The following is a 72,089-nucleotide window of genomic DNA, read 5'->3' as shown; positions in this document are numbered from 1 at the left end:
TAATTGTTTCTGATATCTTATTTTCTCTCATTGCCAGGTTGCGATCAAGCGCTTGTTCAGTATGCTTGGCCAAGTAGGTTCTGAAGAGGAGGATAAAGCTTCACAATAGATGCCAAGTTTGTCATTATTCCCATGGCTTCCGTTTCCAAAAGCTTCTTAACAGCAAGAAGAATTGCTCGAGCTTCTTCATCGAGGTGGGTCCCAGAACAGCTATCTTCTTCATTTGTTTACTCATACTCCTCCGCCATTGCTGCCGCTGAACTTCCACTTCCACCTCCACCTCCACTACCAGCATCTTCTTCTCGATCTCAAGGTTCCTCTCTTCTCTCAAAATATCTGTCCGTTTGACTCTTAAATTTGGTACAGAAAGTGAAATAGCTTGTGTTATTTTATGCTTTAGTTTAAAGCTATTGAGAACATCTTTAAAGGGCCTTGATCTAAACATTTATCATGTATCAGAGAAGCAAAAAGGATGGACAAGATTCCTGCTTTTTGTTCCGGGAGCTATCACTTATGGGTTAGGTTCTTGGCAGAGTTTCAGAAGACAAGAAAAGGTTAAAATGCTGTTAGTGTAACAAAAGCAATTTTAAATACACCAAAATATAATCACTTTTTCTGTATAAAATTTGACAACTTATAGAATTGTGAAGCTAACCAGCCAAAATTTTGATGTGCCACCTTCGGTTAATAAAGCTTCTAATTGTAAGGGTGTTAATTGTGCTGAAGAGCCTGAAATTATATAAATTTTGGAGAAATTTGTAAACACAAAACTTTAAATAATAAGAGAATAAGTGAATGTAAAATTGAGTGTTTACCTAGTCCTGTGTAGGGAGGTTGTTGTGTGAAGATGTATATAACTATAAATAAATCAATTAAATGAGTTATGTGTCAAGAATTTATTAAAATGAAGGAGAAATTTTTTTTTTTTTTAGAAATGAAACGTACCTAAAAATGCTAACATGAACCAGAGTGTAAGGTGATAATCCAGAACTAATGAAATGCCAACAAGAAATATCTGGAAAATGTAGATAAGATCATATGAATAGCAAGAAAATCTATAATTGTTAATGTTAGTTGAGGGAGATATGGAGATCCATGGTGCATTTTGAAGGGTAAAATAGTTATTTTACCTTAGCAAATAGCAACATATCTGCAACAAAACCATCCCAAGTTTTTTCTTTCACCATCTGCAAAAAGCAGGAAAGTTGATGTAAACTATTTATTAACAAAATAATTCATCATTAGAAAAAGTAGAGTAACATTTTCTTCATGAACATTGTTCATCATGTCAGATGCAACCTCACACTATGGATGGATTCGTATTATTTTTGCCTATATGATTGTGATCAGAAAGAAAAAGAACTTAATTTGTTAGTTGAACATTGTTCTCCTACTGTGGTATTAGTACTGTTTAGCTCTCATGAAATACAATTCTATAACACCTTATGTTAAACCTTTGGATTCTGGTTTGAAATCATTTGGAGGAAAAGACAATATCCAATAGGCAATGATTTTATCTACTGAACATCTTAATTCAAAAAAAAAAGGTGTTTAAATTGGAGTTTGATGTTTTAATTTAATGTTTTTGTTTTGACCTGCCACAGCATGGAAAGCATCTTGGAGCGATATGAGCTATATGATTGTGATCAGAAAGAAAAAGAACTTAATTTGTTAGTTGAACTCTTTCTCCTTTAGCCTTCCCATGATTTCAGAATTCAAAATCTTAAGAAGATTAGGATGTTCCCATAAGAATGTGTCCCTCACTATTCCAATAGAAAGACCTACATTTTGATCTTTGATATCAAAGCTGAGGAATTTGTTGCAGAAGTAATAATAGCATTGGTCTATTCATAGTACACCTAATGGAGTTCAACGCAATTAAAAATTGGAAACCAAATTAGGGGCGTATCAATTTAACAAGTTCACGGTAACATTAAATACCTTGACAGCGGTTAGTGTAACAAAAGCAAGAAGCGCTTGAAGTTCCTGTAATCAATGAAAGATATTTGCAGATCGATACATTAATAAACCTGTGTAAGTGATAAAGAGAGGCCTGAGAAAAGGACATCGCTTACACAGCGGAGGAGGTGTCCGGCGAATTCAGGAGAAAATAATTGAGAAGTGGAGAATCTGATGGAGAAATAAGAGAAGAAGGTGAGGAAATGGAGGAGATAATAGGGCTTCGACACCATGGCGAACAATATGTTCATTGTTATATCGTAATATTGAGTGCGATCAACATCGGATTCACCGTTATTGGTGTTCTTCCCTTTCTTCCCCATGATTCCTAGGGTTTTCAGATAGCCGGAAGTGGGGGTTTCTGCTAAATCCGCCGCTGTAAATCTCAGATTTGATTTGGAAGCTTAATAAGCAGCATCTTTTACCTTTATTTAGCCATGGCTGAGAGATAATTTATAACATAATCACAGATTCGATTGACGTAATCAAGCCTTCAAGAATCGACTATGTTGATGCCTGCACCGATATTCTTCTTGAGAAAATCGATTCCATGTATTAGGAATGAATCGTAAGAAAGAATTTTTATTTGTAGGCTTGTGTATTTTTTTGGGTCGGATGATGTCAGCAAAATGATCCTAAGGTGGAGATTAAAGGAGGGAAATGCAATCAAGGGTTGATGTTTCTTCATTGAAGAATTTAAGGTTTTGTTTTAGTAATATTTAGAGACTAGATTAAAACCCGCGTTAAATGCGGGAGCATATTTAAAAACATTGAATTGTAAACTTATATTACATCATAAGAAGCATGACAATTAAAAGTAGTTTACCATAGCTATTTTAAATTCATTAACATACATTATAATAGCTATTTTAATTTCATAACAATTAAAACAATAAATAAAAAAAAGTAATAAATCATAGAATAATAGAAAATCTTAAAATAGTTCATTACAATAAAAACAACTATGTTCGAATGCAAATTAAAATATATATAATCAATAATATCGACCTGGCATAGTCACTGTATCAAAATCAGAACGGATTGAAAAAACTTGTTGAGAATGATGTGCCGGAACCTCATACTCAATTGTATTTCCTCTAAAGAAATATAGGGTATTGTTTTTATAATCCCACCATTCATGTGCACTTTCATTGTAAGTACTATCATCTACTTTAACCCACAGATTGTGAATGAAAATCCAAATAGCCCACGAAGTATCTCCACCTATAGAGAGATATCCTAATTTTCCCTGAAAGTTGATTAGTCTCGATGCATACGGTTTTAATTCATTAATAGTAGAAGGTGAAAATATAAGTATATGTTCTTTTGAATAAATATCAAATCGCAGTATGCTATCATTAGATAATAAGAAGTATAAGACACCGCCACTTGTAACTGCCTCATCAGAGACAGGATAAACAGATGATGGTAACTGAATATTTTGAAACTCCCTCCATTGCCACGTAGTAGATGAAAACAATTCTATGTTGTAGTAATCATAGTCCACTTTTTCCGTAAGCATATCACTACAAATAAAATAGCATATAAGTAAATCATAAAGTAAATTAATAACATAAAATGTACTACATATAAACTCTTACGATGGCTTTGTGTATGACAATCGAATGACCTTGAAATGTAACGGGTTCGAACTGATAACTACCAAAGCAAAGTTTGTTGCAGTGTATTCAGAGGTCGGAAACGGTATCCATTTGACATCTGAAGTCGTTGGTTTGATAACAAATAAAATCTTTGAAACGTATTCATCTGGATCATAGCATTCATACAGATGATATATATATATATATATATATATATATATATATATATATATATATATATATATTAAATATACCCATGGAAAAAAATACTGCTATTATACTTATTAATATTATTTATTTCATTATTGTTAGTTAAATAATTAAAGTTAAGGATATCAACTTAGCCTATATAATTAATCGTTTAGTTTTATCTTCTTTGAGCACCTCCGTAAATTTGATTTTTCGAGGCTTGATATCTTGTCTTCCAACCATAAAATTTTCAAAAGTGTAAACTCACATCCAAAATCTAAATGACACCACCCGATTCGAAATTCATGGAGTTAATTGTTCCTTTGTCTTCATTAAAGCTAGAAATGGCACCACCACCGTCCATTACCAGAAAAAGAATAAGGAGTAAAACCATTTAAGTATCTAATGCATCTACAAACAACCTCATTTTGGAAACCAAGCCTAAAGTAATACTCATGACAACACCGAAGCGGTTGAGAAGGATAAAATATGGTCTCTTATTTTCTTCATAATTGACAAAGGCTCTTGAAACCATGTCTTGAAATTAGTGTAGTGGATAGGGTTTTTGTTTGATTGCCTAGTTTTTTTGAAATTGAGTTTTAAAATCGAGTTCTAATGGTTATGGTTTTTTTATTCGGGGCTCGGTTTCTTTAAATCAAAATTTGGTGCTTGTTAACTTTTGAAATCAAATTTTTGCTTAGGGTTAATTTTTACTTTCCAAATCTAATTTCAAGTTTGGAGTTTCAACAGAAAGGATGCTTACATCAATCTTTTATATGGTTTGAATGACATTTTTCAAGATCATACAAATACCTAAATGGTGACTTCTTCATGATTGGAAATCTTGATGATGGTATAATATGTATGGCACCATAACTTTTTAAAAATAACTTTGATCACTTGGCAAAATAAGTCCCTCAACTGCTTATAAAATTTGACTTTAATCCTAAAATGATATCCAATAACATTTATAACTTAAACACTCTAGTTTAAGCTCTAAAACGTTATTTAACACCCTACCTCTTATATCCCATTTGGGATATCCGAAAGATAAGGTAAACACATTTTGAATGCAACCAAGAATAATTAGAGTCAACTTGGTCCAATGTCTAAAAGTATTCTAATACTTTTACCAAAATTTCGACATGACCATTGAGTAACCAGGGTAAATCCATACATGAGAAGACTCTACAAAAACCAGACCAAAATAAAAACCCGTGACATATGAAACTATTATAATACAACTACAAAGGTATTTCTGAACCCAAACATACGCTCCCTCATTATTATGACATAACTATACCATCTAGGGAGATAATATATCTTTTGGTCGTCATTTAGATATATAAAAGTCTAGTGTGACTTCTATACTCTTCAACTCTTCTATCCAATTCTTGGTAACATGTACTTATGATACATGCCACATAAATATAGAATATGTAAGACATATGTCTCATGAGATACATAGGTTTTAGACATAAAAATATTTGTAATTCAAAACATTACTTTCATAATCATTTCCACTTTAAACCATTTTTCATTTAAATCCATTTGTATTCAAACCACTTGTCATTCAAATCATATTCCTTTCGAACCATATCATTCGAAAACATTTGTCAAACCATTTGTTTAAAACATATTTTCCACTTGAAAGCATATTTACTACAAACTTAAAAAATTGTAATGGTCTTACCTAGGGGTCTTCACGGGGCGGTTCGGTTCACGGGTACCCGGGAAAATATAAACCATTTGTTTAAAACATTGTGAACCGTGACCACGGGGCGGGTACCTCATACGTACTAACCGAAACCGAGCCGTATTGACAAAAAAACCGAACCGAACCGAACCGTTTGAAAGCGGGTAACCATAGTTCGGTTCACGGGTACCCGGGAAAATATAAAAAATTAAATTCAATTGAAACTAAAAACTCCATTTTACATATCTCTTTCTTAAAATTAGTAAGTCAAAACATAATGAAGTTCAAATATCATATTATAAATTGTATAATAAATACAATAATAAAAAAAAAAAATAAAATGAATTTAGAATTACAAAATTGGATTTGTCGATATGGATTTTTGTTTAGGTTATTGCACTCGTAGATCATTCGAAACAATACTAATGAAATAATACTTTATATATATATATATATATATATATATATATATATATATATATATATATATATATATATATATATATATAATCAAACGGTTCGTTCGGGTATCCGCGGATACCTAAATATAAAGACCAAAACCCGACCCGTTGATATCTGGTTTTTTCGGTTTCGGTTTTTTTCGGTTAAGGTTTTTTTCGGTTTCGGTTCCTCGAAAATCCAATAAGTACCTGTCCACTGATAGTGGAGTAGTACGTTTACATCTGTTTAAAGTTTGAAAATCCAACAAGTACCTCGAAAATTTAAATATTCACTGAGGGCTTCTGATATTCGACCTTCACCTTGGCGCAAGTCAGGCACTTGCCCACAAAGGTAGCAATCTCTGCTTTCATGTTTGGCCACCAATAGAGTTGTTTGAGATCCAGATACATCTTATCTGAACCTGGGTGAACAGAGTATTTAGTCTTGTGAGCCTCATTCATGACAACCTCTCTGTAACCAGCGAACTTTGGTGTCCAGATTTGGTTCATGAAATAGTAGACTCCGTCTCCCTTGATCTCTAGATTCTTTTCCATTCCTCTCAACGCTTCACCTGGCATGCTCTCTGGTTTTAAGGCTTCCAGCTGAGCCTCTCTGATCTGCGTGGACAGGTGGGAATGGATTGTCATTGTTAGTGCCTTCACCTTACGCCCTTAATACTCCTTTCAACTGAGGACGTCTGCTACCACATTGGCCTTGCCGGGATGGTAGCAAATTTCGCACTCGTAGTCACTGAGTAGCTCAACCCATCGTCGTTGTCTCATGTTTAACTCCTTCTGATTAATGATGTGCTGTAAGCTCTTATGGTCGGTGAAGATAGTGCACTTGGTTCCATAGAGATAGTGTCTCCTGATCTTTAACGCAAAGACCATTGCTTCCAACTCCAAATCATGAGTTGTGTAATTGACCTCATGTGTTTTCAACTGCCTCGAGGCATAGGCGATAACCTTTCCTCGTTGCATGAGCACACAACCTAGGCCCTGATTGGATGCATCACAGTAGACCACGAAGTCTTCCGTCCCTTCGGGCAGGGACAAGATAGGTGCGCTGCACAGGGCCTGCTTCAATGTTTGAAACGCAGTGTCTTGCTTGACTCCCCAACTGAAGGTTACACCCTTTTGTGTCAGGGTAGTTAAAGGCTTAGCGATTATGGAGAAGTTTTGGATGAATTTGAGATAGTATCCTGCGAGACCCAAGAATTGTCGGATTTCTATGGGTGTCTTTGGTGAAGACCAATTCTCAATTGCTTTGATCTTGGAAGGGTCCACGTGTATCCCTTCCTTGCTAATCACGTGTCCAAGGAAATTCACCTTCCTGATCTAGAATTCGCACTTCGAAAATTTCGCGTATAGCTTTTCTACCCTTAAAGTTTCCAACACCTGCCTTAAGTGCTGTTTATGGTCGTCCTCACTCCGCGAATAGACAAGTATGTCGTCGATGAACATAATCACGAACTTGTTTAAGAAAGGGAGGCACACCCGATTCATCAGGTCCATGAATGATGTCGGTGCATTAGTTAGACCAAAGGGCATTACTACAAACTCGTAGTGTCCACAGCGAGTTCGGAATGCTGTTTTGGGCACATCATTCTCATGAACTCGCAACTGATGGTACCCTGATCTTAGATCGATCTTTGAAAAATAACTTGCTCCTTGAAGTTGGTCGAAGAGATCGTCGATTCTGGGTAAAGGATATCGGTTCTTGATGGTTAGCTTATTCAGCTCTCGGTAGTCAATGTACATCCGAAAGGATCCATCCTTCTTTTTCACAAATAAGATCGGAGCTCCCCAGGGTGAGGAACTCGGCCTTATGAATCCTTTGCTGATCAGCTCATTGAGCTGACTGGATAATTCTTGCATTTTCGCTGGCGCTAAACGGTATGGAGATTTAGCTACAGGAGTAGCTCCGGGGATCAAGTCGATACGGAACTCCACTTGACGCTCGGGAGGGATTCCTGGGAGATCTTCAGGGAAGACATCAAGAAAGTTACAGACTTCGGGGATGCTCTCGAGGTCTCTAAGTTTTCGCGTTTCGTTGACAACATGAGCTAGGAATGCATGACATTCCTTCCGCAGATACTTCTGAGATTTGATGCAGGAAATGATACGGAGGTTCGAACTGAGCTTATCACCATAAATCATAAGGGTTTCGCCAGAAGGAAGATTGAAACGGACAGCCTTCTCGAAGCAAAGAATATCAGCATGATTGGAGCTTAACCAGTCCATGCCGATAATGACGTCGAAGCTCTTGATGGACATATGGATAAGATCGATGGGAAAAGAATAATTGTCCAGAGTAAGAGTGCAGCCTATGAATATGTCGTTAGTGCTCTCCTTTTCCCCGTTAGCCATCTCAATGGTAAATGTTTCGGTTAGAGGTTGGGATTTACATTTGATTAGGTGTTTAAATGAACGACTAACAAAACTCCTCTCCGCACCAGAATCGAAGAGAAGGCATGCATAAGAGTTGTCAAGGAGGAACGTACCCGTAACAACGGTAGGATCAACAACTGCTTCATTCTGGCCCATAGCCAAAACTCTCCCTGTATTGCCACCAGTTGTTGCCTTGGGGCAGTTTCTCCTATAGTGCCCAGCCTCTCCAAATCCATAACAAGTCTGACCAGCGCCCGCTCCCGGGGCCTGGTTGGTTGGTTGAGCCGGTGTCTTGCAATATCGAGCTTTGTGTCCCTTCTTCCCACAGTTGTTGTGGATCAACTCACGGCAGGGCCCGTGATGATGGAAGTTACACTTGGTGCACAAAGGCAGTTTTCCAGCATAACCACCTGTAGGGGATTGGGAGGTTGGAACAACAGTGGGAGCAGCAGCAGGAGCAGTAGCAGTATGAACTGCTACTATTTTTTGTATCTTGGAGGGCTCCTGCGAAGACTGACCCTTTTGCTTATTGCCATACTTCTTCTTCTTCTTCCCACCGCTATCCTTTTGGGGTCTAGGGACAGTTGTCAGTTCATCCAGATTGATTCCATGATCGATCAAAGTTTGTGCCAGATCCTTGGCGCTTTCAAACGTAGTTGGCCTAGCAGCCAAGACATTTCCTTTGGTGGGTTGCGTCAGTCCCCAGATGTACCTATCGATTTTATTGCTTTCCGGGGTGACCATTCCCGGACGGAGAAGCGCCAGGTCACAGAATCTAGCAGTGTAAGCAGCGACGTCGGAACCCTTCATCTTCAAGTTCCAGAGTTCGTGCTCCAACTTTTGCACTTCACCCCTCGGGCAGTACTTCGCTAGCATGAGCTCCTTAAGCCTTTCCCAACCCATGGCATTAGCCACTGGCAGGATTAGGGTTTCGACTCGACCATTCCACCAGGTCAAGGCTCTGTCGGTGAAGGTACAGGCGGCAAATTTCACCTTGTTGGCTTCAGAACAGACACAAGTTTCGAAGATGGATTCGATCTTCTCGAACCATCGAGTCAGGGCGATGACACCTCCATTTCCATCGAAGGACTTGGGTTTCTCAGTCATGAAGTCCTTATAGGAACACTCTTTCTGATGTCCCTGACTTCCATCTTGTCTTTGTGGGTCAGTTCCACCTCCATCTCCTTCAGCGTTCACTTGTGCCATTGCTGCTGTCACGGCGGCAGTAACTGCTGCCTAGAACATGATAGGATCGAACTGAGGAGGTGGTGGTGGCGGAGTGTTGTTGTTCCTTTTGATGGGTCTTGGTCGGGGAGGCATCTTATTCTAGAAACAATCAGGAAGAAAAGAATGGTAAGTCCTCGAGATATATATAAAAGAACAAAATATATCTCATCCTGATAATGAAACTATTCTACCGAGCGATAATCATAGAAAGGTTACTAACACAGTAAGTTAACGCTTAAGGAAGGAGAGGTAGCAATACTTAGAGTGAATCCGCATACTAATTTTGGCTCTAGCGAAAATACTCCTATAGTATTTTATGTGGGATGATTTTGGTAAGTTTTAGGCTTGCTGTAGCACCACAGTCACCCCCAAACACATGTTGGTGATGTCTCGGCTGAATATAGTTGATCAGACTATATTTACCCTAGACATGATTACATAACTTCCCAGGTTTAATCGCAACGTTCAAGCATCCAAATACTTTTGTTTAGTTCTACTAGCGACACGAATCATGTTATGTATGCATGCTCGTATACTTCTTATAAAAAAATACTTATATTTTGAAAGTATAATTTTAGCATAGAGCACTTAGGCCCCTTAGTGTTTATAGTTGTATACCACGTAAGGTTCGGTATACTAGTTCGCTATAAACATGGGCTCTGATACCAATCTGTCACACCCCGAAACCGATGGCGGAAACGTTCCGGGGCGGAGGACGTCATGTATAGCATCACAACCAATGAATAACAGCAATTATAGCAACACAACCATTACAGTGAATATTTGAATAAAACATTTACATCTGTTTGAAATACATCCAATAGCTTTGCAAAATAAAAACTTACAAACTCTAAATGCTTCGGTTCCTTGAAAATCCAACAAGTACCTGTCTACTGATTTCCTGAGAATACAAGCAGTTTGAAAAATATCAGCATAAAGCTGGTGAGTTCATAAGCAGTAATTTGTAATGAAAACTTATTGATAAGCGAGCCGATATGATTATGTAGTTTCAAGAAAATCCGATATTTTGCTTTGTGAAAAACATAGTGTGATCGATTTCATATACAACCATGAATGTTCGTTTCTGAAAATCGTATAGATATGAAAAATACTACTTCATGTGACTAGCTAAAGCTAATCATGAAGTATTCGTATTTAAATGTAAAACCATAGCATAAATGACTCGGTTTTTGAAAACCCTGGCTCGGCCAGTATGCATAATGTGTTTAATTCTATTTGGTAGAAATAAAACTACTGAAGAAAACCAGGTTGGTAAACTATCGGTGATTTATACATCATGTGAGTCGTATAACCATGCTTGATATGCCTAGAGACCTTTCCAACGTTCTTCAGGCGTTGATGTTAAATGACATTTGTACATCTCAGGCGTGCCCGCCTAACTGTAGCTAGTAGTCCAGATGTGAGATTGTCAGTCCCGAATAGATCTATTCACAAACCTCACGCTCTCCCTCCAAGAGACTCTGGTTATACAGTGGTAGGATTTATCCTTGTACACCTAAGGGTACAGTAATGAAGTAGCGCCTCATAGTATCGTACAATCTAGTTTACAAGTAAAGCAGTAGCGTTCTACCGTAATGGAAATCCGAGTGTATACCACGTATAATGATAAATTACAGTTATGAAAAATCATGATAAAACAATGATATAAACTGTAAATAGTTTCTGTTCCAGTGCATATGTTTAGTAGAGAAAGTTTTCATGCTTGATAAGTTCTTAGAGAAATTCCCAACTATACCGATTATAGTTTGTATGAATAATGAAGCGAATATCGAATACGTAAAAACTATGCAATTTTCGTGAAAACGTCGCTTATGCTCGACATAGTACAAAAGGGAAATAAAGTATGAAATTTTGCATAAGTTTTATGTATATTGCTGAAAACATTTATGTTTAGCTTGTATTCCCCCCTAAAAACCTTAAAAGTACGGAGAAATGTAGGGGGTATGAACTCACAGTTGTTGCGTGGAGTTGTTGACTGAAAAGAAGGTTCCCGAGTTGTTGCACGTGACACTTAACGAAATCCTATTGTCAAATAAATACATATATATGCATCTAAATTAGCGATTTCGATGAATAAAGTGTCGGAAAACACTTGAATTTGGTTGAGGAATGTTACCGAGACTTGTTTGAATTGAAGGAATGAGTTTACAGCCTTAGAACTCGAGTTTATGGTCTCTGAAGATGGGTTTACGGTTTCTGAAATGAGTTTACGGTTTCAGCAGGTGGCTGAGTTTACGGCCGTAAACTCAAGAACTGAGTTTACGGTCTTTGAAGCTCGGACCGTAAACTCGAAAAACGAGGTTTTGAATGCTGATTTCGATGCGAGGTGTGATTCCAGACACTCCAAAGTGCTCCAAAAGGTGTTTTTCGTTGTTTCCCGGAGCTTAAATGCGATTTAAGGAGTTTACGATTGAAGAACCTTAGAGAGAGGAGGAGAGAATGCGGCCAGAAAAACGTCCCAATGAAGTCGAAGGCATCGTATTTATAGGGTGAAAGCGGGGGCCGCTCATCACTGACCGTAAACAGGGTTTACGGTCGTAAACCAGTTTAAGGTCGTAAACGAGTTTACGGCCGTAAACCTAGTTTACGGTCGTAATCCCCTTTAGACCAAAAATGTTGATTTTTTAGAATTTCAGGTTCATGCGCGATTTTTTTTGGTTTCGACTCGTAAACAATTTATTTAAGCATAACTAGATTATTTTATTAAACCAAAATTTTGACGGAAAGTTAACGGATCTGAAATTTCATTAACAGAAATGCATAACAGAAAACGGAAAAAGTTTCGGGTTGTCACAAGCTAATCATCATATGATGACAACAAAGACATAAATTGCCAAAGAAAAAGAAACTATACCTTAAAACAATAAGCCCCAATCTTAAGCTCGTTGACATGGTAAAGATTTAGTATAAATTCTTTAAGCATCTCTTCTTCCACTTCTTTACATGTTGTCTCCTCAAACCTGAGCTTAAAATAATCTAAGGTTGGATATGACTACAAAAGACACATTTACCAACAAAAGCTTCCACAACCACATGCGACCTTCGATTTTTAGTGATACAATATAAGGAGCAATGATTTCGATAATACTGGCAGAATCCTCAAATTCATCCCTGTATCTGGAGAACACAAAGTTCTTAACGCTCTTTGAAGTAATATCAACCCGACTATAGCCAAGGCAATCCTCCAACTCTAGAGTTTCCAATAGAGGACTCCCAGATAATATGTTTTCAATCAAATCTTCATCTAAATTCCCATTGGAAGTACACAAACTCCTAAGATTTTTCCAACTAATCACCCTAACTGGATTGAGCTTGCTGCCTGATAATCCAAGATCAGTAAAACATGAACTGATGAAAATAAATTGATCTAACAGAAACTCAGCTCCCAAATCCATAGAAAAATACAACTTAAGCTGTTCAACATTACAACTTATTGCATAACTAATCCACTTGTTGAGCTCGGATTCAAATCGAATATCATAACCGGTAACTTCAGAATGATAAAGGTTAAGCACTTCGAATTTATTGAGCTTCAATTGGCGACATTGAGTTAGGGTTTTTTTCCACAAATGAAACGAAATCGGAGTTTGATTTAGGGTTTTGGGGACATTGATTCATGGGATAATCTGAGTGTTTAAAAACAAGAGTATGTACCGAAGTCCAAAGGTGTTTCCATCGCTTGGAGAGTGTACCTGTTCTAATTGCGTCTTTTGTGGTGGGTAAACGAGACATGATTTCAATAAGCAAGTAATCCGGCAACAAGCTGATTCCATCCTCTTCCCCCTTCTACATGATTTCTTGAAATTTTATCCGTGTAGGAGCAAATGTAGGTTGATTTTGTCCTTCTTCCACCATTTCCATGGCTGCAAAAGAACCCTCACTGCTTTCCTCCATGAAAAACGAGACAAAAAATTAGGCGTAAATGACTAAATGTATCCGGAGGAGGGATGAAGTTTGGCTTTAGCCACTAAGCTTTGAAAAAAATACAATTCAGTACACATATATATGATTGGTATTAGGTCCATAGACGAACAAACAAACACAAACAAAGCTTGTTTGTATTTGTTTATTTAACTTTAAGTGAACAACAAACGAGTAAGAAATTTGGGATTGCTTATTTAACTTTAAAAGTAGTTTTGGGCAACATTATTTAGTGATTTATGATGTTAGGAGAATGAGTTTTTAATAGTATTTGAGTTAGCTTTTTATGGTTGTAAAAGTAAATAAATCAACAAGTCAAAAAATTATTAGAAGTTTAAAAGTAAATAAATCAGTAAGTCAAAAAATTATTAGAAGTTTAAAGATATAAATGTCAGTTTATTTTTAAAAAGCCAAAAGCTATTAAAAAGTCACAATTCCTACTTTTTGAGGCTTTCCAAGAAGCCATTGAAAAATAATTTTCTTTTATCCATTTTTTTTTTTTTAATTTATGGATTTTTTTCAACAAAAAAAGAAACGATAAATCAATAAGCTATTTCAGAAAACAATTCCAAACACCCTCTAAAAGATGTCACAATTTTGATATGGAGATCAATTTTTAATATTTTATTATTAAATTTAGCTTATGTCGGCGTTCTACTATAACAAAAGTTCGACAATTTTGGTGGTAGAAGGAGACAAAATAAATTAGAGCAATCAAAAATAGATTTAGAATAGAATCGGCATATCATCGAAACCTAACCCTTAGCCTCCAAACGAGACATAACCTACCAATATTATACATCAAACCAGTTTATTAAAGGATAATGAATAAACTACTACTAAAGCTAATCATCATTTGAATTTTACTTGGATATAAACTGTTAGAGTAAATGAAAGCTTACCTTACAACAAGAATCCCAAATTTTAAGCTCCTTGACATGGTGAAGGTTTAGCATTAATCCTTTAAGCATCTCTTCTTCCGCTTCTCTAGGTGATGCCTCACAATGCCTGACCTTTGTATAATCAAGATTAGCTTTGACTAAAGAAGACACATTTAGCAATTAGCATCAAAAGCTTCCACATCAACAACTCATTTTAGATTGTTAGTCATTAAATATTAGGAGCATTAATTTCGATAATATTGGTGAGATTACCATCATCATCATAATCGTCACTAACCATGTATCCAGAGAACACCAAGTTCTTAATGTTGTTTTGAAGTTATATCGAGCGAACTGTAACGATAGCATAATTCCAATACCAAACTTTCCAATTGAGGACTACCGGATAATATGTTCTCAATCAGATCTTCATACAAACTCACACCGGAAAAACACAAACTCCTAGATTTACCAGCTAATCTCTCCAAATGGATTAAGTATGCAGCTTTCTAATGTAATATCAGTAAAACATGAACCGATGAAAAATAACTGATCAAATGAAACTCAACTTCAAATTGTGTATAACGTTAAATTACGTTGTTCAACTTGACATGTCATAGCACAAGCAACCAATAGTTGAATTGATATTCAAATCAAATATCATAACCGTTGATCACTCCGAATTTCTTGAGCTTCAATTGTTAGGGATTTGTCAAAGAGCGAAACGAAATCCGACAGCAGGTGATTAAATCTATTTGTGTAAAAATTAGAGTAGGAACTCAAGTCCAAATATGTTTCCATCGTTTGGAGAGTGGACTTGTTCTGGTCTTTTGTACTGATTCGATCTTCTCCCCCTCTGGAAATCCGCATCAGTGCATTACCAGTCACCACCATAACAACACCATTCCCGTGGCCAAATCTTAACTCATAAATACACACACATACATCATCATCAAACCATCATTAAGTAGATTACACAAATTTCCACCCATTTCTATATGACTCCAGATAAGAATATAAGAGTGTTTGGCCTCTGACTTATTCATTAGAAAAATCAACTGATGTCACATGCCATGAAGAAACCTAAATCCATGCCCACCCTAGCACATCAAGACTATTATTATTAATTCATCTTAACGGTTTTAAAATTACAAATAGGATATGAAATCTTGCATGCGTCATGGCTTCACAATAGAAATCACAAATGTAAATATAACACACACCACACCACATAAGTTGCGTTTGTTATATAGATAGGGACAACCTTTGTATGCCAATTTATATTGATTATAATAAGAGGACATGTGAACATACAAGAGATCCATGTCCCATCTTGCCCCATCTTGTCCCACCTTTTTGGGTGGAACACACTTTAAGACCATCCTGCCATGCCAAACAAAAGGGGCCTTATCTTTGATCTATATGTTGGTAACCACAAAAGCATATGAGTATAACAAAGAACCATTTGGCTATTTTGATCGAAGAAAATACATAAGTCATACAAGACTGAATCAACCACAAACAATAAATCAAAACAAAAGCAATAGAGATTGCAAGAAAAAACAAAGCTTCTAAGCTACAATAAACACATTAGAGTAATAACTAATAGTGTTCAATCTGTTCCTAAAAAAAAACACTAGTCCTCAACAACAACTCTTTTCTCGGCTAATTTTAGTTTTACTTGTATGGCCTTAATTTACTCGAGTCAACCATGAGCTTCACATTTGATGGAAAAATAAAACCTTTAGCTCTCAAATGAAAAAGAACCTACCAAGTATACAAGTGAGAAGACAACAAAAATGATATTATATTAGGCGGATTGATTGATTGAAAAGACAACAAAAGGATACTTGCAACAAGTTTATCGAACTATTATAACTTATGTTTCTTTTTTTCTACAGAGATATACATCGGAAAGCAAAATTTTTTTTACCTTAGAACACAATTCCCCAATTTTAAGCTCCTTGAATGGCGAAGGTTTAGTATAAATCCTTTAAGCATCTCTTCAACCACTTCATAAAGTGATTTCTCATATTTTCCCATGTGTGTATAATTTAAGTTGGCTTCGACTAAAGAAGAAACATTTACCAACAAAACCTTCCACAACAACAGTTTACCATGGATTGTTAGTGATAAAATATTAGAAGCATTAATTGTGACTATTAAAATTACCGGCATCATTATAATCCTCATGATCAAAATATCCAGAGAACACCAAGTCCTTAATGCTCTTTGAAGTAATATCAAGACGCCTATAACCATAACAGTGACACAATTGCAAAGTTTCCAATACAGGACTACCAGATAATATGTTTTCAATCAAATCTTCATCTAACTTCTCATTACTAATACACAAACTCTTAAGAATTTTCCAACTAATTCTCATAGTTGGATTCAATATGCAACAGTCTAATGTCTGATCTATAAAACACGAGCTGTTGTAAAAAAATTGACCTACCACAAACTCACATTTGGAGTATAAATGTCGTAAGGATAAATGAAGCTCTTCAACGTTACATCTTATAGCATAACGAATCCAATTGTTGACATGAGACGCAAGTCCATTATAACGTATGATATGCACTTCCAATTTCTTGAGCTTCAGTAGACGATGTTGAGTTAGGGTTTTGTCAAGCATGGAAATGAAATCGGACCACTTGGGACTGTCATTTTTATGCCAGAACATTAGAGTAGGAAGCAAAGTCCAAAGATGTTTCCATCTTTTGGAGAGCATAGTTGTTCTAATTGCGTATTTTGTGTAGGGTAAACGAGAGAGGATTTCAAGAAGCAAAAAATTTGGCAACACGCTGATTTGATCCACTTCTCCTTTCCCCACGGATTCTTGAAACTTTATCCCTTTTGCATCAATTTTAGGTTGATTTCGTTCTTCTACCCCAACGTCTATGGTGGTAACAGAGCTTCTTATGTTCTTCCTATCCATTCCTTTTAGTTCTGGCGGTGGCTAGCGGAAGTTGTGTATTGGCGAGATGCAGTTGGACGATGTTATGATCGAGAGAATGAGGAAATGTAGGGATGTCAACGGGGGCAAACGGGAGAGAAAATAGGTGCCCCGCCCCGCCCCTGAAATTAGTTGTTGCCCCCGCCCCCGCTCCCGCCCTCGGATCCCCCATTTACACAGCCCCCAGTCCCGCCCCCGGTTACCTCCATCGCCCCCGGTTCCCCGGCTTAAAATTGATTTTTTTTGCTAAAAAACTACTTTGTTTTTTTTTAGCAAAAATACTATTTTTAATAAATTTTAAAGCTTAAAACCTAATATTTTCAAAACTTAAAAATTAAAAAATCCAACAATTCCAACAATCTTATGAAGACAAATCCTACATTACAAATACAAAATACGACAAATCCAAAATTACAAATATAAAACACCAATTCATTAAATCTTCGGTATCCATTAATTTCCTTCAACTCTTCATTCACTGACATTCGAATGTCCTCCTTAAATAAATAACAAAAATAGTAATAAAATAAATTATTATATTAGTTTATTCAATACAAAACGACAAATTGAACAATTTTACCTCAAGTCCCTCGTCATCTGCATCTGAATGTACATCATCACCATCAATAACACAACCTAACAAAGAAAAAATAAATAAAGGTAATAAGCATAATATATTAAAATGAATTAAAAAACAATGGTTTAAGCAAACTCATACATACCTTTTTTACCCGGCCATAACCAATTTTGAGTGCATATGATAGCTTCAATTGTTGACGGAAGAAGTCTACTCCTATGTGGACCAACGATTCTACCACTTGTAGAAAAAGAAGACCCTGAAGCAAACAGTGGAGATAGGAATGGCTAATATGTCTTTTTTAATCAAACATAATGTAGGATACTTAATCCCATTTAACTTCCACCAACCTAACACATCAAACTCATGAATCTGGGGTAAAGTGCCTTCCTCTAAGTACCTTTCTAATTCGTGTTTACAAAAACTTCACTAGTAGAAGAATTCCATGAAAAGAAAGCATCTAATGAGTCCATGTCACTTGCGGGAGCTGCATCTCGACTAGAAGTGGGCTTACTAGTAATATCATCATTACTTGCTTGACTCATATCGTAGATATACATCTTCACAAATTTGACGAACTTTTTGAATTTCATCTTTTGCATTATCTACTCCATATACAATAGAAAAAAAAAATACTCTAGGAGCTTCATCTTAAACCTTGGATCCAATATCATCGCCATAGCCAACACCCCGTGACTTTCTTTCCAATACTCATCAAACTTTGTAATCATATTTTCGGACATTTCGCTTATTTCAATGAAACTAGATGTATCCCATTTCTTTAAAGCAATCTTTATTTCACATATTTTGGGGAAAATGATGGTTGTTGGATAGTTTGTTCCCGAAAATAATTCTATGACATTATAAAAGATTTTTAGTCTATCACAAAGCTCACTTGCGAAAGCCCACTCTATCTCATCAGGTGCATTCTTATATTGGGGCTCAGGTTGTTGTAACCGATAAAACACCTTCTTGTATTTCAAAGTTGTGGAAAGCATTAAATACGTAGAATTCCATCGTGTTTTACAATCAACAACTAGGTTTTTTTTTCACAAGAAACATTCTCACACTTTGCATTTTTTGAAATGTGTCAAGTCTTTTTGGTGTAGCTGTCCAAAAACTACAACTGTTATGCACTTTCTCAATCCCATGTCCAAAAACATCCAACCCACTCCTCACAACTAAATTCAAAATATGCGCAGCACATCGCATATGAAACATGCTTCTACCCAAAATCAAGCTATCAAAAGGTAGTTTGTCTACCATCAAATCTATCATGCAATTATTTGTTGAACAATTATCAAAAGTTAAAGTTGATAATTTTTTATCTATGTTCTAGTCCAACAAACTATTCATCAACACATTACTTAGTTTCTCAGTAGTATGGAGACATGGCACATATATAAACCTACCAGTGAACAAAATAAATTCAATTTAATTAAAGAATGAATACTAATAGATTAAAGAAATTAATATAAATTAAGTATTACCTCAAAAGACGACATTGTAATTGCCAATAATCATTAATGAAATGGGATGTCACTGTCATGAATCCTCTTTTTTGGTAGTTGGCAGTCCACATGTCGGTAGTTATTGCAATCCTACCTTGAATACTCTCCAAAAAATGCATCATCCTTGCCTTTTCCTCACCGTACAACTTAATGACATCAAATCTAGCTGTGTTTCTACAAATAGGCCTAAAAAGTGGTTGGAGCCCTTGACAAAAATCTCTAAAGCCTTCGTGTTCAACAATTCTAAGTGGGTAATCATGTTTTGCGATCATTTTAGCAAGATCGGTTCGCGAATCGTCATAATTAAAATGATGTGTTGCTAAAATTGATCCTCCACTTTGATCCATCTTAGATTTTTTTCCGGTTAACTGACTCTGAAAATCATAAATTTTCTTTTGCCCAATTCGTATTTTGCATGACTTATGGTGAGAATACATCCCTTTGGTTCCATTTTTGGTTGTGTAAGTAATTTCTTTTCTACAATACTTACAAACAACCTTTTTGGTTCCATTAACTTCTTCATAGGTGAAATGACGCCACATTGGAGATGTGAATTTAATTTGTTTCTCGTTACAGTTAACTGTAGAATTGGAGGTATCATTAACCGTGTTTGAATCATTAGGTTGACTTGGTTCTGCTGAAGATATAATTACAAAAATCTGAAAATGGTTCACACAAACAATCAATGACTATAAATGTAAAATTGATAAGAATTTACAGTTGACTATAAGTGTAAAATTGATAAGAATTTACTTTTTTAGAAGGAAACTTGTAGTTAATTCATTGATAGCGGCAAACAACAATATAAATCGAGTTCTATTATTCTATATAAATCATTAAATCAACTTCTGATAGCAGCAGAAATTATGAAATTATTAACTGTGTGAAATCATTAAACAAAATTCATTGATAAGATACACTGTATGAAATTATGAAACCAGGAAGAGTTTAATTGCAAGCAGCAGAAATTGATAACAGAAAGTGGTAGAAATTGATAGAGCAGGAATTGGTGAGAAACACAATTGATAGAAGCAAGCAATCATCATATTAAGACTGTGAAATTTGTTCATTAAAATAAATCTTAATCCACACTAATGTTTGAGAAATCTAAATCAACAACACTAAATAAACCTTAATTGAGAAATTGAAATCACTCAAGTGGTACTGTGGTAGAATCGATTGTCAATTGAATCCGAGAAGGAAAGACAGAAACGCAAATGGAGAAGGAAAGACATTACCATGGAATGCAGAAGGGGTCGGCAGCGGTGACGGGAAGGAAGGTGGAATCTGAAGTCGGAAACACTTAATAAACCTCACTGGTCGCCAGTGGGAGTTGGAGACGATGAAAAGTCATAGTCACCGTCGGAGAAGTCGTTGGTCTCCTACTCGATGATCGAGAATAAGAACGAACGAGTCAATCCCCGGGAAGGAAGGAGGAATTTGAAGTCGGAAACACTGAATAAACCTCGCTGGTCGCCGGTGGGAGTTGGAGACGATGACAATTGACAAGTCGGCAAGTCGCAGTTGAAGTCGTTGGTCGCCTACTCGCTGAACGAGTCAATGACGGAACAAGGAAAGCTAAACTGCTAAAGCCCTAATTTCCTTTCCCATTTGTATTTTAAATTATATATATATATATATATATATATATATATATATATATATATATATATATATATATATATATATATATATATATATATATATATATATATATATATATATATATATATATATAAACGGGGCCCCGCGGGAGTACCGGACGGAAATACTCACTTCCACCCCCGATCCCGAAAATAAACGAGAGTTAAAATCGCCCCCGCTCCTAAATTTTTTTAAAAATTAATCCCGTACGGTATCGGGGTCCCACGGGAACGGGTCCCGCGAGGGTTTTTGACATCCCTATGGAAATGAGATATAGGGTAGCAATTAGCAGATTATACGATTGCACATATGTATTTTAAATAATTTGTCCCTGATTTTTTGGGATTTATTTTATTTTTTTGCAATAGAAAGAGGAAATGAGATATGGGACAAAATACTCATTTTTAGCAATTGCGCCCGATTATACAATATTTTACTAGTTGTGAGATTCATTTATTACATGAATTAATTTAAAAAAAAAATTATGAATTTATAAGAAAATAAGAAAAATAGTGAATTATTAAAATTGAAATGCTTTCTTTTATTTTAAATTTAAACAAATAAACGTAAGAAACTAATAAGATTTAATTTGAAAATTTTGAAATTAGAAGGTCAGTTCTTTAATAAAATTGATATTCATTTATTAATATATTTATTATAATTATTATATTAAAATATTATGTGAACTTTAATAAAATAAGAACACCCATAAATTAACTTATGGAAAAAAATTAATTCAAAATAACCATAAAATGACATTTGACAAATTAAATAAAAATGTGACATGTGACAAAAAAAACCTTCGTTTATTAGGAAGGATAATTTAAAATTCATGATATTCAACCCCTATTTAACTAAATAAGAAAATATTTTGAAGTATAATGCTAAAATGAGACTTTTTTAAAGTAGAATGCTGAAATACAAAGAGTTTTAAGGTAGAATTATGAAAAAATGTAAATTAAATTATAATAATCTATTGCTAAAGTAGTAAACTGAAATAACATTGTAGTTTCGTATCTTTGACAATTTTAGCAAGCTTTTAAAGTACCTTGTATGCAGGAATCTTAGAATTTCGAAGAAAAATGAAGGTTGACATCAATGCTAGATGCATATGGTAAGAATGTAGAAAATATGGAAGGATTTAAATGTTTTTAAAAGGACGTTTTTTAATGGAAATAATTATAAGGAATATATATATATATATATATATATATATATATATATATATATATATATAGAGAGAGAGAGAGAGAGAGAGAGAGAGAGAGACATTAGGTTATAACCTGTGGCCGGAATCCACGGTTTACAAAGAAAAATAACATATCAATTACAAAAATAATAATCATTCATCATACATTTGTAAAAAAAAAAATTTATAACGTTTGATGTGTTAACTGAAATTGTGTTTATAAAAAAGTATATATTAAATAAAAAGGTGTAACAATATGGATTTTCTAAATAATATTTTCCAATTGAAGATATCTAAAATAAGTAATTAATTGGTGATTTAAGTTACAATATGCTGGAAAAGAAGAAGCATGGGCCATAGATGGTAATCATGTGTTAGGCCATAACTTATGCAAATTAAAACAAAAATCAATACGAAGAATCAAATCAATAAAGCTATAATTTTCTTATATGATCATTGTTTGTGACATCCACTTATTCAAAACTATGCTAAACCCTATTTTGGAATCCATCCGCCAAGTTTTTGATGAAAAGCCAAAACGATATTCTGTCAGTAGAAAACGAAGTTTATCACAACTATATCTATATCCAAGCCTAGGCCGGTTTAAGAGAAACACACAAACATACATTCAAGTTAGAGTAGTACTTGGACAATGAATGTAAAATAACACAAAAAATAAAGTTTTCCCTATTTTGTTCGATGTTCTTTAAAAAACACCAAGTTTGATTAGCACATGCCACCACATACTACCTATAGAATTTGGCCAAAAGATCCAAAATTTTGATTTTGTTGTTTCTCTAATTAAAGTTAAGTCAAGTGGGCCTAACACCAGAGGATAAATCCACCAAATAGTCTTACATATACCACAAATGAGCTCAATAAAAAACTTAATACTTAGGCTTCTTACATTCTTTGAATTTTGGGAAGGCTAATCTCCAAAAGGTTCCTCAAGTCATAAAATTGTCTTGAATAAACTTGAAGAAGTCTACATATAATCCTACAATCGTTACTTCCACAAAGCCATTTAAACCAAAGGACATAAATTAAAATCAGAATATTCTCAAAGTCGGAAAAATTAGAACGGTTTATCTTAGTTCATACTTTGAAATCAAGATCAAAAAAATTGTTGGAAACAAATAGATACCTCATTAACAACAGAATCATGTCAAAATACACATGTTATTCTTGTTTAATTGTTCTACATTTTTTTGTGTCATCATGAGGAGATAGGCTGTAATATATATATATATATATATATATATATATATATATATATATATATATATATATATATATATATATATATATATATATATATATATATAAGCATTCTGATATGAATATAATCTTTTAAAACCAAAAACTAAAAACAAACCATAAAAAATATTGAGGAATAAAACACAATAGGAATTTGTAAAATACACAAACACATCAAAAACAAATAATGTTTCTCTCTCTATCGAATGGTCAGTCATTAGGAGTCATTAGGACAGTAATGACCAATTTACCTTTCCATTGGTATAGATTGTTAATGATTAGTGAACGTTTTCTATTTGGTAACTATTGTAAATGTAATTCCAAATGATAAAAAACGATCTTCTTTTTGCATACTTTTAGGCTATTTCACCAGCCAAATTTCTTAAAGAGATGTCACCACCAATGATTAAACATTTATTTTCTTCCTTATGGATGTACCTTTTAATTCTTTATGGGTTTTTGAATCAATTAAGATTTAAACGCACATGGGGAAAAAGGTGATTACCTAGCATAATCATGACCCCATGAAGCAATATCAGCTTCAGAATACAAAAACAATGGGTACTTTAATTTCTCCTAAATAATCGAAGACATATGTAGCAAAACACAACAAGCAAAACACAAGACAAAAATAAAAGAAACTCTTTGGAAAACAGAAATCACATATTACAAACTAAACTAACCAACAATGGTCAATATGATTTAAATTCATGCTAGAAAAAAAAGGTAAACTAATATTTAGATATAGCTAGCTTTCTCGGTCCCCTTCTCCACACATTATCAAATCTAATACTAAAATTATATATATATATATATATATATATATATATATATATATATATATATATATATATATAATCAAAAAGGTTGAGAATTGAAATCTTGATGTATGATGCTACAAAATGCAATAGATGTCTTTAAATCTAATTCTGGCCCAAATATGTAAAAAAGGAAGAGTGGAATGGGAAAACCTAAATCTCAAACCTCATTGTGGGAGCCGGGAGTGGGGGGAGATGGCGGAGATGGCGCCATAGCTTCACAACCTAGACATCACCTTGATTCTTAGAGAAGGATAATGATTAGAGAGGGAAATCAAATTGACGATAATATTACATGAGGTAAGGAGAGGGAAACCAAATCTACCTTGTCCTAATTATTCGGGATATTGGTCACATCGATTTCAATTTAGTATAGGATTAGTTGCCTAATAAGCACATATCAGATGTTTAGTATAGGAAATACGCAATTTGAAAAATCTATTGCTTAATTTAAGGGAAGAATAGTTGAGCCGGAAAACAAAATGGGGAGTGAAAGAGAAGAGGCCAACTAGCATTTAGTAGGTTTAGAAGACAGACATGTGGCATATCAAAGAGTCTTTTATTAGGAATATATATATATATATATATATATATATATATATATATATATATATATATATAAGGTTAGGTTATTCTATTCTAACTATATATTGTATGCATGTATGATTCATTGTTGACCAATCATTTTAGTTATTTAATTAAAATAATTAATGCAAATTGCACGTTGAAGATATAATGATTATTAATTATATATTAAACATTTAATATGAATTAAAATTTTGTTAAAATAACTAAAATGATTGGTCGAGAATCAAACCTACATGCACATAATAGATAGTAGAAAATTTGAATCTAACTCCCTCACCTCTCTCTCTCTCTCTCTCTCTCTCTCTCTTTCTCTCTCTCTCTCTCTCTCTATATATATATATATATATATATATATATATATATATATATATATATATATATATATATATATGTGTGTGTGTGTGTGTTTTATATGTTGGATTTGATTGTAAGGGCAAATGCATAATTTCACTTTGAGTATTTGAGTGGGAAAATCAGTTTGGGGGGGGGGGGGGGGGGGGGAGTGGGTGCTTCAATTGCTACGTGGAAAGTAGGTACTCATCCCCTAATGTAATAAATACAACCTATTTTGACACGTGTCAATCACCAAGTCTCCCCCATTCGTTTGCTTATACTTTTTTCTTTAATAGCATCCTACTTTTCAATTTACAATATTTATATGAATGATATCTGAAATTGTAAATAATTATGTAACTGTTTTCTTTTAATAACTTTTTATTTTATTCCATTTCCTCCTTTTTCTGGTGATTATTTTCTGTAATTCACTAAATATTGCCATTCTTGTGTTTCAAATTCTGTCAATGATTTTATTTATTTATTTATTTTTTTGCAAACATTAACCTAATACCCATTACATCTATCCAGTTCATTCCTATTAACTGATTTCCTGATTTTGTGTGAATTAACATTACAAACACTATCTAATCATAAAATAAAACTCATATCTACCTGTGATTACTAAGCACATGTATAATTCCCTTAATTTAGGGATAATTATTTCAATTCCATATAAAAAATTAAGCATTCCTAGACACTCGATCTTTTCTATCTTCAATATCAATAAATCACATTCACGGATTAAATTCCTATTCATGTATACGTTATATTATATACATGAAGATTATTAATGATTCTTCATCTTCGTTCTTGACTCTTCATTCCTCTTTTTCCTGTTTAAAATCCATATCATATTTCAGTGATAAGAGAAGTTACAATAGGTTAGCTATTTTTTTTTTCATGTTTCGTCTTCTTCCTCTCACTTTGTTATTATGGTTGAAACTTAATTACTTTACCTTCCTTTCACGTTTTTTTGGTAGAAAACACAAAATGTTCCAATAAAAAAAACTTTTCTTTATTACCTACAAAAACGTTTGGTGGTAAAACCAATGTACTTTCTTCATGGCGCTTGAATTAATTTGTTTTTTATTTGCTGCAATTTATTTTATCATATTTAACAAAAAAAAAGTACATTGCTATATGTGGAATTGACCTGACACCTTTTTAGTAGTAAAAGGGCTTTGTTTTTTTAAACGGTACCTACATGAAAGGACCTATTTTGGTAGTAAAAGGGCTTTGTTTGTTTTTTTTATCTGTTAATTCTGTTGAAACAAAGACCATTAAATCATTTTCCTAAACCGATACTATTTTTGTTATTATTTCTAAACACTAACCATTTATTGCTATTTTTTAAAACTATAACTATTTATGTCACATCTTTTTAAACATAGACTATTTATGTGTTTTTTACACAGGGACAATTTATGTTGATTTTATTAAACTATTTCTTAATAGCAATGTGTCTGCTTGAATTGAACTATTTCTGTTAATTTTTTTCTTAATGGAACATTTTTGTAAATCTTTTATACATGCTACATTTTTGTTACTTGTGTTCAAAACCGTACCTATACGAAAGGACAATTTTTGTTACATTTTTGTTACTTGTGTTCAAAATTTCATTTTAATTGTAAAATTATACAAAACTTACATTTAAAGATAATTTATAATTTAGAAAAAAAAATTAATGAATTTGGTGCAAGGGCAAAATGGTCATAAGAAAAATTAAAAGCCGAATAGTTGGATTTTAAGAAATCAGGGACTAAAAAAGTTAAGAAGCATAAAATTTGCTAACCCATTTCTTTTCGGACCAAACCCAAAGAAAAATTGTTAAGCTAAAGGACCATAAGTGTAAAACTAACAATCAAATGCTTTTAATGTGATTATTAGAAATGAATGCAAAGTTGTATACTTGCACATATAATGATATTCCCCCACAATCCGAAGTTAATTTCGGTAGGTTTCTTCTTCGATCCTCTCATGGCTTGTGAAACATGAAGTCTTTTTTTGTATGCAGGAGGTGATCAGTCTTTTTAAGACGTAATTTGTTTTAGGGAGGGAATAGGATGAGAGAGGTTGTCTTGTGATGAGCCATGTTGTGTTCCCCCTCTTTATCCATTCTTCAATGGCCTTTCTTTCATACGTTTGACCAGTTGCTAGGGTTACTGGATCACTAAAGATATGGCTAGTTATGGGACACACAGAATCTTTTGGTGGCCTTGATTGTGTATAAGATTGGGGAGAACCAAAGTTTGGACTTCCGTTACCATATTCTCCATGGAAGCTGAAATTTTCAAAAAAGAAATACAAATTTAGGACAAAAACAACAATACTCAATTCCCATATAAAAAAAATGACTCATAATTACCTTTTATCTGATGCTGAGTCTTCTTATTTGCATTACTGGAACTTCGCCCATGACCAACTTTTGTCCAAACTCTTTTCTTATGTTCCTAAGCATTAAAGCAACAATTAGTAAGCCATCAATTTAGAAACATTTTTGTAAGCCACAACTTTAAGATAAACTCTAGATTCATTACCTGAGTCTGCTGAGCTACTACTGAGATCATGGTGCGCTAATGACCATTTTACCCTTACACTCCTAAAAAACAAATTTTACAATATTCATCAATGTTAAGTCAATCTTTTAACGTGAGAGTAGTCAGGAGGATAAAGAATGGTAAGTAGTTAAAAAGTTAGTGTCTTAATAGATTAAGCCAAGTTTTTTGACTTAACCCATTAAGTCATTATGTCAAATTTGAATAAGAAGAGATAGAAAAAAGGTAAGAAACTAACCTGTATGCTTCTCTTGAATTCTTATTAGGCTTTAGAACTGGTGAGAACCCTACACTTTTAGGCAAAATGGGTCACATAATCTGGAATTTTGCGACTCACCTCATGCAAAGGAGTCATAGGTTGCCCTATTAATTATCATTTTTTTCATTTTGGTACTCCCTATATACTATTGGTTTTATAAGTTGTTAACAGGGGAAAATGGTCAATAAACTAAACAGAAATAGATACAGGTGAGGGGCAAAATGGTCCGTAAAATGTCAATAAACTGTCAACAGGGGCAATTTATTAATACTAAAGGATTGGCATAAAAGTAAAACTACTAGAAACCACATCGTTATTTAAGCTTCTGTTCCTAATTCTACCTTACTCACTTTCTATGTTTTTATTTATTAAATCAAGTATCGCTTTTTTGAGTATTAAAATTAACACGAATTTAATAGTACTACCAATAACTAATCTCTTATTATTAATTAAATAAGATCTCATAGAACTAATAATATTATTATACAACTTGATATAACATCTTTATAACAACATTAACTAAAAAAAATTAGGTACAAGAAATTAAAATATATGAAAAATTATTTTTTGTGAAAAGATTGTATAGTATTACGTTAGATAACAAAAGATATGCAAATGACACTTTAGGTCCCTGTAGTTTTAATATTCCGGAATTATATTTTTAGTCCCTGTAGCTTTAAATTTTAGGAATTACACTTTTGGTCACTATGAAAGTGGGAAATAAGCAAAAGACACTTTTGGTTTCTATAGTTTTAGTTTTCCAGAATTATATTCTTGGTCCCTAAAGTTTTTAGTTTGCGGGAATTACATTTCTGGTCCTTGTAGTTTATTTTTACAAAATTACATTTTTAGTCCCTGTAGTTTTTAATTTGCAAAAGTTAAATTTCTGGTCCCTGAAGTTTTAAATTTATGGAATTACAATTTTGGTCACTATGAAAGAGGGAAATAAGCAAGACACTTTTGGTCCCTATAGTTATAGTTTTCCAAAATTATCTTTTTGGTCCCTGAAGCTTTTAGTTTGCAGGAATTACAATTCTTGTCCCTGTAGTTTTAATTTTCCAAAATTACATTTTTAGTCGCTACAGTTTTTGGAATATGTTTGCATAGTTATAATAAAAATAAGTATTTCATATTGTATAATTGTAGTTTCCAAGGATGCTTTTAGTAATGTGGATATGATTACATTATCTAATTTCTAAATAGTAGTTATATATTTGGTTGTAGCTATTCATTATGTCAACACGTAGTGATAGAGACTGGATGTACAAAAGGTTAGATCATGGGTATCTTAGCACAACATATCATGCATCCGTCAAAGGATTTCTGGATGTTGCTTTTTCTAATGAAGCAACCGTTGATGGGGATTATATTAGATGTCCTTGTTTTAAATGCAAGAACATGTATTATAAAACAAGAGGTGATGTAGAGCTTCACTTGTTACAAAATGGTTTCACTCCTAATTACACAACTTGGTGGGCACATGGTGAAAGAAATACGATATCTCAGCATGAGGAAGAATCTTCTAATCCAATGCAGGATCCGATGGAAGATGATGATGATGATGTTAATGGGTGTACACAAATGTTGATGGATGTAATGGAGGAACGCCCGAATCCAACTGCCAAGGGGTTCTATGATATGTTGGAAGACGCTGATGAACCTTTGTGGGATGGATGTGAAAATTATTCAAAATTACAAGCTGCAACAGAGTTGTTGCATTGGAAGTCAGAATACAATATATCTGAGGCTGCTTATGATCACATATTTCCTATAATTAAGCGGATGCTACCCAAAGGTGAGAAGCTAGTTGAGAACTTCTATGAGACAAAGAAGCTTTTGAAAATAGTTAGACTCCCAGAAAAAAAAATTCATGCTTGCAAAAACCATTGCATGATATTCTATGGGGCAGATTCGGATTTGACTAAGTGTCGAGTGTGTGATCATGATCGGTACAAGAGTGGCAGACTGCCATATCTGGTTATGAGGTACTTGCCGATTGCTCCTAGACTCCAAAGGTTGTATTTGACAAAAAAGACGGCAAAGCAAATGACATGGCACTATGAACATCAAATAGAACCGGGTTTGATGGTCCATCCAAGTGATGGGGAGGCTTGGAAGCATTTCGACTTAATGCATCAAGAATTTTCAAGTGAACCACGTAATGTTCGCCTTGGGCTATGCACCAATGGGTTCAGTCCAAATAACTCAAATACAACCCCGTATTCATGTTGGCCTGTTTTCCTTTCAATTTATAACTTGCCTCCTTGGATGTGCTTAAAAGAACCATATGTTCAGTTAAGCATAGTTATTCCTGGAAAAAAGAGCCCAGGTTAAAATATAGATGTGTTTCTCAGGCCGCTAATTGACGAGTTAAAGATGCTATATACAGACGGTGTTGTCACTTATGATGCTTCGACTAAATGCAATTTCACAATGAAAGCTATACTTCTTTGGACAGTTAGTGACTTTCCGGCTTATGCAATGTTATCGGGATGGAGCACACATGGCAAGTTAGCATGTCCGTATTGTATGGGTGAGTCGAGGTTGTTTCGGTTACACCATGGTAGTAAACCATGTTGGTTTGACTGCCATCGAAAATTTTTACCTGAACAACACACTTATAGGGGTGACAAAACAGGATTTCTGGCTAATAAGGTTGAGAGATCTAGCCCCCCACCAATATTAACCAGTGATCAGATTTAGGAGCAAGTACGACACTTTCCAACTGTTTATGAAGGCAAACCTTTTAGAGCGAAGAATGCAAAATTGCCTGGTTTCGGGATTACTCATAATTGGGTTAAGAGGAGCATCTTTTGGGAGCTACCATATTAGCGGAAGTTGTTAATACGACATAACCTTGATCCCATGCACATTGAGACAAATGTTTTTGAAAATCTTTTCAACACCGTGATGGACACTCCGAAAAGCAAAGACAACATGAATGCAAGAAAAGATATAGAAATGTATTGCAATCGAGTGCAATGGCATACATGGAAGAAGGGAAATAAGGATATAAAAAAGAGAGCATCGTTTGCTTTGAGCAAAGAACAAGTAGCTAAAATATGTCAATGGTTGATTAAACTTAAATTCCCAGACGGATACGCCTCAAACTTGGGGGGGGGGGGGTGCGTTAATGTAGATGATAATAGCTTTTACAAATTCAAGAGTCACGAGTGCCATGTATTTCTTCAAAGATGGTTGCCTATTTCTCTAAGAGGTATGGTGCCAAATTCAACATGGGATGCAATTACAGAGTTGTGTACATTCTTTCGTGTAATATGTTCAAGGGTGTTACGCGTAGATGACTTACAACACTTGCAAACTACTATTGTTGAAACCATTTGCAAGTTGGAAAAAATATTTCCACCTGGATTCTTTGATTCAATGGAGCATCTTGTTATCCACTTAGCTCGAGAAGCTATGCTTGGTGGTCCGGTTCAATATAGGTGGATGTATCTTTATGAAAGGTATATTTTTTACCATACAAAATATTCTATCATAAAACCTATGGAATTTCTAATAAGTCTTTTCCAACATCTTTTTAGGAAGTTGGGATCAATGAAAAGAAAGATAAAAAACCATGCGAAGGTTGAGGGGTCCATTGTTGAGGCTTACATGATTGGAGAAATATTGACTTTTTGCTCACAATACTTTTTGCCTACAATTGAAACCCGGTTGAATCGTGAGTCGCGTAATTTTGCCCCAGAAATTCCTAGTTATACCATGGTCGACTCTCGATTAAGCATTTTCAAAGTTCCATCTCGAAGATTATTCGAAAAAAGTGGACAACGGAGGCCTTTTATAGATGATGAGATGCGTATTGCTCATAATTACATCTTGATCAATTGTGTTGAGGTTCTACCTTTTTTAAGGTATGTCAAGTTATCTATTTTTCCTTGATATCGTGAATCTCTAAAATGTTTGTTATTTTTTAAGGTTGTTTGAAAATTATGTGATCCAAAGCCAACCTGATATGGATGATGGAGCATTTGAAAGGTTTAGGGATCAACATTTTGCTAAGTGGTTTAAAGATCATGTGAGTATGATACTAGAAAATTTTGTGTTACCAAAGTGTCTTCCCCCGTGAATTAGTTAACAAATGAATTTATCAATGTAGGTTTTTCAACAATCAAATGATATCAGTCAACATCTGAAATGCCTTGCACGAGGACCATTACGACATGTTAGGTCCTATAAAGGATACTTTGTCAATGGTTACAAGTTTCATACTGAAAAATATGGTGATGGACGGGTCACACACAATAGTGGTGTATGTGTAAGAGGGACTTGTTACAATGAGACTGAGTGTGACTATTATGGGTTGTTGGATGAGGTCTTAGAAGTAGAATATCAAGGCATAGGGCGTTGCATCGTAGTATTGTTCAAGTGTATATGGTTTAACCCTACTGAAGGGGTACGTGTGGATCGAAAGCATAATTTGGTTGATATTAAATACAAATCAAGGCTAAGAAATGAAGATCCGTTTATCCTAGCGTCATAAGCAGAACAAGTGTATTATGCACCATATCCCGCAATGAAGGATTTGAAAGATTGGTGGGCTGTCGTCAAGACGAAACCAAGGGGTGTATATGATCTACGACAATGTGTTATTGAAGAAGATGACGATGAGTATGAAGAGGACCAATTCTTTCAAGAAAGTGAAGCAATTTTACCTTCTACAAGTAGTGGTGCAAATGAGGTGGCAGGACCCCTTTCTCATGTAATTGAAGGAGAAATAGAAGAAGTTAATGACAATGACATTGAGAGAGAAGAGGATGAAGAAGTTGATGATAACTTGGATGATTCATCCCAAGATGATATTGAAGATGAAGAAAACATATGTGATGATAATTCTGATGATGAGTAATTACTAAAAATGTGGAATGAAACAATGTATTTGGAACTATATATTGTCTAATGGACCTTATCAATAACTTTTTAGCTAAAATGATCGTTTTCTTTTTCTATATACATTGCACTTTCATTTATTTGTGTATTATAGCATGTTACCTTCTCTTACTTCTAAAATTTTCTATTATAATACATACTTGTTCTAACCAATAGTTTATTAATTCTTGATTTTAAGGGTTATGTTTTGACTAATGGCGCCACGAGGAGCCCGTGGTGGTGGTCGTAGTGGTAGTCACATTGGTGGTCGTGATGCTGGAGATAGAAATGCATCTCAATCACACAATAATGCAGAAAGTCATCCTTCTTCTTCTTCAGTTAGAGGATCAAACATCTTGGAACAAGTTCCAAGTAACCCATCAAAAAGGAAGTTCATTGAAGTCGATTCTGAAAAGGAGTACTAATGTTAATTTTACAATTGTTTACGAAAATGAATTTACTTGTTAATGATAATACTAATGCTAATTTTTTAATTATTTAGTTTTTGCAAGATTTACGGATCAGATTTCAGTGATCAGAGCCATCGCATGTATACTGAAGACGATGTTTGACGGCCCATGGACCTCATGGAAGAAGGTTGACAAAGAACATCGTGATGCAATGTGGGAACACTTCAAGGTTTGTACTTATTATTTTTATGATTTATCAAAGTAAAACTTGGTGTAAAATGGAAAAGATAACTGTATGCGTGATCTACATGTAGGGTTTGTATGTCTGGCCCGAAGCGATTGATGTTCTTGCTCGCAAGGTATGCGAAGACTGTATGAAGAAACGATTTCCTGACATAATGCGAAGAGCACGTGAAGAATCTTTAAAACTTGCCAAAGCTGCAAATGTGAATGCCTCACTAGAAGGTGATTTAAATTTGCTAAAGGACTATCACCCAAATTGGATAAAAAAGGAGTATTGGGAAAAAATGATTAATGAAGTGTGGACCACATCCAAATGGAAACGTTTATCACAATCAGGTAAAAATAAAAAAAATAAATTAGAAGATGGCTCTGTTTCCAAACATACAGGGGGATCTATATCTATTCGTCAACATAAGAAAAGAATGGTAAGATGTTTGCATCTCACCTTAGTTTCCACTTAGACTATTGAGTTTTTGTTTTGTTTTTTAATGTATTACTAATGGATTTTGTAGCAAGCAACACTTAAACGCCCTCCTACAGGAGTTGAACTTTATGCAAGGTTGCACACTAAACGGTCTACTCAGGAGTACATTACACCAAAGGCAGCTAAAGTTAAGGTATTTTCAATTCTTTTTTAGGAAACAAAACTTCCTACTATAAAGCAACAAATTGACAGAAAACAAATCTTTCGTGAGTAGTAATCAACTTACAAAAGAAAAGAAACAAATTATTATCTCTAAATGTTTTATCCTCTGCCTAGTTGTAATTAAGTATTTTGTAAGTAGTAATCAACTTTATAAAAGGTTTGAGTATTAATTAATAGGAGGCTTATGAAGTGGTTCATTCCATTCCTTAATTATGAATTTAATGGAATGGAATGAACCATTCTATTCCTTATTTCATGTTTTTGTTGTTTCATATTTTTTTTGCTATAATAGGAGGCTTATGAACGTGCTATGGTGGCTAAGTTTGGTGATGATACTAGTTGCCACCCCCTCTTGGATAATGAAACATGGTGTGATGTTTCCGGAGGAGTCAAGAAAGGAAGAATATATGGATTCGGATCTGTGTCTGATCCAGTGAGCTTTTTGGAAGGAACGTCTAGTACAATAACATCCCAAAAGGTACTTTATAAAAATTTCCTATCATATCATTGTACTTACAAAGTTTCCTATCATGGCATTGTACTTACAAAGTTTCCTATCATGGTATTGTACTTACAAAGTTTCCTATCATGGCATTGTACTTACAAAGTTTCCTATCATGGCATTGTACTTTAGGTTGTCTATGAACGTGTACGAAATGAGATGCGTGGGGAAATGGATGCTAAAGCTGCAGAAATGGAAGCTAAACATCAACAAATGCGTGAGGAAATGGATGCGAAAGCTGCAGCAATAGATGTCAAACAACAACAAATTGATGCAAAATATGAAGCAATGGAGAAGATGTATGCAGCCTTGCAAAATATGATGAGAAATTGAAAATTAGAGGTAATATGATGTTAACCATTAGTATTTGATGTTTTTGCATGACTTGTTAACCTTTTGTATTTGATACTTTTGATTGTTTTGAATAATATTTTATAGGAATGTGAACCGAAGATGATTGGATGGACATGAAATGAAGAGAGCATCTAAAATGTTATTTTGAAATTATGTTTTGTGAAAACTCATTTCCCGATGCATACTTTGGATTTCTTGGTGCTAAAATGTTATTTTGAAGTTAAACCTTTGGGAGTTTGATGTTATATGGATAGTTTTGGTTTTGGATGTTTTTTGAATGATACTTTGGTAAACTTTGATAGTTTTGGTATTGTAATGTTTGGTTGCATTGTTATTTGATGTTTTTTAGTATAAAAATTTGATGATTGTAGTATTTTTTTTCTTTTAGAATCATAATAAAAAAACTGATATTACAAGTTCGCGTCGGATTGGTGAGAATAAAAAAAGTATTTTAATGCATCAATTTTGCGAGGGATTAGCTACGGAAAAATATCATGTCTAAAGTTTGTGACGGATCAGCGACGAAACAAAAAAAAAATTAATGTATAAATTTTGCAAGGGATTAGCTATGGGAAAAAATCATGTCTAAATTTTGCGACAGATTAGTGACGAAAAAAAAAATCAATATATGAATTTTGCAAGGGATTTGCTACGGAAAAAAATTGATCACTGAAATTTTGCACTAGAAAAGCGACAGAATGACTTTATCAAATTTTGTCGCTAATGCCCTGAGTAAATGTGTTGAGTGACATTTAGCGACGGATATTCTGTCGCTACATTTGTCGCAATGAAAAACCTCTTCGTCGCTAAAACCCTCGCTGAGAAATTAGCCACTTATAAATTACCTATGGAGTGAGTCCGTCGCTGATCCATCGCAAACAACATTTAGCGACGGAATAGCGACGGATACTTCCGTCTCTAAAACTCATGTTTCTAGTAGTGTACGTTAATATACACCAATATCTATGTCACCAATATCTATGTCATATAATAACTTATATCAACGAACCCATATTTAGAACCCCACATATTTAAATAATTAAAGTGAAAAGTAACAGTGACAAGATTAATTTGATCAACATTGATAATCAAGCAACTAAAACTCGCCTTATACTTTGATGAGAACATGATAAGTACCCAAATATCTTTTTTAGATAACATTTTATCTTTATCTGTAACTAACTAACAAACCAATAAAATCAAATAATAAGATAAATCATAAACAACACAATTATGCATAATTTGCAATGAGTTCTGGTCAATAACAACTATGCTTTCAATAATCTTGCTTAAACTTTCCATTGACAATATGATAATTTTATTATGGTGTTGTTTCTTTTATTCTAACTATGAATGCTATATTTAATCTTCTCCCATTATCACTCATACAAGTTATAGATAGTATATTGTTTATCTAAAAATTTCAAAATCCATATGAATTTCCAGAAACAGAGGACAAATAGTGACATATGATTCCATCTTTTGTTCTTTGCTACCAATAGCCTCACTAATACAAAAGCATCATCATAGACTTTGGAGTGATTCCATTACTCATCCAAATCATTAAGTGTGGAATCGTTTTAATAATACATGATCCAAACTATATTTAAAGCACCGCTGTTTGATTTTATTTTTGTATGGAAGGAACATTGCCATGACACAAGCAACAAATATGCTGATTACAACAATAATCAGTGCCAATTTCAGCAAAAAAAAAACAATGCAAATTTTAGCAATAAGAAGTATTCCAAGGTTGTTCTTCTATTTCGGAAGGCCATTCAAAGCAATCTCATGATCCAAGCAAAAAAAAAAGCAAAGTTAAAAGATCAAGTAACTAACCCGAATAGAATTTTGTATTTAGAAATCTGTTATAATCAGAAATTCGTATTTAGATAGATTGAAGATGAAAGTTCAAATTGTATTTAATAAACCTAGTCAAGTTGGAATACAAGATAAAGCTTGAAAAATCTTTGATAACCCGAAACTTTTTCCGTTATACTTAACCAATTTCTATTAATAAAAATTTGAATTTTTATTGGATTTCCGTCAAATTCTTGGTTTGGAAAAATTATATACGAGTCGGAACCAAAATCGTGCGAAAAACCCGAAATGTCTCGAAAATCTAACAATTTTTGGCCTAAGTGAGTGTACGGCCGCACACCGATGTGCGACTGCACACCCGTGTACGGCCACACACCCACTTACAGTTGGTGCCAGGTGGACCCCACCACTGACCATACCCCAATCCTATAAATACGGGATCCCCACCCTCGTTTGAACATTCTTGACTGAAAACTCTCTCATTCTCTCTCTAGAATCCCTGACCGTACACCCTAAAAACACCTTTATTCTTCCATAAAACATCGAAAAACACCATTGGGGATTCATTTCTGAGCATCTAGGACACGTATTCACCGATTCCAACACTCTTGTTCTTGAGTGTACGGCCGTACACCTTCAAGCTCGTTGACCGTACACTCATCCACCGCCGTACACCTTCAAAGGCCGTACACCCTTTAAGGCAATATACAGTTCACGGTCGTAAACTCCCTTTCACGGTCGTACACACTCCTTAAGTGGTACGTTAGGCTAAAAACCCGATTTCCTCGATTCAATCAAGTCCCGGTAACATTCCTTAACCGAAAGCAAGTGTTTTTCCAACACTTTATTTAATGAGATCGCTAATTTAGATACATATATCTATTTAACTGTTATTAGGATTCCATTAAGTGCCATGTACAACAACTCGATGGTCTTCGTTTCCAGTTCATTGATTCGACGCTTGGACACAACTAACTGTGATTTCATACCCCTATATTTTCCGAGTTTTTAATGTTTTCAGGGGGGGGGGGGGGAGGGATACAAGTAAAAGCACAAGTAATATTGTGTTTAAAAATATAATTTGGTTTATTATATTTTCCTATCATTAGTATACACTGAATATAGAACTTACTAAACATGATGAACATAGTTACTACTAGATATGTGTAACACCCAAAATTTTCAAAATAATTTTTCACATTTTATAAAACACATTTTCATTCATAATCGTTATAAAAACACCATTGTATCACATAGTTAAAACATAACATCACATCTCAAGATCAAAATATAAAAACTCCTCGTGTGTGTAATGATCAAGCTGGCGCCTTCCCGTGATCCTCACTAGTATGTGAAACACATAACACAACACTATAAACATAAATGCTTAGTGAGTTCCCCAAAATACCACACACAACACATATTAGCCATGCGAGGATATAACTCTGTTTGACCCTCTGGTTAATGTGTCTCAGTGGGACCCTCCCGTCCCATAACTCTGTGGGGCCTCTGGCCCTAACATTGTGGACCTTCCGGTCCTAACTCTGTAAACTCTGTAACACACATAGGATAAAGCACATAGAAATCAAATCATGCAAGAACATACAAGTACTATGTCTCATAACTCTAATTACCACTCTAGGTAAAGTATAGTGAGAAGACTCACCTCGGGTAACTCGGTAAACCTCGAACTCTGAAATACTACACTAGCCTTCGCCTATTCACAAAATAGTTACTCTAATTAATACAACTTCTAAAGGCTAGGCCAGCCCTTCTCTATAAATCCTGTAAGAAGGGTAAAAGACCATCTTACCCCGTTAGTGACTCATAAGTCCAACCACTGACTAAACCCTAATAGTTAACAAAGTCAACGGTCAGCATTGACCGGACTCGCCGAGTTCACTAGGGTGAGTCGGCGAGTACACGCCTGCCCTCTTCGCCCTTGGTCCCCTCTTGACTCGCTGAGTCAATCCTATACTCCCCAGGTCATCACAGGTCGCGAGTCTCGGGGCAACCCGACTCGACTCGTCGAGTCTCTTATGGACTCGGCGAGTTTCTCCCATGAAAACTCTCAAAAGATCTCTTGAGGCTAGACCTGCTTCACCAAATAGTAGATCCATCCTTCTAACACTCAAAAGTCACGTAAAGGTGCAACCTTTACGTGTATGCAACCCATATCAAGCCTCAAATGGAGAAATAACTCTAGAAATGGCAACCTAGTCTCCAATTGCTTACTTGCTTGCAAAAAGCTAGAGGGTAGTGACTCTATGGACCTCTCAAGGCCCATATCTGATATCATCAACACAAAGGAGACCTCATACTCCCTAGATCTCATAAAAAGGGGAGATAAAAACCCTAAAATCATGGAATCTATCATATCAACACGAAATAGAAGGAATTTTACCTCCAAAGGTGAACTCTCAAGATGAACAGCTCCAAACCAAGCTTCGTTCTCGCTTTAGATGGATCCTCTCTTCTTTATCTAGCAAAATCACCCAAAAAATGAAGATTATAAGCCCTTTCTTGCACTCAAGCCTTTCCTCTCTCTCTCTCTCTCTCTCTAGGGTTTCTCTGGAACAAGGTAGCCGCAAATGACAGCCATAAGGGCTTTTAAATAGGGCACAAGCCCCGAAAATTAGGGCTTCATTTAACAGCGCGGACTCGCCGAGTCCACGCATGGACTCGCCGAGTGCACTCATTAATCCAGGATGGGAATGTGCGATTCCACTCGGCGAGTCTGAGCGCCTACTTGCCGAGTCCCTCTATAAAATTTAACGAAAATACTTAAAACAAGATACCTGGGAATCCAGATGTTACAATTGTTGGAATAGTGTCTAAGGCTGTAACTATATTTGGCAAGTATTTCTGGTTGAGCATGGTCCTTTTGGGTTGCCTTTACCATAGCAACTTAACAGGATGATTTATAATGAAAGAAGAAATATTATTAATATATTATGAGAATAATATAAGGAATAATAATATTGTTATTTGATTAATATAAGTCATAAATTAATTAGGAATTAATTTGGTGACTTCAAGAGGTTAATTGAATAAAGGGGCATAAACTATCAAATGTGTGATAGTTGTATTTTGGGCTATGAATCTTTATGGATAAGAGGGTGGACGATTTTAGGATTTGGAGAAACCTAGAAATCGTCCAAGGCCTAGTCTATAGGGATCATTGGATTGCTTAGGACCTAAGTTATTCAATTAGGGTTTAAGGTGTAACCCTAGTAGGTCATAGTATATATAGACCCATTAGGTGGAGGAAATCGGAACTCATGCTTCTCAAGAAACCCTAGAGCCAATTTTCTCACCCTTCTCTCTCTCTCTCTCTCTCTCTATTATCATCCTCTTGCTAGTTGGTGTTTGTAAGCCATTAGAGGAGTGACAATTGTGACTCTAAGCTCCAAAGACAAGAAGATTCAAGCAAGCAATTCAAGATATTCCTTTAGATCTGTTTTCATATGTTATGATTTGAATGTTTACACTAGATCTATCAATAAAAGTCTTGGATACATTGCATGTTCAATTAGAGAAACCTAGATCCAAGCATTAGGGTTTGCATGTGCACATAGTAAAGTTGTTATGGCTCAAACCCATCAATGGTATCAGAGCCTTGATTGGTTTCTATTGAATTGATGCATTGGTTGATTGCTTGTTGATTGCAAAATTCGATTTTTGTCCATCTGCCTGATGAAATCGGCGAGTTCCATAGTGGACTCAGCGAGTAGGCCTCAACTCGGCGAGTCCATTGTGGTACTCGGCGAGTTCGAGCGTCAGATGGAGCTAGTTTCGGAATTTCTTGTTGTTTTTCTTATGGAAACTTGCCTTAATCTTTATGGGTCAAGAAAATTCGAATTTTAACATATATGTGAGTATATTCTTGACCTAACAAAATATATTTGCATATTAGTTGAATAATAATTTCCTTATATGATATTAATTGATTATTTTAATTAAATTGGTAAATTGTTTTGCAAGAAACATTTAATAAATCAAATATGGATAATTATGAGATTAAATGGTTAATTTAAATTATTTGTTATTTGATCCCTTATGTTTTGAAAAGATTAAAACTAATCCTCATGTTTTGAAATTTAGTTTTGTGATTAAAAGTTTAATTTGGACAATTTAAATTTCAAACCCTAGAATTTTACAAAGTTTAAAATTCAACCCTATACTAATATAATATTACAAGACTAATATATATATATATATATATATATATATATATATATATATATATAATTAAGATGCTAGTCTTACTGTTAGTAGGCCTCATTCACGAAGCCGGTCTATAAGGTGGGTATAAGGTTACTGCCTATAAAATGGCGCTTAATGGGTGTACACTCACACCCACCGCTTGCTTGATCAGTGGAGGGTCGTTAGTCGAACGGGTAGGATAGGGCAACCTTATCTCCTTATTAAAAGTATAATATTAAAATACAAAGTAACTACATGTTTTTCAAATTCCCAATCCTAGTTACTTTAGGAAAAGTGAATTGATGCAAACCCACGAAATTACACTTTGCACCCTTGCTAAGAATTTAGTGGAGCTTGTGTGGTTTACCGTCACACTAATTGGTTCTAAGCAGAGGTGGCAAAGGGTGATTCATTGTTTATCATAATTCGGTGGAGCGTGTGTGGTTTACCGGCACATCGAATAGGTGATTGTATCAATGAAGGCACCGTGTAGATTTGCATGGTTATTCACACCCACTTTGTGATCCTCGGCATCCCAGTCACAAACGAGAGGGGAATATTGAGATTTAAACATGCCATTGAAAAGTTCAATGAATCTCATCGAAATCTAGGAATTCTAAATGCATTTAAAACTTAAGGTTATGTTTTGTGGTGGAGAATTAGTGAATCGTCATTCACTTACCTTTAAATTGTTTGCATGTTGGATTACGGCATCCCTTTTCTAATATGTAAATAATGTTGTTGGATCCTAGCCCTAATTTTTCATATTGGGTGATAATTAGGGATTCAATTCTAATCAAACTTTGCCCTTTTCTACTTGTATATGTCGAACGCAAACAACGCTGCTGCTAGCTCGTTCACGTTAATGAGCCTTTGCCAAAAGGTGACTTTCGATGGAACGAACTTTAGTGAATGGATAAGATACATTCGCACGATTGCTCGCTACGAGGACAAGGAGTATGTCCTTGACGAGAAGCTCGAAAAGATCAATCCAGAAATCGCTACTCTGGCTGAAATGACTGTCTTTGAGACTCATGAGCGTGATGCAACGAAGGTTCATTGCATCATGATAGCCACAATGAACACCGAATTCCAAAAGTCCTATGAGGACATGTATCCGTACGAGATGCATCAAGACTTATTGGAGAGATACCATCAAAACGTGAGGCAGGAACGTTACGAGATCTTCACAAACATGATCACTACTAAAATGGGTAATGGAGAATCTCTAACCGTTCACTTGCAAAAGATGCAAAGGTATGTCGATCCTCTTCGCAAGTTGAATGTCGACTTTAGGGAAGACTTGCCTATCGACATGGTCCTTCACTCTTTTCCTCCATGTTACAACCAATTTAGGATGACCTACCACATGAACAAGGAAGAGGTCACCCTAAGCAAGCTCCAAGGGCTCCTAAGGGTTGCTGAGAGCAACCTTAAGGACAAGTCTGTTGCACAAACTCCCAATCCACCCGCTGCTCCTGTTTTGGCTATAGGGTAGGGAAGGGGCAAAAAGAGGAAGGCTCCGTCAAAGAGCCACCGCAAGGGAAAGTCCCGAGATGGTTCCTCTTCTAGTGGGACCAAGGTTGATCCTGCTAAACCCAACCCTAACCCGAAGTAGGCAGAGTGCCACCATTTCCACAAAATAGGGCATTGGAAGAGAAGCTGCCCAGAATATTTGCAAGCCATCAAGGATGGAAAGATCAAGCCGTCTTTTGCAAGTATTTACACAATTAAATCTAATGATTCATCTCATGCTATTTCTTGGGTTCTTGATACCGGGTGTGGTTACCACATTTGTTCTGAATTGCAGGGACTAAGAAGAAATAGGGATGTGGAGCATGGAAGCATAAATCTTATCATGGGAAACAGAAGATCGTCGCCTGTCACCAAGATTGGAATGTATTCTTTAGTGCTTAGTAATGGATTAAGTTTAGATTTGAATAATTGTTGCTACTCGCCAGATGTGGCAAGAAACATCATTTCATTTCATGGTTTGTTTAGACAGGGATTTAGATATTCGTTTAATAATGAGAATGGTTCGATTTATGCTTATCTAAATGGTGTTTTATATTTTGAAGCAATGCCTTGTAATGGAATTTATGAGACTGTTATGATTGTAGATAACCTAGGAAATGATGTTCTATGCATGGATTCTTCCAATAGTATGGATAAAGCATGTTTGTGGCATTGTCGTCTTGGACATGTCAACAAGAAGCGCATAGCCCAACTCGAAAAAGATGGAGTGTTGGAGTCATTCGACCTTAGGGAAGATGACACATGTGAATCTTGTTTGCTTGGAAAGATGACCAAGTCACCCTTCATTGGTACTTGTGAGAGGGGTGAGGGTTTATTGGATCTCATACATACCGATGTATGTGGACCCTTTAGATCCACCACAAAGGATGCGAACCGCTTCTATGTGACTTTCACCGATGATTATAGTCGATATGGGTATATTTACTTGATCAAGCACAAGTCAGAAACGTTTGAAAAGTTTAAAGAATTCAAACATGAAGTGGAGAATCAATTGGGCAGGAAAATCAAGATGCTTCGATCCGATCGAGGAGGAGAGTACCTAAGTCTTGAATTCCACGACTATCTCAAAGAATGCGGAATAGTTTCGCAATTGACGCCACCTAGGACACCATAGTTGAATGGTGTGGTAGAAAGGCGTAATCGAACCTTATTAGACATGGTTCGTTCTATGATGAGTCGTGCTTCACTACCTATCTCATTCTGGGGGTATGCCTTACAGACTGCCGCCCATATCCTTAACCGAGTCCCTACTAAGAAGGTTGCCAAAACACCTCATGAGATGTGGACAGGGAAAGCTCCCTCGTTCGCACATATCAAGGTTTGGGGTTGCGAGGCTTTCGTAAGACGAGATACTCACGACAAGCTCGAACCTCATAGTGAGCGATGTATTTTCATCGGCTACCCGCAGAAATCCTTTGGATATCTCTTCTATAGACCGAATGACAATGTTGTCTTCGTTGCGAGGAGAGGGGTTTTCCGAGAGCGAGAAATCATAAGCCAAGGAGACAGTGGGAGGCAGATCGAACTTGAAGAGATTCAGGAATCGAGTGATGAAGAAACCTCTACAGCTGGCGCTCAACCTGAGGAGGGAACTCCGGTTGAACCAATTGACGAGTCCTTACCTCTTAGACGTTCCGAAAGAGTTAGAGTTTAACCCCAGTTTTATGGTTTTCATATTACTACCGAAGGGGACACGTATATTAGTGATGGTACACTAATAAATCTAGATGAACCTAATAGCTATAAGGAAGCCATGACAGGCCCGGAGTCTGAAAAATGGAAAGAGGCAATGGACAGCGAGATTCAATCCATGTATGACAACCAAGTTTGGAATTTGGTTGATAATGTGCTCGGACGTAAGGCCGTTGGGTGCAAATGGATCTTCAAGAAGAAGACCGACGTGGATGGGAATGTACACACATATAAGGCGCGATTGGTTGCGAAGGGCTTTACTCAAACTCTGGGAGTTGACTATGATGAGACCTTCTCACCAGTTGCAAAAATAAAGTCTATTAGGGTGATGCTAGAGATAGCTACATTTCATGATTATGAGATATGGCAGATGGATGTCAAGACCGCTTTCGTTAATGAGAAGTTGGCTGAGGATGTTTACATGGCTCAACCAGAGGGTTTTGTCGATACGAAGCATCCAAATAGAGTGTGCAAGCTTAAGAAGTCCATTTATGGGCTTAAGCAAGCGTCTCGCAGATGGAATCTTTGCTTTGATGAGAAAGTCAAAGAGTTTGGATTTGTACGAAGCGAAGATGAATCATGTGTATATGTCAAAGCCAATGGGAGTATAGTTAGCTTCCTCGTTTTGTATGTCGATGACATACTAATCATAGGAAACGACGTCCCGACACTGCAGGAGGTTAAGTCCTGGCTCGGGATCTGCTTCCATCTGAAGGACCTCGGAGAGGCTTCCTATATCTTAGGAATAAGGATAGTGAGAGAATGAAGTAAGAGACTAATAGGACTTAGCAGAACACTTAATTAGATAAAGTACTGAAACGTTTTAGTATGGAGAATTCAAAGAAGGGAGAATTACCGATACAAAGTAATGCCAAGTTGAGTAAGACTCAAAGTCCGAGTACCTTACGCTTCCGCAGTTGGCTCAATCATGTATGCTATGACTTGTACTCGCCCTGATGTAGCCTTTGCTTTGAGCATGGTTAGTAGATATCAAGGGAACCCTGGCAGAGCCCATTGGATTACGGTCAAGAATATCCTTAAGTACCTTCGGAGGACTAAGGAATGGTTTTTAGTCCTCGGAGAGAGTGATGACTTAAAGGTGCGAGGGTATAGTGACGCCAGCTTTCAGACCGACAGGGACAACTACCGTTCGCAGTCGGGCTGAGTCTTTACCCTTAATGGAGGAGCAGTAACTTGGAAAAGTTCCAAGCAGGAAACCGTAGCTAATTCAACGTGAAAATCAAAGTACATTGCAGCAAGCGAAGCATCGAAAGAGGCAATATGGTTGAAGAACTTCATTGGTGATCTTGGAGTTGTACCTGCCATAATGGAGCCTATGTTAATTTTCTATGATAATGAAGGAGCGGTTTCCTTGACCAAGGAACCGAGGGATCATGGTAGGTCTCGTCATATCAACAAGAAATATCACTTTATTAGACATCGAGTAGAAGAAGAACATCTCGTGGTTAAGAGGATATCATCTGAAGATAACCTAGCAGATCCGCTTACGAAGGGACTGAGTAGGGTTAAGCACTTGTAGCATGCTAGGAGTATTGGGCTGAAGGATGATATTAGTTTAGATTAGATAGTTTTTAGAAACTTATAATAGATAAATGTAATTGACATTTGATGATTAAATAAAGGAGTATTATTTATATGTAAAGTTACTGTCTTATGTTAATTGTTTAACTATTGTTTCACTTTGCATGTTTTGACTTCCTGAATAATTAAGTTATTAAGAATAATCGAATTATTCGAATGGTCCACAATCGTTCATATGTTGGAAGTAGATATGAAAGAAGATTGTCATGAATTGGTATGTAGATTGTCTGAATGGTATTAGACATAGCAAAAGGTTGCTACAACGTTCATGAGTGCTTATGAACTAGTTTTGAGCATTGGAACAAACCCGCGTTTGTTGGAATCACTTTAAAGGTATATATGTATATTGTAAGTGATCACAAGATGATAATATCATATGGTCTTAAAACCTAGATATATGGTTTGTTATTTGTTAATTGGTTGTACATTGATGATGCGAAACTGCATCAGTAAATTGATGTTATAAAACGCATTATTCTGTATAATTGATTGGCGAATAAGTAAATGCATATAAGTCAAAGTTTATCTGTTACTTTTATCCTAAGAGGGTAAAAGCAATATCTCGGCCGCTCGATGATTTGATTTGACTTATGTGTTGGGCCCGGTCAGAACTAAATTGATGTGTTTGATTAAGTTCTATGTCGAATAAATCTGAGATCGAGAAACTAAATGCTGGACTATGATTGTGTCCGCATGATATCTGAACAGAGGACTGTACGATCCCTTATCTAAAGGACAGGACTGATAAGATCAGAGTTTGACAGCGTCTTTGAGAGCTACGATTGCTAATCGGATTGTGCTTGTGTTTATAGTTACTAGATTTATCCAAGTGGGAGACTGTTGGAATAGTGTCTAAGGCTGTAACTATATTTGGCAAGTATTCGACCTGGTTGAGCATGATCCTTTTGGGTTGCCTTCACCATAGCAACTTGACAGGATGATTTATAATGAGAGAAGAAATATTATTAATATATTATGAGAATAATATAAGGAATAATAATATTGTTATTTGATTAATATAAGTCATAAATTAATTAGGAATTAATTTGGTGACTTAAAGAGGTTAATTGAATAAAGGGACATAAACTGTCAAATGTGTGATAGTTGTATTTTGGGCTATGAATCTTTATGGATAAGAGGGTGGACGATTTTAAGGTTTAGAGAAACCTAGAAATCATCCAAGGCCTAGTCTATAGGGATCATTGGATTGCTTAGGGCCTAAGTTATTCAATTAGGGTTTAAGGTGTAACCCTAGTAGCTCATAGTATATATATAGACCCATTGGGTGGAGGAAATCGGAACTCATGCTTCTCAAGAAACCCTAGAGCCGATTTTCTCACCCTTCTCCCTCTCTATTATCATCCTCTTGCTAGTTGGTGTTTATAAGCCATTAGAGGAGTGACAATTGTGACTCTAAGCTCTAAAGACAAGAAGATTCAAGCAAGCAATTCAAGGTATTCCTTTAGATCTGATTTCATATGTTATGATTTGAATGTTTACACTAGATCTATCAATAAAAGTCTTGGATACATTGCATGTTCAATTAGAGAAAACTAGATCCAAGCATTAGGGTTTGCATGTGCACATAGGAAAGTTCTTATGGCTCAAACCCATCAAAAATTCTCCCCCACTAGAATCAGACTTCGCCCTCGAAGTCCTGCTTGATAAACAATTCCGGATGCTGCTCCCGCATCTTTGACTCCAGCTCCCAAGTCAGCTCGGACCCCTTCCGGTGCTGCCACTGGACCTGAAACAATGACACCTCATTGTTCCTCAGAATCTTAACCTTCTGGTCCAAGATCGCGATCGGCCTCTCAATATAATTAAGACCTGCATCCACCTGGATATCCTCCAATGGTACCACTGCCGACCCGTCGGCTATGCACCTCATTAGTTGACACACGTGGAAGGTATCATGAATCTGGCTCAACTCTGCAGGTATCTCTAATCGATATGCTACCCTGCCCACCCTCGCAGTAACCCTGAACGTTCCAATGTACCGGGGCCCCAACTTGCCCCTTTTCTTGAATCGGATCACTCCTTTCCAGGGAGACACTTTCAGGAGTACAAAATCTCCAACCTGGAACTAGAGCTCGGATCGACGCCTATCCGCGTAACTCTTCTGGCGACTTTGGGCCGTCAGCAATCTCTGTCTCACCTGCTGCATCTGCTCTGAAGTCTGGAGCACTATCTCAGTGTTTCCCATCACTCGCTGCCCTACCTCTCCCCGACAAATGGGAGTCTGACACCTCCTCCCATACAATAACTCAAAGGGAAGTCTGACAAACATGCTCGGCCAAAGGTAGATACGTATCCCAACTCCCTCCGAAGTCCAACAAAAATTCTCGAAGCATGTCCTCGAGCGTCTGAATCGTCCGCTCACTCTGACCGTCCGTCTGCGGGTGGTATGCGGTACTGAAATGCAGCCTAGTACCCAACTCCTCATGGAATTTCTTCCAGAACCTGGAAGTGAAACGCACATCTTGATCCGACACAATCGAGATTGGCACATCATGCCGCGATACCACCTCTCTCACATACACTTCTGCCAGCCTCTCTGCGGAAGAGTTCTCACTGATAGCAAGAAAATGAGCGCTCTTCGTCAGCCGGTCGACTATCACCCAAATTGCATCGACGCCTCTCACGGTCCTCGACAATTTGGTGATAAAATCCATGGAAATCTGTTCCCACTTCCGTTGGGGAACCTCAAGCGGCTGCAACTTTCCATGCGGACACTGGTGCTCAGCCTTAACCCTGCGACAGGTCAAGCACCTCTCTACAAACCAAGCCACATCCCTCTTCATACAGGGCCACCAATAATCTCTTTTCATGTCCAAATACATCCTAGTGGCCCCCGGATGGATCGAAAGTCTCGACCTGTGCACCTCTTCCATCAAAATAGCACGTGCCCCACCCTCAAATGGCACCCAAATCCGGCCCTAGAAGGTCATAAACCCCCGACTATCGGCAATGAACTCTGATATCTGCCCAATCACCCGTTGTCGCTTGCGGTTCTCCGGTCTCATGGCCTCCACCTGGGCCTCCCGAATGGTGTCCAACACCGGAGTCATCACTGTCAACCTCATACATACATCTCGCAAAGGGGCACTCTCTACCCTGCGACTCAAAGCATTGGCTACCACGTTAGCCTTGCCCGGGTGGTACAAGATCTCACACTCATAATCCTTTACCACGTCTAACCATCTCATCTGATGCATGTTCAGGTTGGGCTGATCCATCAGATACTTCAAGCTCTTGTGGTCAGTGTATATGGTACACCGAACCCCAAACAAATAGTGACGCCAGATCTTGAGGGTGAACACCACAGCCCCCAACTCCAGATCGTGCGTAGGATACCTCGTCTCATGAGGCTTCAGCTGCCTTGATGCGTATGCTATCACATGTCCCCTCTACATCAGCACCGCACCCAGTCCCGATATCGACGCGTCACAATATACCACAAAGTCCTCCATTCCCTCCGGAAGGGCCAACACTGGGGCTTCGCACATTCTCTGGCGAAGTGTCTCGAATGAGGCCTGTTGCTCCGGGCCACAACTGAAAGCCACGCCCTTCCGGGTCAACCTGGTGAGAGGAACCGCAATCCTGGAGAAATCCTGAATGAATCTCCAATAACATCCGGCCAACCCCAGGAAACTCCTGATCTCCGAAGGGGATCTCGGTACTTCCCAACTCATCACCTCCGCAATCTTGGCCGGATCAACCAATATCCCATTCTGGTTGAGGAGGTGCCCTAGAAAATGGACCTCTCGTAACCAGAAATCACACTTGGAGAATTTGGCGTAAAGCCTCTCCGATCTCAGAACTCCGAGGATCTCCCTCAAATGCTCCTTGTGCTGCTCTCTGGACCTCGAATACACCAATATATCATCAATGAACACAATCACCGAACAATCCAACATCGGCCTGCACACCCTGTTCATGAGATCCGTTAACGCCGCCTGTGCATTGGTGAGCTCGAAAGGCATCACCACGAACTCGTAATGCCCATAACGAGTCCTGAACGCTGTCTTTTGGATATCCTCATCATGCACCCTCATCTAATGATATCTAGACCTCAAATCAATCTTGGAGAACCAAGACGCTCCCTGCAACTGATCGAACAAATCATCGATCCTCGGTAAGGGGTAACGGTTCTTGACCGTCAGCTTGTTCAACTCCCGGTAATCAATGCACATCTGGTGTAAACCATCCTTTTTATTGACAAAAAGGATTGGTGCTCCCCACGGTGAGCTACTCGGCCGTATAAACCCCTTTCCCAGCAGCTCCTGGAGCTGCGAGGATAACTCCTGCATCTCTGGAGGTGCAAGGCGATAGAGCGCCTTGGCGATAGGCGCCGCCCCCGGAACCAAATCGATACGGAATTCCACTTGCCTCTCGGGAGGTACACCCGGGAACTCCTCGGGGAAAACATCCGGGAACTCACTCACTATCGGGACCCCATCGACCGACCTTGGTCTCTCTGCACCTACCCTCGTATCTATCACATAAGCCACATACCCACTACAACCCTGCTATAGACTCTGCCTCACCCTCGCGGCTGAACAAAACGCCGACCCAGGACGGGTACCCTCGCCATGAACCGTAAGAACTCCCCCAGTAGGGTCTCGTATGGTCACCAGAGTCTTGTAACCAGAGTCTCCTGGAGGGAGAACGTGAGTTTGTGTATAGATCTATACATGAGTGACAATCCCGCACCTTGACTATTAGCTACACTCAACCTAGGGTGACAAACATCATTTTTCACGACGTACGTCCGAGTATGTCATAATGTTGATCGTCCATAGTATGGTTATAAGAATCCGGAGGTGAAACAACGACTCGTCCACATAATAATGTACTTGAAAAACAGTCAACAGGGTTAGTAACTATGTGATGACTTAGTATGTACATTAGGGTAATATGAAATTAACATCTAACTTGCAGTGGGAATGTGTGATCTCCGCCTCATTTACTGTTCCTTGTTTGGTTGTGGGCTTAGGGCAGAATCACCCAATCGACTGTATGTTCGATCTAAATTTCTATAACTCGTATGTAATGAGTAATCACAGAAGAGTATTAACAACACTTTCAGGATAAAGGACACTACGTTGTCAACTAGTTTTATTTATGTAGTAAGACTACTATACATTACTGGTGATAGCCAGGGTTTTTGTACAAAGGTTTTCAAACAGAACAATACTTAAACAACATAAGTATGGTAGATACTTGTACTCTACGATTTGGAACAGATAATTCAATAACGTATACCTAGGGAAAATATAGGATTTTCAGGATAAACATCAGTACTCTACAAACTAATGGTTCATTATTCAACTAACGAATATTCATTATTAATTCCATGACTCCTCAATTTATGCATCAGGGTTACGTATGAAGAATATATGATAGACTGTGGAATGTGTGGTTTCCGCCTCATTCCCTGTTCCTTGTTTGGTTGTGGGTTTAGGGCAGATCCACACAACTAACTGTCTATCCGATATTGGCTTATACGTAACTAGTATGAGCTAAGAAGTCATAGAAGGAATGGGTTAATCATACTTTACATAAGAAATATTGGATTTTCTTGAGGAACACTTTCAACAGATATCAAAGGACCAATACAGTTAACTTTGTAAGTATCTAGTGAGTACTTCAGGAATATGTACATTAGGATCAGACAACCAGTGGAATGTGTGGCCTCCGCCTCATTTCCTGTTCCTTGTTTGGTTGTGGGCTTGGGGCAGAACCACACAATCAATTGTTTGTTCGATCTGGATTGTATATGATTTGTATACACTAAATACTCGCAGGAAGAACTAGTAAGAATCATTTTTACTTAACATTTATTACATTAGAAAATGTAAGGTTTTCTGGAGAAACATAACGTACTTTTCGAAAGAACAAAGGACAGTTTTCCAAAACGAATACTTATGAACTCACCAGCTTTATACTGATACTGTTTCAAAACCTATTTGTATTCTCAGGACACTAATAGAGAGGTACACGCACCAGTTTCAAGAAGATGGAGCGTAGTAGCTTCAAGTCTTTACTTGTTATTTACTTTTGGAGTCAATCGTGTATGATTCAAATACAATGTAAACATTATACTATTAATACAATGGTTGTTGTTGCTTTGATTATTATTATTCAATTGTTGTGATACTACACATGACGTCCTCCGCCCCGAACGTTTCTGCCGTTTCGGTTTTGGGATGTGACAGATTGGTATCAGAGCATTATTTATAGTGAACTTAGTATATCAACCAGTAAAAGATATACAACTATAAATATAATGGGGCTGGAGTGCTCTGACTAAAAGTATACTTTTAAAATATAAATATTTTTTTGATAAGTATACTAATAAGCATACACAACATGCGGATATTCTCATAGTTATCGATAACAAATGCAATTACCCTTCGTGTGTTTGCCTTTATTTTATTTTTATCAACCAATTCTTGGAATTTTAGAGGTTAAGGCAATCCTTCACAGCCTTTGAATCTAATTTGGGTTTTCTTTCCATAACTTCATATAATAAACTAATATCGTTACAATTAATGGAATCTATGGCTATTTCAAGAAAACAATAAATAAAATAGTATTTTTTTAATTATATGGTTTGTTGTCACCAGCAAATTTTGGTTGTAACAAGCAAAAAATTGCTTACAATCAAACAATAAATAAATAAAAAAAATCCCTAAGTTCTTAAGCTTGCTTCCTTTCTAGATTTTGTTGAGAGAAAAAGAGGAGTGAAAAAAAGTAGGGTTGAGTATGGTGCAGTTCGGTGCGGTTTTTGGCCAAAACCGAACAGAAAACCGCAACTTCAGTTTTTTGAAATTTAGAAACCGCACCGTTCGGTTTTATGTGGTTCGGTTTTTGCGGTTTTTATTGCGTTTTTTTGCGGTTCGGTTTTTTTTTTGTGGTTTTTTGTTAGTTTTTTTTTTTTTTTTTTTTTTTTTTTTTTTTTTTTTTTTTTTTTTTTCGTTTTGCCTTTTTACTCAAACTCAAGTAACTCAGCGAGTTACCTTGACTCAGATGAGGAGTGCTAATCATTAATTGGAGATAAACTGATACCATCACATCTTGGTTTGAAATCAAATTACTTAACCAGTCATCCAACATGTTTCTAATGCTTAAATATAATACGAATTTAATATAAGATTTATTTCACAAGGACATACGATAATATCAATTAATGTATTCATAAAAATGATATTATATCACTAATACTCTTCATATTTGAATGTTAAAAAAATGTCATAAACATTATTTGTTATTGTAAATACCACTAAATGGATGCTTAAAAATATACAATCATCTTCCGATAGATAAGATACATATTTACATTTATAGAAATTTTAATTGTCATAAGTTCTTGGTTCTTACAAATATCAACACTTAATATATATATATATATATATATATATATATATATATATATATATATATATATATATATATAGGGTTAGGTTATTTTGCTTTCACTAACTATTTTATGCATATATGATTGATTCTGGACCAATCATTTTAATTATTTTAAGAAAGTAATTAATGCATATTACATGTTGAAGATATAATGAATATTAATTACATCTTCAACATTTAATATGTATTAATTACTTTGTTAAAATAACTAAAATGATTGGTCCAGAATTAATCATATATGCACACAATAGATAGTGAAAACATTTGAACCTAATTATATATATATATATATATATATATATATATATATATATATATATATATATATATGCGGTGTGGTTCGGTTTTTTTGCGGTTTTTGTGAGACTAGAAACCGCACCGCACCGAGTATTCTCGGTTTTTGCAAAACTAAAAACCGCACCATCGGTTTTCATTTCGGTTTCGGTTTATACGGTTTTTTTGGTTTGCGGTTTGGTTTTTGCTCACCCCTAAAAAAAAGAATTGTCTTTTGTTAAGGAAAAAGCAGGCATATATTCTATGTCTAATGGAAGATATCGCATCTGGGGACAAGTCCGATTTCATTCTTTTTATTTAATACAGCTAACATCTCTTTTATAATGATTGTATTTTGGTATTTTAGCAAATAAGGGAATGAATGAAATTGAATTCTCTTTAGTCTTGGAAGGAATGCTGAATTCCCTTTTGTCTTGGAAAGAATGTTGAATTCCATGAATGATGGGATTCGAAGGAACCCAATGGAATTAAATTCCTCATAAAATATGTCATGTTCTAATAGTGTCTTTTGTGGAGGGTAAACAAGATAGAATTTCAATAAGCAAGTAACTTACTACACACTGATTAGATCTTCATCCCTCTTACATAAGGATCAGCATGGATGGAACCGGTACCGGCCAAAGAATCCCAAGTACCGAAGTAAGTGGAAACTCGATACCAAGTACCAAACCGAGCTAAAAGTTCCAGTACCGGTACCGGGAGTGGTACCAGTTTTTGATACTAACAACGATATTGACGATACAAAATCCCAAATTTTGTGATTTTAGAGTACCGAGTAACGTCCTATATATTTAAATTTCGTGTCTGTACGTGTTGAACGTGATGAGGATTTGGTACTAACTGCTCATCCCTACTATCATCCACCGAATCTTCAAATTTTGGCAGTTTAGGCTTATTTTATCCTTCTACCACCATTGTTTCTATGGCGGCTGTACCTGATGGGGAAAATACATAAGTCATAGAAGGCTGAATCAAGCACAAACAATAAATCAAACATGCTCGCTAAGACAAAAAGAAAAAGCAACAGAGATTGCGAAAAAAAAAAAAAACAAAGCTTCTAAACTACAATAAACACATTGGAATATAATAACTAATATTGCACTGATTAAATAAAGAATGGACCCTGAATAGAGAACAAATGAAACTGTCGATTGATCAAAATTTTGAAATAAAAAGTATTTTTTTTTCAATGGTTCAATCTGTTCCTAAAAAAAAAAAAAAAAAGAAACACCAGTCCTCATCAACTCTTTTCTCCGTTAATTTTAGTTTTACTTGTATGTCCTTAATTCACTCAATCAACACCCTACTTGACCTGAACGACTTTTTTGACCATTCACTTCTCGATATCCTCTTTCAGCTTACTCCAGTCAACCGTAGCAATACCAGGAAACTTCACATTTGATGGAAAAATAAAACCTTTAGCTTTCAAATGAGAAAGAACCTACCAAGTATACAAGTGAGAAGACAACAAAGATGTTTCCATCTTTTGGAGAGTATACCTGTTGTAATTGCGTATTTTGTGTAGGGTAAACGAGAGAGGATTTCAAGAAGCAAACAATCTGGCAACACGCTGATTTTATCCTTTTCCCCCTTCTCCACGGTTTCTTGAAACTTTATCTGTTTTGCATCAATGAAACTGTCGATTGCGTATTTTGTGTAGGGTAAACGAGAGAGGATTTAAAGTGTTGCAGTGGAATCTAGGACTATAAGGGGCGAAGATGGGCGTTAGAAACTTGGAATATATAAATTTCAACTATCAAACCATAAATTCATTTTTTAACACAAAATTGATAGATTAAACTATTAATTCATTTTTTAACCAAATGTTTCCTGAGTTGCTTTCCGTTTTGTACTTTGAGAGTTTTTGATCTTTGTAATCTGCTAGATATTTGCTTGATAGTTCATCAGTAAAATAGTTATTTACTAAACAACTTGTGTTCTTGTTACAATCTCTGATCTAGACATTTTTGGTTTTTAATTAATATTCAAACCAAACTTTAATGACTATATTTAATAAAATAGCCACAAAATCAAAAACTTCTTCAAAAGAACCTTGAGATCCATTGCCTAATTACTCCTTATTCAAATGTTTTAGATTTTTTCCTCATTTGTCACCAATTTTTTTTTCTCAAAAGTCTCATTCAACCTAACAAACTATTTTCACATTACAGAACTTCTTTTGCTGTGAAAAATGGTTTTCGGACTAGATAGATGATGTTGGTAATGGAGAAGATAGTGAAGATTATGATGATCCTGGTACTGATAGTGATTTCATGGTGGATGAAGACAATTTGATTGATGAAGTGGATGTTAATATGAGAGATTTTAATAATGTAGTTAACAGAGATGATTGTGTAGGTTGGATCTAAACAAACTGCTTGAGAAATGAGTTAAACAAGGGTTTAGATGATGTTGAAGTGTTAGACAATGATAAATTCGAAGATGCTTATTTTGAGCAAGATAATATGAGAATGATGTTGAAGGAAATGCAAAAGTTAAGGCATTATTCAGCAGGTGAAGTGCATAAGGTTGAGGCATTCTTTATGGGGTAGATTTTCAATGGAAAAATGAAATAAATGCCTTAATTGCATTATGCACTTGCATATAAAATGCTCCATTCATTACTACTTCATATACGTACTATAAAAACATAAACCAAGAAACACAATATACACACACCTTAGAATCTTTGTGATATTTATCCTATAAATCAAGGACAATTCACAACACATCTACCAAATATGCAAACATAAAATGCAAGTTTGTGAATTTTTCATAACCACATGAACTAACTAAACAGTACAAAAACGCAATCAAAAAGCGATGGCTACAATGCCTAAACATAAAATCAGAGCATCACCAATCAATTAAGCTCATCACCTTTAGGACCATGATCAATCAAGAGCACTTCCCAATTAAGCTTTAATAAATAAACAACATGAGGAAACTTCATATTTGATGAAAAACAAAACCCTTAGTCTCCAAATGAGACAGAACCAAACAATATTACAGAAAAAAAAAGTGAAAATCATGAAACACATAACTCGGTTGATCAAAGCGAAGGACAGTTAGGTAATTTTATATTTATATCAATATTCGGTTCTTCCAAATACCCTCTAAGTACAAACTTTACTTCAGTTAAGTATACATGAAACAAGTTTATCGAAAGATAATCAATAAAATATTACTACATCTAATGATCATATGAATTTTACAAACACATAACTTGTCAACGAAAATAAATTTACCTAAGAACGTTTAACCCCAATTTTAAGCTCTTTGACTTGGCGAAGATTTAGTGTAAATCCTTTAAGCATCTTTTCTTCTATTTCTATAGGTGTTGTCACCCAATGCCCAAAATTTGTATATTCTAAGTTACTTTCGACTAAAGAAGACACATTTGTCAACACAAGCTTCTACAAATATAAATAAATTATCTTTGATCTTTAAAGATAAAATATTACGCTCATTGATTTCGAAAATGTTGGTGAAATGACCGGAATCATTATAATTGTCAGTATCCATGTATCCATAGAACACCAAGTTCTTAACACTCTTGGAATGTAATATCAAGCTACCTATAACGATATCATTCTTTCAATTCCTAGTTTTCTTATTGAGGACTCTGAGGTAGTATATTTCCAATGGAGTTTAAAATAAACACAATGTTGCATATAAAAAGCTTGATTCAATACTACTTCATAATTCATATAAATAATGTAAATACATATAAACATGTAAAAGAAACACAATATACACACATCTTAGAATCTTTGTGATAGTTATCATATATATGCATCAGGGACAAATCCACAACACGTCTAATCATAAAATGCAAGTTTATGAATTTTTCATAACCACATGAATCAACTAAACATTACAAAAATGCAAAGAAAAGGAGATGGCTACAATACCAAAACATGAATTTAGAGCATCACCAATCAGTTAAGCTCGGTAGCTTTAGGACCATGATTAATCAAGAGCACTGGCCAATTAAGTTTCAACAATTCATAAAAAACATGCGGAAACATCTTATCTGATGGAAAACGAAACCCTTTTAGTTACGAAAAAATTTGGGTATTTCCTTGAAAAAGTTTCTAAGAAAAAATTGAATTTTGAAACTTTTGTTTATTAAAATTTTAAAAAAAAAAATTCCCAAAAAATAAAAATTTCCATTTCCCAAAATCACTAAGAACTTGAAAACTTTGAAAAACCAATAAATATTGTTCCAAAATTTTACAACTCAGAATTTTTTTTCTAAAACATAGATATACTTATTCCCATCCAACCGACCTCTAGCCAACCTGTCCAACCCACCTACCACCATACCCTACCGCTACCCCCACCCCACCAGCCCACCATTACCCCATCCCTAGCCAAACCACCGACCTATCCACCACCCTACCCCAAGCCATGCATCACACCCACTCCCACTACCACCCTGCACCCTCCATCCGTATTCAAGGATGAGGTAGGGTAGGCTATAGTGGATAGGTGGTGGGTATGATGCGGTGGAGGTTAGGAATGGGTTGTAGGTGGGGTAACGGTTAAATGTGGGCAATGTTGTAAAAATCAGTCTAAGCGGTATCTATTAAACACCTATACAACTACCACCATATCACCAAAGCGTAAATTATAAATGCACATACACAATCATCAAAGAATCTAAAACAAATTACACAACTTGGGAATCACTTCCAACCATTATTTTATGCCTCTAAAAAGGATAAGATTTTTTAGACCAATCACTTATTCATTAGAAAAATTGACTAATGTCATGTGCCAAGAACTAACCTACCACCATACTCGATCTAGAAAGTCAAGATTATTAATTCATATTAGAGTTTTACAATTACAAAAGAAATATGAACTCAACATGCATCATGACTTCACACTCCAAACTACAAATGTATATATAACCATACCACTTAGGTTGTGGTTTTTAAACAAATTGGAGTAGGTAGAAATAGACAACCATTTGTACAACTATCCAGATGATAATGACGGCATTCACGTTTTTTGCACATACAAGAGACCTAGAGCAAGTCAATGAATGTCAAACACACTACAACACCATCATGCCATGCATAACAAAAGGGGCCTTATCTTCATTCTTTATGTTGTGTGCTAAAGAGAGGCCATAAGTCATAGAAGCACAAACAATCATTTAAACCTGCTCACTATATGCAAGAGTGGATAATCAATAAAAAAGTGATTACGAGCAAAAACAAAGCTTCTAAAATACAATAAACACATCAGAGTAACATCTAAAATGAGAATCACTATCACATCAAATACCATGCACAAGCCATTCATAAGAAGTATCAGGAGGAAACTTGATATTTGATGGAGAAACAAAACCTTTAGCTTTCAAATAAGACATAACCTACCAACACAAGAATACTAGTGAGAAGTCAAAAAAAATGAGAACCATGCAACGGATATATTATATTTACTAATCAGTTTATCAACTGATCAAAGGTATGGATAGTTAGATAATTTCATGATTTGACTTCCGGTTAAGATTACTCAAAACAAATTTTACCTTGAAACAGAAAACCCCAATCGTAAGCTCCTTGACATGGCGAAGAGCTAGTATAAATCCTTTAAGCATCTATTCCTTTTCTTCTTTACGTGTTGTCTCGTAACGCCTTGCCTTTATGTAATGTAAGTCTGCTTAGACTAAAGAAGATACATTTACCAACAAAAGCTTACATAGCCATAAATCACCAATGATTGCTGGTGATAAAATATTAGGATCATTGATTTCGATGATATTGGGCGCAAGTTGATCAAATGGAACAAAATATCCATAGAACATCAAGTTCTTGATGTTCTTTGAAGTTATATCAAGCCGTCATAGAGGAAATCCACAAACGACTCTTAAGATTTTTCCAACTAATCGCCTCATTTGGATTAAGCATACAACTTTGTAATGACAGACGAGTAAAACATTTGTTGATGAAGAAAAACCGGTCTAACTGAAACCTATATTCAAATTTCATATTCGGTAACTGTAAATGAAGCTTTTCAACGTTACAACTTATAGCATAACGAATCCAATTCTTGACTTGAGATTCAAATCCAACATCATACTAGAAACTTCTTAAGCTTCAAATGACGACATTAAGTTAGGGTTTTGTCGATGAACGAAATGAAATCGGAACACGGCAGATGATCATTTGTACTTTCAAAAATGAGAGTAAGAATCGAAGTCTAAATATGTTTCCATCGCTTGGAGAGAATACCTGTTCTAATTGCATCTTTTGTGGAGGGTAAACAAGATAGGATTTCATGAAGCAAACAATTTGGCAACAAGTTGATTCGATCCATATCCCCATTCTCCACGATTTCTTGACACTTATTCCAATTTGGGGAAATTTTAGGTTGGTTTGGTACTTCTTCCGCCATTTCCATCGCGGCAATAGAGCTCTCGTCGCTTTCCCGTGAGATGCTAACCAAAACCCAAATCAGTCGTTGATGTAAACATATGGCTATGAGGGAATGAAGTTTTGCATTGGCACCTATACTTTATACTTTAAACATTTACATTTCAGTTCCTACAAGATATATAATTATATGTCCATAAATTTAAATTGTAAATGCCTAACTATTTCCATGGTAAAAAGAGTGGGCAATAATAAATGGGAAATAGACTTATTAAGAGGGTAACTATCTTTCTTTTTGTACATATATAGGTAACGAACTTTTTGGAAGTGTTCACATATAACCATTATGATCGACTATAGTAGGTTACATCGGGTCATAGCCGGTCATAATGGTCATATGTGAACACTTCTAAAAAGTTCGTTACCTAGAAGTGTACAAAAAAATATATAGTTACCCAGATGTGAACAAACCGAAAAGATAAGAGTAAATTACACAAATGGTCCCTATAGTTTTGGTAATTTGTGCTTTTCGTCTCTAAATTATTTTTATTTCGGATTTTTGATGTGTGTTTGGTCCTGTCTTACCTCAATAGACTATTGTGCCTTTTTTAATTTATTTTTTTATTAATTTTTTTTTTATTTATGTATTTATTTTTTATATATTTAAAAATTTAATAGACCCCACATATTTGTATATGCTCACCCTAAACCTAAAACCATATTTGAGAATTTTAAGTTGGGTCCCACCGGTCACCATTCCATCTCTCATCCCCCTCAACTTCTATTTCCTTTTCATCTTTAGTGACATCGACGTCTTTACCATCACTTCCTTTTTCGGTCCTTCAACGTCGACGAACCAACACCACAACCCACTGTCTCATTAACGATGGATTGTTGTGTTGGTTCACCATGCATCTTTAGTGAGACAATGGGTTATGGTGTTGGTTTACTGGAGTTGAAGGATCGAAAAAGAAGGAATGGTGAAGGCGTCGATGTCACTAAAGATGGAAAGGAAATAGAAGTTGAAGATGATGAGAGATGAGATGGTGACTGGTAGGACCCAACTTAAATTTCTCAAATATGGTTTTAGGTTTAGGTTGAGGAGATAGAGATATGTGGGGCCTATTAATTTTTCAAATATATAAAAAATAAATACACAAATAAGAAAATTAATTAAAAAAATAAATTAAAAAGGGCACAATATAGTCTTTTTGAAGTAAGACAGGGACCAAACGCACAAGAAAAATAAACAGTATGGATCATCCGAGTTAAAAAATAAGTTAAGGACGATACACACAAATTACCCAAACCACAGGTACCATTCATGTAATGTAATTTTATATTTTTGGTTTGTTCACATTTAGGTAACTATCATTTTTTGTACATATATAGGTAACGAATTTTTTTGAAGTGTTCACATATGACCTTTATGACTGGTTATGACCAGATGTAACATGCTACAACCGTTCATAAAGGTCATATGTGAACTCTTCTAAAAATTCGTTACCTAGATGTGTACAAAAAAATATAGTTACCCAAATGTGAACAAACCAAAAAGTTAGTTACCTTAATAAGTCTATTTCCCATAATAAATCTCGATAACATTTATGGATTTGCGTATAGGCTATAGCCGATCAAGGGTCTAACCATATGGGTGGAAATTAGAGGTGCACTAACTGTTTGTTTGTTCTTTTTTCTTTCAGAAATGAGTTAGATTTTAAAAGCGTTTCGGATCAAGTCAACATAGTCAAAACCAAATTGGCCAAAAATTGGTTCGGTTGGAAAACGATTCAAACTGCAAAAAAATCGAAAATATAGAACAGACCTTGATCAGTTTGGTATAAACCGGTTTACAAAAAACTGCTTTTTTTTTCATTTGAATTTCGTTTTTGTGTTTGCCCACATGTACATGCATTTGTTTTACTTTTCGAGTGTTAAAGCCAAAAAAAAAGACCATAACTGTTTTGTTTTTTTTTTTGCAAGGCTTTAACATTTTTTGAGCAATTTACTTGATTTTCTCATTTTTTTGGTTTTTTGATTATGGAAATACATAAACACTAAACTAATGCATCTTCAAACATAAAACATAATTTTCATCCTAGTCGTCGCTTTTTTGTTCTTTTTTTATATAGTTTGTAGTTGTAGTCGTTGTTGTTTGGATTTAGTCATCTTCCTCCATGTTCCGTAATTCCGATTCATATTGAAGCTCTTGTATGGTAAATGGTACTAACATTTCCATCGATATTTCATGTTCAATCCTCAACAATCCGTCTTCAAGTGGTGAAACATATTGTATTCATTCCACCCCAGCTAAATAGTCTTTCAAACATATACACACTTCCACCAACAGAAGGGTGACTCTTGATCTTCTAGGTTATATAACCCTGCCACTTACAGAAAAAGCGGATTCCCAAGCTACCACAGAAGCTTTGACGATTAGTACATCATGGGCCGTAGCGGCTAGAATCAGAAATTGGGATTCTTTTTCTTTCCACCAAGCCAAAATATCAAAATTCTCAAACTCTTGTATACTTCTATGTGCCAAAAGTTACATCCAATGTACTTTCCGAGCTCGCTACTTGGGAGTGCTAAACCGAGCTCCTGTGGTATTTTTGTTTCTTAAAGTATTACGGAGTTGAATTGTTTTGCTATTATTGTGTATGAAGCGGTTTAATTCAATTTTTTTTTGCCAAAAATGAACCATAACCATTACAAGCGGTTAACATATTTAAATAGCCATCGAGTATTAGTTAGTAATGGTTTTAGTTATCGGTTAATATTGTTTAACCATAATGATCGAAAATGACATACACAAAAAGTATGTTGTTATAAAAATGAAAAATATAGAGTATATTAATTATTATAAAAATGGAGAATAAGAAACATACATTTTATTGTGTAACAATGTTTGATATGAAATAGAACATCTCATGTGCATTTTATGAAACACATAGAGTGTAACAACCCATTATTTTTCAAGTCAAACTCTATAAATAAAATTCGAGGTTTTTGTTAATTTCGCTAATTCCATGAGGGTTAGATTATGATTTAAGTTCTATAGATGATGTTTCTATTTAAGTATTTGGAATAAAATACACTTAGAAATCAAAGTTTTCCCTTGGAACCGAAAACCCTCGGGCCGAAAGCCTCTTTTCGGCCGAGAATCCTCTAACCGAAAACATATTTCGGTCGAGAACTCTATTCCAGCCAAAAACCCAACCGATATATATATATATATATATATATATATATATATATATATATATATATATATATATATATATATACTCGAAAACACTCCCAATTCTCTCTCAAGTATCATCCAAGAACATTCACACCTTCTTGAAAAATCCTTCAAAGCTTCATATTTTTCACCAAGAACACCAAGAGCCACCTTCAAATATTCAAATCTTGAAGCTAACCGAAAACGCTAGGACCAAGAACTGTTCCCGACCGAAATCTCGTTTAGGACCGAAGACAAGGATTTTGGTGGAGCCTTGACCGAAAACTATCCTCAACACATCCTTCCATTTTCGATAATACTTTCAAGGAATTTCTCACATAAATCAAGTGTTGTCTAACACTTTAATTTATTATTTCACTAAATTTAATACTATTACGTGTTTAATTAATTCTAGGATACCGTTTTCCCCACATACACTAGCCCGATGATCATCTCTTCAGTTTCTCAATCCAAACCGAACACGTGCTAGAGGTGAGTTCATACCCCAATGTTTTGACTATTTTTCAATGCTTTAGGGGGGGGGGGGGGGGAAGGGAATACAAGTAAACACAAGGACTCTTGTGTTAATATTTAAACGATTTCAAAATCGTTCCAAACCATTTGCAATTGTTTCAATTCATTCATCAAAATATTTTATATATATTTTAACCCTTTTGTAGCATGTCGAGCAAAAGGATATTTTTCCACAAACCTCATACTACGACTTTATAACCAGAGTCTCCTGGAGGGAGAGCGTGAATTTGTGTATAGATCAATACGCGACTAACAATCCCGTACTTGAGCTGCTTGAAACAGCTAGGCCGGCAGGCCTAGGGTGACAAATGTCATAACATTCTGACGCCTGAAGAACGTCGTAGAGGCCACTAGTCATATCAAACATGGTTATATATAACTCACAATAGTACCAACTAAAGTATTAGTTTACGGGATTAACACTACTTCAGAGTTTTATTTTACTTAACGAAACTATAGTACACGAATTACATTATAGTACACTACTTTACACTACAACTGGTGGTTTCCAGGCACTCGTACAATAAGGTTTTCATACAAACACTACTATGATCATCATTACAGACACTACTTCATTTAGACCTGGCAAAACATGATACGATACGAAAACCCGACACGAAATTAACGGGTTAGGGTCAGAGATTTCGACACGTTTATGTAAATGGGTTGACACGACACGACACGATAATTAAACGGGTAGGGTTAGGGTCAAGACTTTCAACTCGAAGATGACTCGAATATGACCTATTTAATTACATATTATTTATTATAAATTTCATATTTTTATAAATATATTATATGTTATAGACTTGTAGTAGGCCAAACTCAATAATTAGAAGTAATATTCAAATTTTAAAAGTTACTTAATTTTAGTCATCTTCACCACCTATTCATTTTGCTCTCCAACTTTAATTCTTTTAATTTTGCCTTCTAAATTTACTATAAATTTTGTCATTCCATCTCATAACTCTAGTGTTTCACTTTTTCTTTTTTGCCTCCACTACTCCTACTTTCTAACCTTTAAAATATTTCAACCCGACATGACATAACATATTTACAAGGTCTAAACTTTAACCCGAAACCTGACACGAAACCGACACGAAAATAAACGGGTTGACACGGCACGACATGATAATTAAACGGGTCGGGTTAGGGTCAAGCCCTTTCAATCCGTTTAATGTCTTGACACGACACGAACCCAACATGACATGGCACGTTTGCCAGGTCTAACTACATTACACTATTTTTCTAGTACAGAGTACTCTAGTACATTAGTATAACGTAGAATTTCAAGTAATACTCATGACATGGTTTTGATGACTAATAAGACTATGCTTTACTAATACAAAGTACAACTCACCACTTCAAAGCACAGTTCACTATTTCAGTATACAGTAGCTACATGTGTTTTGGACTTTAGGTCTAAGTCTACATTTCATTCACTAAAAGAAAATATTGGATTTTCTGGAAGTTCACTATAACATTTTTCAAAGAACAAAGACAAGTTTTCCATCTCAAATACATACTTATGAACTCACCAACTTACATGTTGATACACTTTCAAAATCACTTGTATTCTCAGGGAAACAATAGACAGTTACACCGTAGGATTTTTGAGAAGACGAAGCTTTATAGAGTCGCGTCTTTTATACTTTTGTTATACCTTTTTGGTTGTCATACAAACTATGTTATGAACAGATGTAAATATTATATTTTATCAATGTAATTGTTGTGTTTGCTTTGATTACTATTATGCAATTGTTGTGATAATGTTCATGACGTCCTCTGCCCCAAGCGTTTCCGCCGTTCCGGTTTAGGGGTGTGACATAGAGTCCAACATCAAGTTTAATTTTCCATCACAATAATCATGTATAAATGGTGTCTGAATATCATTAGATCATCACAGTCAAATACCACACACATCCACATAGTAATGATTATCAAAATATCAAAAACAATAAATATAATATGAGAACGACAGATTAAAGAAGGAACCTAGATGAACAACAAATTAAAGAAGAAGAGTAATTGACAAATAGAAACACCAAAATCTTGACAATTGGAGACAAAATAGCAATCTATTGTATAGGTAAATTTGAATATGGAATCCAATTTCTTTCACAAATATTGGGATTTTAAAAATCCATTGAAAGATTATCGGCAACCCAATTAATGATATAGCGTCTTAAGATGGAAACTACTATCAATTTACTTAAACAAAAATTCAAATTTGGGACACCTATAGCTGATTTAACGGGCTGTTAAAGATGAATGTGATCACCTTGAAGTAATCTAAAGGGTGTAACGGATTCGTTATGTATTGTTATTGGATTTATTATAGGATAAATGATTTTGAAATTATACCTTATTTCGAGGGATGATTAGCAATTTAGTATTTAGTATAACATAAATTAAAGAGAAGTTAAATTTGAAAGGGAAAAAATTAAGATTAATTAGAAAATGACAGGTGGCTAACATAAAGGCTTATAAAGACTACACAGGCCATAAAAAACACTCTTTTATTATGTAACACCCAAATTCAGGAAGGTCAAGAAAGGAGAGGAAACCCTAAGTCAAAGGGCTGACTCGTCGAGTCCAAGGAGGAACTCGGCGAGTCCGAGCGGGATCCGGGTCGAGGAGTAAGTGACCAACTTGGCGAGTCGGCTAAGGGGACTCGGCGAGTCTGGTCTGAACGAGGAAAACTCTAATTCCAGGAGTTGTATCCTATATAAAGGGTGTTATGTCCCTCCCTTAGCCTCCATATCATCCTAGAAAACCTGTAAACCCTAGATTTCGTGTGAGCTTCCATCATTTGAGAGAAATAGCCTTGGAGGAAGGAAACTTTGGAAACGAAATTGAAGATCAAGAAGGTTGCTTCAAAGGAGAGGTGTAGATCCGAGATCTACTTCAGTTTGTGTTCATCTTGGAGGTAATAAGTTGCTATTTTCCCTCCTTTGCATCTAGATCTATTTTGTTATGAGATTTGGGGGTTTTATGGTTGTTTGAGACCCAATTCGAGTTTGGGGGTTAGATATGTTGTTGCCACTTCAGATCTATCGATTGGGATGGTCCAATATGTCATAAAGCATCAGAAAATGAGTAGTTGGTGAAGCCCTTTTGTCCTTAAACCTAGCCCTAGTGTGTTTTCATCCTAGATCTCTTTAGTTATATGTAAAGTTTGCAACTTTACATGAGTATTGAGCTTTGGAAGTATGGATCAATGATTGGGAGCCCCTGCATGGCTCGAAAAGCCACTGTATGGATTAAGAACTGGAACGACTCGGCGAGTCACATGGTTTGACTCGGCGAGTTGGATGAAGTTGGGCAGAAACTCGGCGAATTGGAAGAACAACTCGGCAAGTCTGTTGAAGATTGCCTTGGGCTCGGCGAGTCGAGTCGCAAAATCCCAAATCCTTCGAGTTAAGACTCAGATCAGTGCATTGTGTGGGGACTCAGTGAGTTGGACAGGTCAGGACTCGGAAATCGGTAGATTCGGCGAGTCAGGGGCTGACTCGGCGAGTCGAGTCGCGGATGAAAGGATTCTGAGCTAATGAACTCGGCGAGTAGGGTTGACCTAGAAAGTTGACTTTGACCAGGACTTTGAATTTGACTAGAGTTGACTTAGTTGACTTTCGGGGGACTGTTAGACTAAGTGTTGCTTTAATATTGGTAGCTCGAGGAGCTAGTGGAGCAGGAGTTCAGAGAGTTGCTAGGCAGCAGCTAGAGGGGCTATCAGCAAGTTCAGCAAGTGCAGGTGAGTTTCCCTTTGTGTGAATGGGTCTAAGGCCACAATGTCGGCCCATGTAGTTATGAGTAAAAGACTCGGGGGTTAGCCCAGGCACAGTATGCTAGTATGATATTCAGGATGAGGTCCAATGATAGCGGGCGGGTGCCCAAGGAATGCTTTATATGATAGTTTATACTTGTTGTCTTTGTGATACATGTATGTGCCTGGTAGGAAGGTGAGTGTGGGCGAGGTCCCGTACCTCATCAATAGTAGAGTGTGGATGGTGTTCCACATCTCATTAGCAGCAGAACAGGGGCGAGGCCCAAGTTAGGGAAAGAGTGAGTGTGGGCTGGGCCCGTATCTCACTACCAGTAGGAGTGTGGATAGGGTTCCATGACTCACCAGTTGTAGGACATGGGCGAGGTCCAAGATAGGCGAGGCCTTTAGAACAGGATTCGGTAGTGTACGCTAGTGTGTATCTGCTGCGATATGTTTATGTGTTAGTATTTGTTGGCGGGCGAGGCCCAATGACAGGCGAGGCCTAAGTGAAACAGATTTGTATCCGAGCGGGGCTCGAAGCCAGGCGAGGCCTGGAGCGGCGGGGCCGTTGTAGCGGGCAAGGCCCGAGGCAGGGGGCGAGGCCCAGAAGAGCGGGCGTGGCCCAGTATGTGCAGTATGTGGTAGGTTGGGGAACTCACGAAGCTTCGTGCTTACGGTTTTCAGTTTTGGTTTCAGGTACTTCCGGTAGCGGAGGGAAGAGCTCGGGGTGATCGCATGGCACACACCATAGATTAGACAGTCTGGGAAAATTTTACTCTGATAACGAACACGTGTTTTGGAAATTAATACTCTGATTATGTTTGGATTGACGATTTTGCTTTAAGTAATGTTTTATTAAAAGAATTTTTTACTCTTGAATTTTGGGATGTTACATATTAGAAGAGAGAGAAGAGAAGAGAATAGAGAATTAGAAGAGAGAGATTACTTCTTAATGGATCACATGGAATCTTAGTTAAATACTAATTTTGACAACCACATGTTTAATTCATTGTTTAATAGTTTTTGATTAAGTAATATTTGATTGAGTCATGAAACTCAACCTTAAATTTGACCAAATAAAAGGCATTCTAGAAAAGTCGAGTCAGAGTCTTTAAAGTGTGATATCAAATAGCAGTTGAATCTGACACGAATCGGTCAGACCAAAACTAAATTTTATTTGAGCTTCCTCACAATGTCAAACAACAGCACACTCCAAAATCCAAGAGTATATATAATAACCACACCACTTATATTAAGTTGGCCAAGACAAAAGAGCATACAAAGAGACATTTGTCCATTTTCCTAAAGAAGTACAAGAGTATAGAGATTCCAATAAATGCTTTTCCTAGATAAAGGAATAACACATGAAACATGCAATACATCAAGATTTTAAAATCAGAAATGATCCACACAACCCAAGGGTGATGACCCAACAGAACCAAAAAAAAAAAAACCTTACAAAAACAAACAAAAAAAGAGATGAAAATATTTCACGATAATAATGAAAATGCCTAAACATGGATTCAAAGCATCACCAATCCGAATCACTATTAGACCAATCACAAGTAACATTTGGTAACTTGAAATTTGATGGGAAAACAAAACCTTTTGCTTCCAAACGAGACACAACATACCAACACAACAATACAAGTGAGAAGAAAAAAAAACAAGAACCATGTAAATATGTAATGCAACTATGCAATGATTATGAACAAGACAAACAAAAATACAACTTGCAATGACATGCTGTAAAAACAAAGACATGCATTTGGATAGTGATTATTGTGACTTGAAACTAACATATAACCAATTGATCAAAGCTAGGGATAGTTAGGTAATTTTATATTTATTTCAAAAGTACGTACTCTATTCGGCAACTACTTAGATGCTTCTCCGTTCTTTCGACCCTAAACAATAAGAAAATCATAATCATAATGATTTTTAACCAAACTTTCAAATTAAACAAGTATATAAAAGATAATCAATGAAGTACTACAAAAGCTAATGATCGTATGAATTTTACAAAGACATAAACTTTCAAAGCAAAAGAAATTTTACCTTAGAACAAAAGGACCCAATTATAAGCTCCTTAACATGGTGAAGGTTTAATATTAATGTTTCAAGAATTTCTTCTTCTGTTTCTTCAAGTGTTGCCTCCCAATGCCCCATGAATGTATAATCTAAGTTAGCTTCAACTAAAGAAGACACGTTTACCAACAAAAATTTCAACAACCACATATCACCTTTGATTGTCAGTGATAAAATATTAGGAGCATTGATTCCGATGATATTAATGAGATCATCATCTTCATCAACTTCATTATTTGGATCAAAGTAACCTGTGAACACCAAGTTCTTGAGGCTCTTTGAAGTAATATCAAGCCGCTTATAACCATAGCATTCACCCAACTCTAGAGTTTCCAATAGAGGACTCCACAATAATATATTTTCAATCAAGTCTTCATCTAATTTCCCATGGAAAATACACAAACTCCTAAGATTTTTCCAACTAATCGATCCTGTTGGATTAAACTTGCAGCCTAATAATCTCAGATCAATAAAACATGAATTCATGAAAAAAAATTGATCTAACAGAATCGCAGATTCCCTTCCCGTATACAAAAACTCCAAGTTAACCTCTTCAACGTTACAACTCATAGCATAGCGAATCCAATTGTTGACATGTGCTTCAAATCGAATATGATAATTGGTAACACGATAGCTGGTAAACACTTGGAATTTCTTGAGCTTCAATTGGATTGAGTTAGGGTTTTTTCCACAAATGAAAGGAAATCGGACCTTGAGTTAGGGTTCTGGCGACATTGAGTTAGGGGATCATCTGAATGTTTAAAAATGAGAGTAGGTACCGATTTCCAAAGACGTTTTCATCGTCTGGAGAGTGCAGCTGTTCTGATGGCGTCTTTTGTGGAGGGTAAACGAGACAGGATTTCAAGAAGCAAGCATTCTTGCAACGATTGATTCCATTCTCTTCTCCCTTCTCGTCGCTTTCGTGAAACTTTATCCGTTTCGAGGCAATTTTAGGTTGATTTTGTCCTTCTTCCAAGGCTGCATCAGAGCCCTCTGTCTTTTCCCCATGAATAACTGATCAATGCTTACATTAGGCGTAAACGTGTATACAAATTGTGAAATGAAGTTTTGTTTTAGCCCCTTTACTTTGACAAATACAATTATGTCCTTATAAATAATTATAAAATATATTTTGATATTCAAATCAATTTTTACTGATTAATTATCAAAAAATTGAACGCAGCAGAAAATTTGCATTTGCATAAAAGAAAAAAAATAATTAATATTTTGGTTATGTTTAATTACACAAAATAGATAAACCAAAATGTTATATATTTGCGTTGTAATTAAGAAACTAAATGTTGTAATACGCTCAAAAAGATATCGTTCAAATGGTGAAATAAAGTTTGTTTTAGCCCCATTAGCAATACCTATGACCAATGTGCGTTGGAATTTGCCTTTATTTGTTTTTAAATAAATTGTCTTAGTGGATAAGTCAGTTGGGGACAGTCCTATTCTCATGGGTAGAACTAGTCTTTTGCATTCCCGAATCTTAGATTTTTCAGTTTCTGGATATTGGGTATTTAATCCCATTGTTTCTAGTTGATTCAGTAAGAAGCTTTTCAACCCATCTTCTTCTCTTTTCTGTGTTTAACATTTGGTATCAAAGCTTTTTCAAGCTTTTTAAGGGTCTGATGGAAAAATGAGTAAGAGTAGCGCCAACAATGGAGCGTTCGTGCAAACATAAGCAGATCTGGGACTCGATGGTATTATGAGAACTGTTCCAAGTTGATGGAAAACTTCCTTCAAGCCAAGGAGTATTGGAGTTTAATAGAAAATATATAGGATTTGCTCTATTTTTGTTCATATATTCTCTCCTTATTTCTTGGTCAATCAATTATCTCTTACCTTTTTTAGTTGATTGTTAGGCTTATTTATTTTCCTCTTCTCTCTGTTTGTAACAATCACAAGAAAGAAATCAATCAAAAGCAAAAAGTCATTCTTGAGTTCTTTTAACCATCGATTTCTAGATGGTATCAGAGCGGTTTTAAAATCAATCGATTCCAGCATCATGACCGGAAGCGAGGGGGATAAAGGTGGATCCAGCACAAGTGCGATCAACTTCCCGTCGCCATATTACCTACATCCTTCAGATTCCCCTAAGCAACCTGCTGTCAATGAAGTTCTTACAGATCGAAACTACAACGATTGGGTGCAAGAGATGACCAATTTTGTCTTCGCCAAAAACAAAACAGATTTTGTTGATGGAACCTTGAAGAAGCAAGAGATTTCATCTTCTGAATACAAACCATGGATGAGGTGTGATGCGATGATAAAGGGGAGGCTTACCACAGCCATGGAGAAAGGGATACATGACAGCGTGAAATATGCTAACACATCATCAGAGATTTGGTCGGATCTGAAGGGAAGATTTGGGAAGGAAATTGCACCAAGGGCTTATGAATTGAAGCAGAAGATCGCCGCTACATGTCAAGAGGGTGGTAGTGTTTTG

The 72,089-nt window shown here is 35.8% G+C and overlaps 4 protein-coding genes, 1 long non-coding RNA gene and 3 pseudogenes across 6 annotated transcripts in view; 3 read left to right on the top strand and 5 right to left on the bottom strand.

Moving 5' to 3' along the window:
• Window positions 1-634: 634 nt before the first annotated feature.
• LOC145063871 (uncharacterized) lies at window positions 635-2,299 on the bottom strand. Its single transcript, XM_079011440.1, has 6 exons — window positions 2,076-2,299; window positions 1,942-1,986; window positions 1,131-1,187; window positions 946-1,015; window positions 816-857; window positions 635-729 (listed from the first exon to the last, which is right to left on the bottom strand). Exons 1-6 carry the CDS (start codon window positions 2,280-2,282, stop codon window positions 635-637), a joined length of 516 nt encoding a protein of 171 aa, XP_078867566.1. The 5' UTR covers window positions 2,283-2,299.
• Window positions 2,300-12,372: 10,073 nt separating this feature from the next.
• LOC145063869 (F-box/LRR-repeat protein 25-like) lies at window positions 12,373-13,418 on the bottom strand (annotated as a pseudogene).
• A 2,837-nt stretch (window positions 13,419-16,255) lies between these two features.
• Window positions 16,256-17,322, bottom strand: LOC145063868 (F-box/LRR-repeat protein 25-like; annotated as a pseudogene).
• A 280-nt stretch (window positions 17,323-17,602) lies between these two features.
• Window positions 17,603-20,972, bottom strand: LOC145063416 (uncharacterized). 2 transcript variants are annotated; one of them, XR_013687944.1, is made up of 6 exons: window positions 20,612-20,972; window positions 19,353-20,032; window positions 18,213-19,270; window positions 18,008-18,121; window positions 17,866-17,921; window positions 17,603-17,782 (listed from the first exon to the last, which is right to left on the bottom strand). It is a non-coding gene; the product is annotated as an uncharacterized LOC145063416 (long non-coding RNA). The 2 variants fall into 2 exon arrangements; XR_013687943.1 differs by having other exon boundaries at window positions 18,008-19,270.
• Window positions 20,973-29,252: 8,280 nt separating this feature from the next.
• On the top strand, window positions 29,253-30,353 carry LOC145063867 (uncharacterized). Its single transcript, XM_079011439.1, has one exon. The coding sequence runs from the start codon at window positions 29,253-29,255 to the stop codon at window positions 30,351-30,353; it is 1,101 nt and encodes a 366-aa protein (XP_078867565.1).
• An 878-nt stretch (window positions 30,354-31,231) lies between these two features.
• LOC145063557 (uncharacterized) lies at window positions 31,232-35,395 on the top strand. The gene is made up of 9 exons (XM_079011151.1): window positions 31,232-31,486; window positions 31,565-31,891; window positions 31,956-32,055; window positions 32,137-33,324; window positions 33,419-33,545; window positions 33,631-33,984; window positions 34,072-34,176; window positions 34,498-35,049; window positions 35,146-35,395. The coding sequence occupies exons 4-8, from the start codon at window positions 33,122-33,124 to the stop codon at window positions 34,837-34,839; spliced, it is 1,131 nt and encodes a 376-aa protein (XP_078867277.1). The 5' UTR covers window positions 31,232-31,486; window positions 31,565-31,891; window positions 31,956-32,055; window positions 32,137-33,121; the 3' UTR covers window positions 34,840-35,049; window positions 35,146-35,395.
• A 33,685-nt stretch (window positions 35,396-69,080) lies between these two features.
• LOC145063866 (F-box protein At5g03100-like) lies at window positions 69,081-71,650 on the bottom strand (annotated as a pseudogene).
• The window catches only part of LOC145063865 (uncharacterized), a 1,231-nt gene continuing 790 nt past the window's right edge, over window positions 71,649-72,089 (top strand). The window contains exon 1 of the mRNA XM_079011438.1: window positions 71,649-72,089. This exon is cut by the window's right edge and continues 20 nt beyond it. Within this exon, the coding sequence (XP_078867564.1) occupies window positions 71,649-72,089 (441 nt within the window).

The sequence above is a fragment of the Lactuca serriola genome, chromosome 7 (genome assembly GCF_051521515.1).
Source record: "Lactuca serriola cultivar US96UC23 chromosome 7, Lser_US96UC23_V15, whole genome shotgun sequence".
Lineage (NCBI taxonomy): Eukaryota > Viridiplantae > Streptophyta > Magnoliopsida > Asterales > Asteraceae > Lactuca > Lactuca serriola.
The sequence above is the reverse complement of the archived record's forward strand: the minus strand, read 5'-3'. Positions and strand labels throughout refer to the sequence as shown.

Excerpts from the sequence above, each read along its gene's own strand:
- LOC145063871 (XM_079011440.1), bottom strand. The coding sequence starts at position 2,282 with ATGGGGAAGAAAGGGAAGAACACCAATAACGGTGAATCCGATGTTGAT. Across the intron at positions 1,188-1,941 it reads TTACACTAACCGCTGTCAAG|ATGGTGAAAGAAAAAACTTG; the intron begins GTATTTAATGTT and ends TGCTTTTTGCAG. Across the intron at positions 1,016-1,130 it reads ATATGTTGCTATTTGCTAAG|ATATTTCTTGTTGGCATTTC; the intron begins GTAAAATAACTA and ends TACATTTTCCAG.
- LOC145063867 (XM_079011439.1), top strand. The coding sequence starts at position 29,253 with ATGTCAACACGTAGTGATAGAGACTGGATGTACAAAAGGTTAGATCAT.
- LOC145063557 (XM_079011151.1), top strand. The coding sequence starts at position 33,122 with ATGGCGCCACGAGGAGCCCGTGGTGGTGGTCGTAGTGGTAGTCACATT. Across the intron at positions 33,546-33,630 it reads CAATGTGGGAACACTTCAAG|GGTTTGTATGTCTGGCCCGA; the intron begins GTTTGTACTTAT and ends ATCTACATGTAG. Across the intron at positions 34,177-34,497 it reads CAAAGGCAGCTAAAGTTAAG|GAGGCTTATGAACGTGCTAT; the intron begins GTATTTTCAATT and ends TTGCTATAATAG.